At 35.8% G+C, this 72,089-nt stretch overlaps 3 protein-coding genes and 2 long non-coding RNA genes across 15 annotated transcripts in view; 4 read left to right on the forward strand and 1 right to left on the reverse strand.

The window, feature by feature from the left end:
- The first annotated feature begins 24,052 nt into the window (after nucleotides 1–24,052).
- LOC128558239 (uncharacterized protein K02A2.6-like) lies at nucleotides 24,053–26,743 on the forward strand. Its single transcript, XM_053547125.1, has one exon. It carries the CDS (start codon nucleotides 24,053–24,055, stop codon nucleotides 26,741–26,743), a length of 2,691 nt encoding a protein of 896 aa, XP_053403100.1.
- Nucleotides 26,744–28,986: 2,243 nt separating this feature from the next.
- Nucleotides 28,987–42,151, forward strand: LOC123554331 (uncharacterized). Of its 10 annotated transcripts, none has more exons than XR_008371703.1 (5): nucleotides 30,053–31,039; nucleotides 36,040–36,210; nucleotides 36,585–37,704; nucleotides 40,960–41,032; nucleotides 41,871–42,151. XR_008371703.1 is itself a non-coding variant. In XM_053548173.1 (3 exons), exons 1-3 carry the CDS (start codon nucleotides 37,516–37,518, stop codon nucleotides 42,086–42,088), a joined length of 417 nt encoding a protein of 138 aa, XP_053404148.1. In that variant the 5' UTR covers nucleotides 36,630–37,515; the 3' UTR covers nucleotides 42,089–42,151. The 10 variants fall into 10 exon arrangements, 1 of the variants encoding a protein (XP_053404148.1); XR_008371702.1 differs by having other exon boundaries at nucleotides 36,585–37,701; XR_008371707.1 differs by having other exon boundaries at nucleotides 36,585–36,725.
- Nucleotides 42,152–42,769: 618 nt separating this feature from the next.
- On the forward strand, nucleotides 42,770–51,725 carry LOC123554330 (uncharacterized). Of its 2 annotated transcripts, XR_008371709.1 has the most exons (5): nucleotides 42,770–43,043; nucleotides 43,564–43,705; nucleotides 47,119–47,181; nucleotides 48,517–48,647; nucleotides 51,645–51,725. It is a non-coding gene; the product is annotated as an uncharacterized LOC123554330 (long non-coding RNA). The 2 variants fall into 2 exon arrangements; XR_008371708.1 differs by having other exon boundaries at nucleotides 42,770–43,705.
- Nucleotides 51,726–51,855: 130 nt separating this feature from the next.
- On the reverse strand, nucleotides 51,856–53,270 carry LOC123554329 (uncharacterized). Its single transcript, XM_045344408.2, has 2 exons — nucleotides 52,873–53,270; nucleotides 51,856–52,538 (listed from the first exon to the last, which is right to left on the reverse strand). Exons 1-2 carry the CDS (start codon nucleotides 53,192–53,194, stop codon nucleotides 52,141–52,143), a joined length of 720 nt encoding a protein of 239 aa, XP_045200343.2. The 5' UTR covers nucleotides 53,195–53,270; the 3' UTR covers nucleotides 51,856–52,140.
- Nucleotides 53,271–68,822: 15,552 nt separating this feature from the next.
- Nucleotides 68,823–72,089, forward strand: part of LOC128558799 (uncharacterized) — a 7,582-nt gene continuing 4,315 nt past the window's right edge. Inside the window, exon 1 of the long non-coding RNA XR_008371927.1 lies at nucleotides 68,823–69,065. This is a non-coding gene — a long non-coding RNA (uncharacterized LOC128558799). The remainder of the gene's footprint in view (nucleotides 69,066–72,089) is intronic.

A 72,089-nucleotide genomic window follows, 5' to 3' on the forward strand; every position in this document is an offset into this window, starting at 1 on the left:
ATTAAGCTTTTATATTTCAACAATTTTGTTTACAAAAAAAAGACATGAAACTCTTGGCACACACAGAATGTTTATAATTTATTGCCATTTTTTCAACAGTATTTCAGTTATGTAATGACAGGCTGATAACTTAACCAGAGTTCAGTAATAACCTGTTCTCTGCAAGAAACTGCAATCTTCGCTGGTTAAATATATACCAAACATTTCAATTTCTTGCCAGTTCTTTGAAACCATGTCATAGTATGTTGTAGTTTGTTTTACAAAAAAAAAAAAATACCAAAAAAAAAAAAAAAAAAAAAACAAAAAATACCAAAAAAAAAAAAAAAATTCAAAAAATAAAAAAAAAAAAAAAAAAAAAAAAATACCAAAAAATACCAAAAAAAAAAAAAAAAAAAAAAAAATACCAAAAAAAAAAATGCATGTTTTGTTCTGTAGTTTGTAGGTGCATGTTGTGTTTTTATGGTGGTGGGTGTTTTATCGTGGTGGCGGGTGTTTTATCGTTTTTATCTTGGTGGTAGGTGTTTTATCATGGTGGCGGGTGTTTTATCGTTTTTATAGTGGTGGTAGGTGTTTTATCATGGTGGCGGGTGTTTTATCGTTTTTATCTTGGTGGTAGGTGTTTTATCATGGTGGCGGGTGTTTTATCGTTTTTATCTTGGTGGTGGGGTTTTATCATGGTGGCGGGTGTTTTATCGTTTTTATAGTGGTGGTGGGGTTTTACTGTGGTGGTGGATGCATGTTCTGTTTTTATCATGGTGGTGGTTGCATGGTGGTAGTAAAATAAAAAGAGAAAAAAAAGAAGTGTTTGCATTGATAACACTTTAAATTTGGTTGAGCTTGTTTAATGCTTCATTATGAGAATGTATTGATTTAATACTGATGTATATGGACAAAGTACACTTGGTACTTATGTCTTTATGCAAAGGTAAAGATAGCAAAGAATGCTTAAATTGGTATTTACAGAGATATACAGTACAATAGTGGAATAGAATAGATTACACTAGTGTTACCTTAAAATTTTATGGATGTGATACTGAGGTATATTGATTTTATACTGATGTATATAGACAAAGTACATTTGATATGGATATCTTTATGCAAAGGTAAAGGTTGCAAAGAATGCTTAAGTTAGTATTACTTAGGTATGCAGTACCATTGTGGTACAGAACTGATTACACAAAATTGATTTTAAATTGATGTATATAGAAAAAGTACACTTAGTACTTACGTCTTTACTTATTATAAATTGATGTGATACTGAGGTTTTTAGACTATATTGATTTCATACAGATGTATATAGACAATGTACACTTGGTACTAATGTCTTTATGCAAAGTTAAATATTGTAAAGAATGTACAGAGATATGCAGTACCATAGTAAAGAATAGAATACACAAATTTTACCTTATTGTAATTTTTAGCTCACCTGTCACATAGTGACAAGGTGAGCTTTTGTGATCACGCAGCGTCCGTCGTCCGTCGTCCGTGCGTTCGTCCGTGCGTCCGTCCGTCCGTCCGTAAACTTTTGCTTGTGACCACTCTAGAGGTCACATTTTTTGTGGGATCTTTATGAAAGTTGGTCAGAATGTTCATCTTGATGATATCTAGGTCAAGTTCGAAACTGGGTCAAGTGCCGTCAAAAACTAGGTCAGTAGGTCTAAACATAGAAAAACCTTGTGACCTCTCTAGAGGCCATATATTTCACAAGATCTTCATGAAAATTGGTCAGAATGTTCACCTTGATGATATCTAGGTCAAGTTTGAAACTGAGTCACGTGCCATCAAAAACTAGGTCAGTAGGTCTAAAAATAGGAAAACCTTGTGACCTCTCTAGAGGCCATATATTTCAAAAGATCTTCATGAAAATTGGTCAGAACGTTCACCTTGATGATATCTAGGTCAAGTTCGAAACTGGGTTACGTGCCATCAAAAACTAGGTCAGTAGGTCAAATAATAGAAAAACCTTGTGACCACTCTAGAGGCCATATATTTCATGAGATCTTCATGAAAATTGGTCAGAATGTTCACCTTGATGATATCTAGGTCAAGTTCGAAAGTGGGTCACGTGCCCTCAAAAACTAGGTCAGTAGGTCAAATAATAGAAAAACCTTGTGACCTCTCTAGAGGCTATATTTTTCATGGGATCTGTATGAAAGTTGGTCTGAATGCTCATCTTGATGATATCTAGGTCAAGTTCGAAAGTGGGTCACATGCCATCAAAAACTAGGTCAGTAGGTCAAATAATAGAAAAACCTTGTGACCTCTCTAAAGGCCATATTTTTCATGGGATCTGTATGAAAGTTGGTCTGAATGTTCATCTTGATGATATCTAGGTCAAGTTCAAAACAGGGTCATGTGCGGTCAAAAACTAGGTCAGTAGGTCTAAAAATAGAAAAACCTTGTGACATCTCTAGAGGCCATATTTATGAATGGATCTTCATGAAAATTGGTCAGAATGTTCATCTTGATGATATCTAGATCAAGTTCGAAATTGGGTCACGTGCCTTCAAAAACTAGGTCAGTAGGTCAAATAATGAAAAAATGTTGTGACCTCTCTGGAGGCCATATTTTTCGTGGGATCTGTATGAAAGTTGGTCTGAATGTTTATCAACTGGGTCATGTGGGAAGAGGTGAGCGATTCAGGACCATCATGGTCCTCTTGTTTACTGATGTGATACTGAGATTTCTGAGACAATAATAATTACATACAGATGTATGTAGACAAAGTACATTTGGTACTGATGTCTTTATGCACAGGTAAAGGTTGCAAAGAATGTTGGTACAGAATATATTACACAAATGTTGCCTTACTGTAAAATTTTATGGATGTAATACTGAGGTACTGGTATATTGATTTCATACAGATGTATGTAGACACAGTCCCATTTGGTACTGATGTCCTTATGCAAAGGTAAAGGTTGCAAGAATGCTTAAGTAAATATTTCCTAAGGTATGCAGTACCATTGTCATACTTGCATATATAGACAAGGTACTTATGAATTTTGTGCAAAGGAATGCTTAAGTAAGTAGTTATGAAGGTATCCACTACCATTATGGTAAACACTTGATAACATAGATTTTACCTTATTATTATAAATGGATGTGATACTGAGGTTTTTTAAGACTATACTGATTTTATACTGATGTTTATAGGTGAAGTACACTTGATACTGTTGACTTTATGCAAAGGTAAAGATTGCAAAGAACAATAAGGATTTATGAAGGTATGCAGTACCATTGTGTTACAGAATTGATAACACAAACATTATCTATTATAAATGGATGTGATACTGGGCTTTTGAAGCAAACTGTATGGATTTCATACTGATGTATACAGACAAAGCACACTTGGTACTAATGTCTCTTTGCAGAGGTTGCAAATAATGCTTAAACAAGTATTTACAAAGGTTCACAGTACCACTGCGGTACAGAACTGATTGCACAAATTTTACATTTTTTTACAAATTGATGTGATTACACTAAATTGATTTCATACTGATGTATATAGACAAAATACACTTTGTATTAAAATCTGTATGCAAAGGTAAAGGTTGCAAAGAATACTTCAATATGTTTTTATCAAGGTATGCAGTACCATTATTGTAAAGATTATTATAACTGGATCTGATACTGAGGTTTTTAGACTAGATTGATTTCATACTGATGTATTTAGACAAAGTACACTTGGTACTAATGTCTTTATGCAAAGTTAAAGGTTGCAAAGAACACTTCTATAAGTTTTTATGAAGGTATGCAGTACCATTGTGGTACATAATTGATAACACAAAGTTTACCATTTTACCAATGAATGTGATACTGGGCTTTTGATCAGTCTATATTGATTTTATACTTGCGTATATAGCCAAAGCACACTTGGTACTTGGTGCTTATGTCTTTATGCAAAAAATGCTTAAATAAGTATTTATGAAGGTTTACACTACCATTATGGTAAAGAATTGATAACACTAATTTTATGCTATATTATAACTGGATGTGGCTATACTGAGGTTTTTAGACTAGATTGATTTCATATCGATGTATATAGACAAAGTGCACTTGGTACTAATGTCTTTATGCAAAGGTAAAGGTTGCAAAAAGCACTTCAATAAGTTTTTATCAAGGTATGCAGTACCATGGTGGTACAGAATTGATAATACAAATGTCTACCTTTTTAAAAATGGATGTGATACTGGACTTTCCATTCAAACTATATTGATTTCATACTGATGTATATAAAAAAAGCACACTTGGTGCTAACATCTGTATGCAAAGATAAAGATTAGCAACGTGGTACAGAATTGATTACAATAGTTAAACCTTTTAGCAAATAGATGCAATACTGAGGTTATGAAATTTAATGATTTTGCACTGATGTGTATATACACGGTACACTAAATATGTCTTTTATGAATGTATGACTACAATTAATGTGGTACAGAAATGATTTCACAAGTTCACCTTATTACAAATGGGTGTATTAAAATGGTTTTTAAGTCTACGATCAATGTTGACAGAATTTCACTTTTATTTATAAATGTTGTACTGAAGTGTCTAACCAAAGTTAAATGATGCTGAATGATGCAGCACTAAAGAAGAGATGGGGTACTGAATTGATTGTTTTACAAATATTTTTACATATGTGATACTGAGGTTGTGATGCAAACTATTTTGATTTTATAGTGATGAATGTAAACAAACTGCACTTTTGTTAATGTTTGTTGTACTGAAGTGTTTTAGCAAAGTATAATGATGCTGAAGGATGCAATAATTACTTATGTACTAAGAGATATGGTACTGAAATAAATACTCAAAGTTTTTTTACATCAAACTATTTTGCACTGATGTATAGAGACAAGTACACTTCATACTGAGTGTTTCATACAAAATTAATGTAACTGATTGCACAGAACACTGAAGTAAGTTTTGCAGTACTAATGTGATAGTACTGAATTGTCACAGAGTTTTTTACCTGTTTACAAATGGATGTGATACTGTGATTTTTATGCAAACTATATTTATTGTACTGATTGATAGAGACAAAGTACTCTATGTATTGAGGATTCCGTGCAAAGGTAATTGACTGCACAGAACACTGAGGTAATTAAGTATCATGAAGTTTCATAGTACCAACGTGGTACTGAATTGATTACACTAAGTTTAACTTTTAACTATAGGATGTGATACTGAGGTTTTTATGCAAATGAAAGTGATTTCAAATTAATGTATATAGACAAAGTACACTTGGTGCTGAGGGTTTCTTGCAAAATTAATTGATTGCATGGAACTCGGACGTAAATATTAATGAAGTACTGCAGTATAAACGTGGTACTGAATCGATTACACTAAGTTTACCTTTTTACAAATGGATGTGATGCTAAGGTTTTTATGCAAACTTTATTTCATACTGATGTATGCAGACAAAGACTGTTTGAGTAAAGTTAAATGATGTAATGATATGTTACTTATGAAAGATGTGGTACTGAAGTGATTACACAAGGTTTATTATTTACAAATAGATGTGATACTGAGGTTTTAATGCAGACTGTATGGGTTATAGAAAAAGATACACTTAGAACTGAGGGTTTTATGCAAAAGTAAACACTTGCTGCCAGCAGGCTAAAAGTTAATGGTGGTGAAGGTATGGCTGAAGGGGAGGATTGGAGGCCATAAACATACAGCCGTATTTGAGCTGTATGGTAGAAAAACAGTAGGTGGTTCTACCCAGGTGCCCAACTATGCCTGAAATTAATGCCTGGAGGGCACCTGGGGTCTCCACCATCAAAAATGCAAAAGTTGCATTACTTGCCATATGAAGAAGCTATCAGCGAATACTGCAGACCATGATCAGCCTGCTCATGCAGGTTGACCTTGGTCTGCACTCTGGTTGCAAATGCAAAACACTTACTGCCGGCAGGCTAAAAGTTAATGGTGGTGAAGGTATGGCTGAAGGGGAGGATTGGAGGCCATAAACATACAGCTGTATTTGAGCTGTATGGTAGAAAAACAGTAGGTGGTTCTACCCAGGTGCCCAACTATGCCTGAAATTAATGCCTGGAGGGCACCTGGGGTCTCCACCATCAAAAATGCAGAAGTTGCGTTACTTGCCATATGAAGAAGCTATCAGCGAATACTGCAGACCATGATCAGCCTGCTCATGCAGGTTGACCTTGGTCTGCACTCTGGTTGCAAATGCAAAACACTTGCTGCCAGCAGGCTAAAAGTTAATGGTGGTGAAGGTATGGCTGAAGGGGAGGATTGGAGGCCATAAACATACAGCCGTATCTGAGCTGTATGGTAGAAAAACAGTAGGTGGTTCTACCCAGGTGCCCAACTATGCCTGAAATTAATGCCTAGAGGGCACCTGGGGTCTCCACCATCAAAAGTGCAAAAGTTACATTACTTGCCATATGAAGAAGCTATCAGCGAATACTGCAGACCATGATTAGCCTGCTCATGCAGGTTGACCTTGGTCTGCACTCTGGTTGCAAATGCAAAACACTTGCTGCCAGCAGGCTAAAAGTTAATGGTGGTGAAGGTATGGCTGTAGGGGAGGTTGGAGGCCATAAACATACAGCTGTATGTGAGCAGTATGATAGAAAAAAATGATATGAAAAAACATCTTTCAGTTGAACAAATTATACATACAAACGATATATAATGCATTTTGATATTTAAACATAACAAACTTAATGGTAGAGGAGCACCTGGGGTCTTCTCCACCATTTCAATATTTAGACCATGTACGAGGGTTCGATTCCCTCCCCAGACCTATATTATTATTGAAATGCTGGTGCAAAGTGGACAAATTGTCTGGTGGTCCCGCATGGTGGACATAATTTGGCTTTTTTCTTTTTTTTCAGAGTTACCCTGTGAAGTACAAATACTATTAAACAATTTAGTAAATGATCTTTTTAAGAAAAATGAAAAAAAAAAGTCAAATACCTTGATAGTTGCTGTCCATTCCTTATAGCATATTTCTTGATTCAAAATAAATTATTTTGCAAAAGTAAAATAAAGTTACGCTGCAAATAACAAAACTAAACTGGAACTTTGTAGTTGTGTGTTACTAAAACTGTTTCCTTACCTCTGGGTTCCAGCCTGGCCTGGTAATTCTACCCATGTGCTCACCTGTGCCTGAAACAATTCCCAGAGGGCACCTGGGATCATCTCCACCATCTAAGAATTTAGACCATTTACATTACTTAACATTATGCTAGAAATGACAAAACTAAACCAGAACTTTGTTGTGCATTACCTCGGGTTCCAGCCCTCCCATGTGCCCACCTGTGCCTGAAATCATCTCCACCACCCAAGAATTTAGACTATAAAATTGAGCCGTGCCATGAGAAAACCATCATAGTGGGTTTGCGACCAGCATGGATCCGGACCAGCCTGCGCATCCACGCAGTCTGGTCAGGATCCATGCTGTTCGCTATTAGTTTCTCTATTTCCATTAGGCTTTGAAAGTGAACAGCATGGATCCTGACCAGACTGCGTGGATGCACAGGCTGGTCTGGATCCATGCTGGTTGAAAGCCTCTATGTTGGTTTTCTCATGGCATGGCTCAATTATGATTACATAATGACTAAACAAATCCGGATCTTTGCTGTTGTGCTTTACTGAAACGTCATGACATCACTTCTATTTACACTTGTTAATTTACCACGCTTTGTTTAAATACACATGATGAAAGTGCTACAAACAAAGTATTTTATTTTTGCTTTATATATTCTGTAATTTCTAAAATATGGTATACAAGAAAAATAATCTACCACTGGTTGTAGATACCGGTGGGAATATCCGGCTCTCAGATAAATGTTTTGGCAGTTATAATTACTAGGCAGTGCCTCTTTACCGATGAAACATTACCCTGGAAGTGTTACATATTCCCATCTGCAGCCAGCGCCGTAGCCACACTGAGGCAAACCGAGGCGGTTGCCTCAGTTAAAATGTGAGGAGCCAAAAAAAAAAAAGAGTAAAAAAAGTCCCATGACCCCACTAAAATGAGGGGAAAACTCCCTCCCATACCTCAAAATTTTGACCCAAAGAATACACCAGAGGCTACCATTTCATACCTGTATTTCAATTTTTTCCAGGGCGAGAGCCCCCTGACTCACCTAAATTGAGAGGGTTCCCCCTAAAGTATCTCAAACTTTAGACCAAACAGTTCACCATAGGCCACCATTTCGTACCTGTATTTTAAAATTTTCCAGGAAGAGAGCCCCTGACCCTACTAAAATGAGGGGGGAAACTCCCACAGTAGATCTGCCTCAAAATTTAGACCAAACAGTACACCATAGGCCCCCCATTTCGTATCTGTATTTCAAATTTTTCCAGGGCCAGAGCCCCCTGACTCCCCTAAAATTAGAGGGTTCCCTAAGGTACCTCAAAATTTAGACCAAAAAGTGCACCATAGGCTACAATTTCGTCTATATTTCAAAATTTTAGGAAGATATCCCCTTGAACCCATTAAAATGAGGGGGTGGGGGGGACTGGGTAACCCCTCCCATACTTTAAAATCTAGACCAAGAAATAGACCAGAGGCCACCATTTCCTGCATTTCAAGATTTTCCAGGACGAGAGCCCCTGACCGCCCTAAAATGAGGGGGTTTCCCCTAAAGTATCTCAAAGCTTAGACCAAAAAAAAAAATGCACCATAGGCCACCATTTCGTATCTATATTCTAAAATTGTCCAAGAAGAGAGCCACTGACTACAATAAACTGAGGGGGGAACCCCCTTCCATTCCTTAAAATTTAGACCAAAAATGCACCACAGGCCACCATTTCATACCTGTTTTTCAAAATTTTCCAGGGAGAGAGCCCCCTGAACCCCTAAAATGAGAGGGTTCCTCCTACAGTACCTCAACATTTAGACCAAAAATGCAATATATGCCATTATTTCCTATCTATACTTCAAAATTTCCTAGGAATAGTGACCTTGACCCCCTAAAATTAAGGGTAATTCAAAAATTTCTAGGGGAGACCCCCTGAGCCCGCCCCCACAGCCCAACATGGACAGACCCCCCCCCCCCACCCCCCCCCCCCCCCCATCCCCCCCCCCCCCCCCCCCCCCCCCCCCCCCCCCCACTCCCGTACCTATCCCCTCTCGGGCTATAAACTAATGAACTACTAGTAAACTGATAAATAACATGTTGTTGTATATAAAATCTGGAAAGTAGATCCCTCGGAAGCACCAAGAACAAGGCAAACAGTGAAAATTGCAGACTCTATTTGATTGAGTCTGTTCATGAGCAGTAATGGAAAATGCAACACTGCCCATGCCCCCTAGCATCGGCTTAAGCAGTATTCAATCTTCAAATCTAAATGAGTTGAAATCAATGATCCCGAAGGACCAGAAAATATAACAACACTGAGATGAAGTCGGGGCGACCTTTTACGGCCGCCACACAGCACTTAACACCCGCTGTTGTGAAGTAAATAAAATCTGGATGCCCCAGCACCCCCGAGGATTGCCTCGGTTAAAATTTGTGTCTGGCTACGGCACTGGCAGCTGTGTCTTAAGTTTACTATAATAAGTCAAATTACGTAAACCCAAATCAGAAGTACAGTCTCGCAGGCAGAGGAGCTGCGAGGTTAGCGTGAAATGAAGATTCAGAGATTGCCACTTTTTTACTAAGTCAATTATAGTAAATTTAACAATGATAGAGGTACCTCATGTTGCTTACAATTTGCTAAAAAGTAAGAACTGTAAATTTTTATGGTACTTTTCTTAAATAGCTTTGACATAATATGGGGGCTTATATTTGAAACTAAGTAAGAAAGTTCACACAAGTTTGAATTTTGTATCTATAATAGAATTTGTTTCACACAAACATTATGGATCTGTCAAAAGGCATAAAAAAATGCATTATTACTTTATAGATTGATATTGTACAAATTGTACCTGGACGATTTTGAAGTATACACCAAACAGACCAGGGTAGCTGCAAACTAGGAACGAAGCCATGAGGGGGGAGGTGTGGGAGAGGATACCCCTCTCCTCTGGTGGGGGTTTGGTGAGTGACCCCCAAGAAAATTTTGAGGATTTGAAAGTAAATGACGTATTCTCATGCTATATAAATTTCAATTGTTACAGTTAAAAAGTCAGTATTTTCAAGTAACGGGAACACATAGTAAATAAATAGAGGATATTTGTTTATTTTCCGTGAATATGGAATATATCTCACCTCGAAGTGAGAAAATTTCAAATATTTTCACGAGCGCGTAGCGCAAGTGAAAATGTGAACATTTTCTCACTTCGAGGTGAGATATATTCCATATTCACAAAAAAACAAACAAATTTTCTTTTTATTTTATGCTCAATTACGTTGAGATGTGCATTTTGCAACCATTTTTAGCTCATCTGATTTTTTGAAAAAAAATGATGAGTTATTGTCATCACTTGAGCGGTTGTCGGCGTCGGCGTTGCCTGGTTAAGTTTTATGTTTAGGTCAGCTTTTCTCCTAAACTATCAAAGCTATTGCTTTGAAACTTGGAATACTTGTTCACCATCATAAGCAGACCCTGTACACCAAGAAACATAACTCCATCTTGCTTTTTGCAAGATTTATTGCCCCTTTTGGACTCAGAAAATATCAGATTTCTTGGTTAAGTTTTATGTTTAGGTCAACTTTTCTCCTAAACTATCAAAGCTATTGCTTTGAAACTTGGAATACTTGTTCACCATCATAAGCAGACCCTGTACACCAAGAAACATAACTCCATCTTGCTTTTTGCAAGATTTATTGCCCCTTTTGGACTTAGAAAATCAGTTTTCTTGGTTAAGTTTTATGTTTAGGTCAGCTTTTATCCTAAACTATCAAAGCTATTGCTTTAAAACTTGCAACACTTGTTCACCATCATAAGTTGACCCTTTACAGCAAGAAACATAACTCTGTCCTGTTTTTTGCAAGATTTATGGCCCCTTTTGGACTTAGAAAATATCAGATTTCTTGGTTAAGCTTTATGTTTAGGTCAACTTTTTCTCTTAAACTATCAAAGCTATTGCTTTGAAACTTGCAACACTTGTTCACCATCATAAGCTGACCCTGTACAGCAAGCAACATAACTCCATCCTGCTTTTTGCAATAATTATTGCCCCTTTTGGGCTTAGAAAATCATTTTCTTGGTTGAATATTATGTTTAAGTCAACTTTTCTCATAAACTATCAAAGCTATTGCTTTAAAACTTGCATCAGTTTTTCACCATCATAAGTGGACACTGTACATCAAGAAACATAACTCTATCCTGCTTTTTGCAAGAATGATGGCCCTTTTTAGACTAAGAAAATCATGGGTAGGACAATATTTCTATTACACAAAAAAAATCAGATGAGCGTCAGCACCCGCAAGGCGGTGCTCTTGTTAATCTCAGCGCGGGAAACAGACGCATGTAAACAGACATGACGTCAGACGTGTTGTGACGTTAGAAAGACGCACACAACATAAAGTTTTATTTTATTTTTTTGCTGCATAACGTTATGAAATTCTCATTAAGTAAAATAATTTGAATTGAGAAATGTACTAAGTGCGACTACAATTTTCATCCTGTTCTAAGCAAATGATTTAAAATTCATACACAATGTATGAGGGGGCGGAGCAATATCTCTCACAGTGTGAAAATATAGATTTTATATTTTCACAGTGTGAGTGATGAGATATAAAAATATTTAACTGATAGAATCAAAGAAGTGTAAAATACACAGAATGGCAACTGGCTGTAATCTCGTGTGAGTTCATGTCAGAGCATGATTTGGCGTTATCTTACTAAAAACAAACATCGGCGAGCATGGAGTTACAATTTGTACCTTTAAAACTACATTTAAAATACATGTTAGCTTCTAAAACAAAATTAGTTTAATTTGAAATGGTCTTAAGACACGAAGTACACGTTTTCTTTGCCATCGAAAGAAGCGTGGTCATACGGTGATAATTATTTTACTGATGAATAATTGCTTTCGCATACAAAATGGCGCGTGGAGAAAGCGCCACTTCCGGTAAACGAGATCTCGTTTTTTTGTCACAGGAGGTTGGCGAGATTTGCTCTTTATGCCTTTCAAGTTGCCAATCTATTTATTTTTATAGCTCTTTGATAGAATACAGTATTTCATTAGTTAACATAAAATAAATAGTGTTTTTAACATTGTAGTATTTTCAGAAGATAAATTATATTAATGGACCATTTTATGCTTTATCTCTCTTATCATTTAATATTTTTGACACAGACTCAAGCTATTAAATCTTGCAACACTTATTTGCCATCATAAGCTGACTCTGTACTGCAAGAAACATAACTCCATCCTGCTTTTTGCAAGAATTATAGGCCCCTTTTGGACTTAGAAAATATCAGATTTCTTGGTTAAGTTTTGCATTTAGGTCAACTTTTCTCCTTAATGGTCAAAGCTATTGCTTTAAAACTTGGAGCTGTTTTTCGCCATAATAAAAGCAGACTCTGCACAGCAAGTACCATAATTCCATCCTGCTTTGTGCAAGAATTATGGCCCCTTTTGGACTTAGAAAATCATGGGTAGAACAATATTTCTATTATACAGAGACAAAGAAAATCAGATGGATGTCTGCACCTGCAAGGCTGTGCTCTTGTTTATGAATTATGGTTTCTTTTACTTAGAATTTAAGGTTAATTTTGATGCATTTTCACTATATCTTAGAAATTATTAAATGGATTTGATTCAAACTTGAAGTAGTTATTCCACATCACCACCCACGTCATATGACAGGAGGTGCATAACTCTTGCACCAATATTTTATGAATTATGTCCCCTTTTTGCATAGAATTATACTTATTTAGTGCTTTGATATACTTTATCTTTGTCTCTCTTCTTAATATTTTTGGCACAGACTCAAGCCATTATGCAATATCTTCATCCACCATTGGCGTCATTAAACACTCCAGTGACAAAATCAGCTGTGCCCAGTTTCACTATCCAGCATAGAAATAGTTGAGCGTGCTGTCTTCTGTGACAGCTCTTGTTAGTTTTAAGTAGGTAATATATCAAATTCCACAGAATAGATGTAACTGGGAAAACTGAGGGCTTATAAAGGCTTGATAACCAAAAGTTAAAAACATATTTTGACTGAAGACTGCTCTGCAATAGGCATAGTGGTATAGGGCTTGTTTCACAACAGTCTAAATTAAAAAAAAAACTATTAATAGTTTATAACTGAACTAATAGTACACCTAGTTTTTCTGCATTGTAGGCTACACCCTTCCCAATTCTAAAACAAATATCTATTTTAATAAGGCATAATTAATAACAGCCAATGTTGTCCGTGGGCCGACATGATCTTTTTTTTTCTAATACATTAACATACTTTCATCTAAATACAAATTTCACACCAAGTACTGCAACTATGTTAAGAACATAATATTTGAAGGATAAATCATTAAGTCAATGTCATATGTATACACTGGTATCTTGCAATTCCTAGATATAGGTATATATAGATACTTTCCTGGAAGAGAACATATGTATATTTATGAATATTGTCTATGTTGTAGTCAGCAATTCATCTTTTTGACTGTCTTCTACAGTATTGCCATAAATGTCACCATATGGTAGGTTGGATGTGGTTGACATTTTTAAAAAGAACACATTGTACACATTATTAGGATACCTATACATTACAATGATACATCATCAACGGGACACAAACTCACGGTGTATGATTCTTCCTTTATTGTTGGTACAAAACTTGCGGTGCCTTCACTTTTTAGCTCCACTATTCGGAGAATGCAGGGAGTGGGGGGGGGGGTGCTATTCTACTCACCCCGGCGTTGGCGTGACCTTTCTTGGTTAAAGTTTTTCAGCAAGCTTTGTTTTCTGTCATATCTTTGTTACTATTGCTTATATCTTACTGTAACTTCACATAAATATTGTCCAGTATACAAACAAAGTATGTGTAGGGGCTGAGCCCATTATACCCAAGGTCAAGGTCACCAAGATGTTATACTTACGTTATTTTAAGGTTAAAGTTTTTTGGCAACCTTTGTTTTTCTGTCATATCTTTGTTATTATTATCCCCCGCCAATGAATTCGGTAGGGGGGTATTGAAATGGCGTTGTCAGTCCGTCCGCAGCCATTTCTCAGTAACTATCAGGTAGAAACTTGAAATAAACATGAACCAACATACTGCGATGATGCCCGTCAAGTTTTTTTTTTAATTGGTTAATTTCCCTTAGAGTTATTGCCCTTTACTTACTGAAAAATGCCCAAAAATGTCCGTCAGCAGCCATTTCTCAGTAACTAGCAGGTAGAATTTCATGAAATTTGAAATGAAGATGAACCAACATACTGCAATGATGCCCGTCAAGTTTTCTTTTAGATTGGTCAATTTCCCTTAGAGTTATTGCCCTTGATTTAATAAAAAATGCCCAAAAATGTCCGTCTGCAGCCATTTCTCAGAAACTATCGGGTAGAATTTCATAAAACTTGAAATAAACGTGTACCAACATACTGCAATGATGTCCTTAAATTTTATTGTTTTTTTTATTCAGTTTCCCTTAGAGTTATTGCCCTTTAATTGTTACAAAATCCACAGATTTATACAAAATTAACAAACCAAGCAATTTGGTAGAATTTCATTAAATTTTTTTCATTCTTTTCCATGAACATTTTTTATAAACATGTGAAGTTGTGTACCCACACCTGGTCACCACCTTGCCTTGGTCACACCACCTCCCCCTCCCACCCCCACCCCCAATTTTTATTTTTCCGTCAATATTTATAATCAACATGTGAAGTTTGTACCCTCACCCGGTCACCCCCACTGCCCGCCCCGACCAAAAAAAAAAGCATTCATTTTCTGTTAAAATGATTTTGACTAATGAAATTATTTGCTTTTTAGTAACATCTTTAACTTTTTGGCGGGTATATTTTTTTGCCATTCCTCACCACAAACCCTTTCAGCGGGGGATACCAATTCATTGAATTTACTGAATTGAATTTGAATTTGAATTTTCTGGACATAACTTTGGTACTATATAAGATAATGACTTGAAACTCAAAATATATCTTAATCATCATCATCTGCATGTGTGGTAACAATCCTAATAAATCTAATTTGTGTTCTTGACAGAATTATGCCCATTGGTGTATCTTCCTTTTAAGGTAGAGGTCTGTTATTGAGACATATATTCATTTTACTGTCAAATCCCCGAATAGTGGAGCGCGCTGTCTTACGGACAGCTCTGGTTGGTATAAGCAATGAATTTTTACGTACAAAAAATGTAAACACGCTATGGAGCAGGAAGCAAGTACGTGGAAAAATACGACTTTAGAGACGTAAGTTGATTTTACTGATGTTATCACGGAACATAAGTAACTTCTAAGCTTCCATCTGCATGAAAACAAAATGAAAAGCTTCAGCAGTTTTTGCAAAACAGTCTTTACAGTTTGAGTACTGCTGTACAAATGCAGCAAATGTAAATCATCTATTGCAATTTTTTTTAAAGATTCATGATGTTTTGAACATAGCTTTTTTACAAATATATTCAATTTTTATCCGTAGAAACAGTAAAAGAAAAGAAACCATTTTTTTAATCAATTTCTACTCTAAAAAACATGGTTTCATCAAAATATAAAGCACCTGTATTTTATACACAACAACACTAAATTGAGGCACCTCCGTTATTTTCCAAAACTTTAATGTAATATCTAGCAACTATATTTTGTTTTTCAGTGCCAAGGCTCGGAAGCAATGTTCATCGCTACTTTGACTCCATAAGCAAAAACAAAGATCATTGACAGACCATGTAGATGTGGTAACTCAAAAAAATGCAGCTACGCACTCTCTTGCTGCTCATCACACTATAGAGTTACTGTATGAAACAAATATATAGTCTGTGCATTTAGAATCACCGGCTAGTAAATGATTTCTTTTAAAGATACTTTGTGTTGAAATAACTGATTGTGCTGAAGGAATCAGTATTCTTAAACCTTGTGAAAATTGTCGTTTCAAAGTTACGTAAAAAATCTTGACATTAGTGTGTTGCTGAGGAGAATGTGAGTGTAAGGAAGGAAAACTCTGCGTGGCGATTGCGCGATATACACTGACGATGTCGCGTAACAGGATTTCGTAAACAATTTCTGTAAACAAGATGTTTCAGATGAGGCAGTCATTGTTTTACTGTAATATGTACCACATACGCATGTGTTCAAGCAAGAGATTCGGACGAGAAATGTATCTTGTATTATGTTAAGCATTCATACACTATATGAACCCAGTATACATAACAAACAGGCTGTGTCACCAAAGGACGAGTTTGAAAAATAGCCTATTTTGCTATATGAGAAGTTTACATTTATGTAAAGGCAGTGGCTAGGATTACGGTACCGATTCTGTGATGACCGAAGTTCTATATCTCTGGATAACCCAGTATGAGGACAGACTGGCACAAGGTCACAGTTATTTGCCCTTGGCTGACCACAAGAAGGAAGTGGTTACTTGAAAAATAGTTCCTCTGTTTGATGGTGAATACTGGTGAATTTAGGAGTGAAAGACCTGCAATAAATGGCATAATTTAATAGAGGAGATATGAAATAGTAGGTACATGTACAATTTGACAGAATGAGAATGTCAAAATATGCATAACATGACTTATTGATAGGGCCTGTTTTGCCTGTTTGCGGCCATCTAGAGAGTATTCTTCAAAGAGCCGGTCAACCCCATTTTTATTGTGGCTGGAATTTTTTCTCTTGAATAGTTCTGTTGAGTTCAGATATTTGTAGGGGGGTTGAAATGCATGCAAAATTGCAATAGTGTCCAGTGCCTATATAGAACATAATTATAGTAAAAATAACATAACCTTGGGCCAGCTAGAATTACGGAAGTATTTATGAGACATGAAATGTATATGTAAATATATACATTATGTTGTTGCAAACTTACTTATTTTACTTAAAATAGCGAGTTACAGGTCTGCCATTGATTTCGTAATTATCTGGCCTCATTGTTGGATTAAACTAATTGCATAGAGGAAATATCGCTGTCATTCTCGAATGATTAAAGTTTAAAAGATGGTAAATAAAATGCCAGTTTTTATATTCATCATTGCGGCGTCTGTCTGTCGTCCGGCGTCTGTCGTCTGTCAACATTTACCTTGTGTATGCGATAGAGGCTGTATTTTTCAATTGATCTTCATGAAATTTTGTCAGAATGATTAGCTTGATGAAATCTAGGCCAAGTTTGAAAATGGGTCATCTGGGGTCAAAAACTAGGTCACTAGGTCAAATCAATGAAAAACCTTGTGTATGCGATAGAGGCTGTACTTTTCAATTGATCTTCATGTAATTTTGTCAGAATGATTACCTTGATGAATTCTAGGCCAAGTTTGAAAATGGGTCATCTGGGGTCAAAAACTATGTCACTAGGTCAAATCAAAGAAAAAACTTGTGTATGTGATAGAGGCTGTAATTTTCAGTTTATCTTCATGAAACTTGGTTGGAATGACTGCCTTGATGGAATCTAGGTCAAATTCAAATATGGGTCATATGGGGTCAAAATAACTAGGTCACGGTTAAATCAAAGAAAAACCTTGTGTACGTGATAGAAGATGTATTTTTCAACTGATCTTCATGAATTTTGGTCAGAATGGTTGCCTTGATAAAATCTAGGTCAGTTTAAAAAATGGGTCATCTGGGATAAAAAATTAGGTCACTAGGTCAAATCAAAGAAAAACCTTGTGTATGCAATAGAGGCTGTATTTTTCAATTTATCTTCATAAATTTATGTCAGAATGATTGCCCTGCTGAAATCTAGGTCAAGCTTGGATATGGGTCATCTGGAGTCAAAAAGTAGGACACTTGGTCAAATCAAAGAAAAACCTTGTGTATGCGATAGAGACTGTATTCAACTGATCTTCATGAAAAATGGTCAGAATGATTGCCTTGATAAAATCTAGATCAAGTTTGAATATGGGTCATCTTGGGTCAAAAACCAGGTCACTAGGTCATATCAAAGAAAATACTTGTTTAAACTCAAGAGACCACATTTTTGGTCCAGTTTTGATGAAAATTGGCCAGAATATTTGTTTCCATGAAATCACCAGGTCAAACATGTTTACACTGTTATGGTGTGTTTCTCAGGTGAGCGACCTAGGGCCATCTTGGCCCTCTTGTTTCATTAAGGACAATTTAATTCACTTTAAGCATGTAGTAATGTAAATTTCATGCTCATAAACACTTCTGTACTATTAGCCTATCCTCGTAGGTTTTAATCCAGAGATATGAAAGATTACTGTACCATAAACCTAGCAACTGCCTTATATAAAACAACTGTTTATATAGCTTGTATGAAGATCAGGGAGTACATTTTTAGCCCAAAAAAGGATTATTAACTTAATCAATGTGATCATGAAAATTTGTACAATATATGCTAATACAACTGAAAATACAACATTGTATTATTTATTTGTTTATTCTCGATTGCAAATCAAGATAGATAAATTGACAGAGAGACAGGGAGAGAATATCTTCCTGCTACATCTACATTTACCAAGATACACCCAGGGAACGCACATACAATGTTTGCGTCTCCGTTGGGCTAGCGTCCGCCATCGTGCGGGAGGTCGAAGTTCAAATCCTGTCGGGCCACCTAGCCTGCAAGGATAGGATTCAGGAGGTAATGCACACAGAGAAAAATGTGAATCATAGTCCAAAGTTTACAGGCCCTTTCATTAGGTCGACACTATAATAAACAAGACTTATACAAAGATTAAAAACCGGCACGCGCATGTTCACATGTTTTGACAATTCATCTGAGGCCTATATGCCGAAGGATATTGGAAGGATTTTTTTCAGCCAGAAACAGACACCCCTCACAAATACCTCCGAAAATTAACTTGAGCAATGCTAAGGTGAGTTTTTCTGATCGCTGGATGTCTGGCATCTGTCCTGTGTCTGTCGTCTGTCAACATTTAGCTTGTGTATGGAAAGTGGCTGTATTTTTCAACTGATCTTCATGAAATTTGGTCAGAATGATTACCTTGATGAAATCTAGGCTGAGTTCAAAAATGGGTCATCTGGGGTCAAAACTAGGTCACTAGGTCAAATCAAATGAAAACCTTGTGTATTCGATAGAGACTGTATTTTTCAATTAGTCTTCCTGAATTTTGGTCAGAATGATTCATCTAGGTCGAGTTTGAAAATGGGTCATCTAGGGTCAAAAACTAGGTCACTATGTCAAATCAAAGAAAAACTTTGTGTATTTGATAGAGGCTGTATTTTTCAATTAATCTTCATGAATTTTGGTCAGAATGATTGCCTTGATTAAATCTAGGAAAAGTTTGAATATGGGTCATCTGGGGTCAAAAATTAGGACACTAGGTTAAATCAAAGAAAAACCTTGTGTATGCAATAGAGGCTGTATTTTTCAATTGATCTTCATGAAATTTGGTCAGAATGATTGCCTTGATGAAATCTAGGTCAAGTTTGAATATGGGTTATCTGGTGTCAAAAAGTAGGTTACTAGGTAAAATCATAGGAAAATCTTGTGTATGTGATAGAGACTGTATTTTTCAGTTGATTTTTCTGTAAGTCAGAATGATTGCCTTGATAAAATCTAGATAGAATTTGAATATGGGTCATCTAGGGTCAAAAAGTAGGTCATTAGGTTAAATCAAAGAAAAACCTTATGTATTCGATTGAGGCTGTATTTTTCAATTGATCTTCATGAAATTTTGTCAGAATGATAGCCTTGATGAAATCTAGGTCAAGTTCGAATATGGATCATCTGGGTTCAAAAACTAGGTCACTAGGTCAAATCAAGGCAAAACCTTATGTATGCAATAGGGGCTGCATTTTACATTGGATTTTCATAAAATTTGGCCAGAATGGTTGACTTGATGAAATCTAGGTCAAATTTGAATATGGATCATCTGGGGTCAAAAACTAGGTCACTAGGTCAAATCAAAGAAAAACCTTGTGTATGCGATAGAGACTGTATTTTTCAATTGATCTTCATGAAATTTGGCCAGAATGATAGCCTTGATGAAATCTAGGTCAAGTTCGAATATGGGTCATCTGGGGTCAAAAACTAGGTCACTAGGTCAAATCAAAGAAAGTACTTGTTTATAGTGGAGGTTTTTGCTCCAATTTTAATGATAATTTGTCTGAATATTTTTTTCCATGAAATCACTAGGTCAAACATGTTTACACTGTTATGGTGGGTTATGGTGTGTTTCTCAGGTGAGCGACCTAGGGCCATCTTGGCCCTCATGTTTATTGCATATTGGAAGTTTTATTTTTCTTATAATAATGAATGATAATTATTACATTAGATAAGCACAGACTGGTAGTGAAATGGTACTTATGATGATATCAGTGTATCAAAAAATAAATCATGGTGTTATGGTAACATCTCTGACCTGAAGATATTTGTTAATGTTTATTTTAAGTTTAAATCTTGGATAATCTTTTCTCTGCTAGCTTATGTCTAATTCTGCCATTGGTGAATAGCAAGGTGGGGGATGGCCTTATTTCAAAATTCTTCATCTCATAAAAGTGTCTACAATAAGTATCAGACGGTGTTTTTCTTTGCAGTCCTTTGAAAATATGCACTGTACTGAGACATGATTATCAAAAGCTTCCTCATGTTTTTAGCTCGACTTTTCGAAGAATGCACTTGCCTCAATGTCGTCCTCGCCATCACCGTTTAAGTTAATGTTTTTGATAAAGTCTAATATCTCTGTTACTATCAAAGCTATTGACTTGAAACTTAAAAAAGTTATTTAGTATTAAAGTCTACACCAAGAGAAACAATCCCCATAACTCTGATTTTGAATTTTGACAGAATTATGCCCCTTTTTTACTTAGAAAGTTTTGGTTAAAGTTTTTGATAAAGTCAAATATCTCTTACTATCAAAGCTTTTGACTAAAATGAAACTTAATATTTTTATTTACTATCAAAGACTACACCAGGAGAAACAATCCCCATAACTCTGGTTTGAATTTTGACAGAGTATGCCCCTTTTTAACTTAGAATTTTTTGGTTAAAGTTTCATTTTACTTGCAAAGCTGTAATTCAGAGTCAAGCACTGACAAAACTCGAGAATGCTGTCTTACAGACAGTTTGTTATATCTGAAGATGACAATGCAACTTTGTAAATCTTGATGAGTAGACAGACCATAGCAGTTTCATAAGATCATTTCCATATCGACTGCATTTAGTTATGTTTATATTATGATGCAGAGGCAGCTGATTAAAAGTTCATAATGCCTTTGTTAATGTGGCTGCCATACATAAGATATGTTGTTGTATTTCTTGTTACATCTTGTTTTCGATAATTAGTTTAATATTTGTCAAAGGTTTGAATATTGATTAACACAATAGGAAGTTTACTTGACCTCATTGTTTTTATTACCCCCCTTTATCAGGGTGGTAACATTGCCCGATCGGGCTTTCGACATAAAAACTAATATTTCTTGAAAAATAATGAAGATATTTCTTTCAAACATGGTCCATTTATTAAGCATAACATATGATGCATATTAAGACAGAAATAACTTTGTTGCCTTCAGTTTTGTTAGAATTACTTCCCTTTTTCAGATTTTTATGATGCATAATTTTTGAAGTCCAAAAATGTATGTTCTAATCCAATGTTTAGAACAGAAAAGGGTTCAATGGCTTTCTATTGCTTCAAACTTGTGCGCCAATACCTTTATTCTATATATTTAGGATTAATACTTTGTTTCTAGTGCAGATGTATGAACAATTTTTTTACAACTAACATTTTTCTATAATTTTGTAAGTGAAAGCACAGTAAAATGTATACATTCATGTACTAGCGCAATAATTTAGAGCATTAGAAAGCCATTGAACCCTTTTTTGTTTTAAACTTAGAATAAGAACATAGTTTTTTTTGGACTTCAAAAAATTATGTGTCATAAAAATCTGAAAAGGGGAAATAATTCTACCAAAAGTGAAGGCAACCAAGATATTTTTATTTTAATTTGTAGATCTCTATCATATGCAATGCTAAATAAATGAACCAAGTTTGAAAGAAATATCTCAGTTATTTTTCAAGACTAGTTTTTCTGTTGAAAGACCGATTCCTGGGCAATGTTACCAGCCTGTTTATGGTTCTGATGCAATAAGTTCATATGTAGTAATGAATGTTACATAAATGTTATTCTAACCATGTATAATATCTGTTTAGGCAGCTGTTTCATCTGATTTTAGTCTTATGGAACTTAAAGCAACTGTCAACTTATGCACTTTATACAATGAAATTAAAAATAAAGAGTTATGTTGTGCATAAGAAATAGGAAACTCAATTTTACAACATGTAAAATAACTTTGTGATATATGATTTTGGATCTAAGCAGCCTATTTCTCAGTACTGTTGTTCTGAGGTTCCAACATTTGTAGCCATTTTAATGATTAACAGTTGTGAATATGTAACAGTATTTGATAACCTTCCCATGATGCTTTGTATGTCGTACGTAATACATCGATATTGCGCATGCGATGTTGAGTCAGTTTAGTGTATGCGAGCGGCTTGAGTAAATCTATTTTCATATATACAAAGAGCTATAATACGATATTTGTTGTTAATCATATAATGCAGAGATTAACTCTTTAAACATGGTGTCAGATGTAAATGGACTAAATACATGCTTATGAGACAATGCTAAGTTAATCATCTGATTCAGAGGACTACTATTACTTATCTCAGCAGTGAATTAAGTAATTAACCATGAGCGCTAATGAGGAAGCACCGGCGGCTGCAGACGCACCGTCTCATAGCTCTACGGCTGTGCCTTCGCTGATACCCTTTCCACAGAAACTGGATATGGACGGTAATGTAGCTACTAATTGGAAAAAGTTCAAACGCTCTTGGACTAACTATGAGAAAGCAGCCGGACTTATACATAAATCGAAGGACTTAAGAACAGCTACATTTCTTACGTGCATAGGACCAGACGCGATGGATGTCTTTGATGGGTTTGATTTTGCAGACGTCTAACAAAAGGATGATATCGATATTGTTTTGAATAAGTTTGAAACCTTCTGTGTCGGAAAAACAAATGTGACATATGAGCGATATGTTTTTCACACATCTTCTCAAAAAGAGTCAGAAACTTTTGACAGCTATTTGACGAAAGTGAGGAAGTTGTCTAAAACATGTAATTACGGAGCGTTAGAAAATGAATTGATCAAGGACAGATTAGTATTGGGTATACGAGACAATGGATTGCGTAAACGCCTCTTACAAGAAGATAAATTAACTTTAGAAAAATGTATAGACATGTGCCGAGCTTCGGAAGCGTCGTCTACGAAAATACAGTCATTGAACAAAGGTGCATCTTTTCAGGAAGATATTCAGGTCGTAAAACCTAAACGGAAACCTACAGCAGATCGTAAGAAATCTTCAGCGAGGAAATCGAAGTGTAAATATTGTGGGAAATTTTGTGCTGCAGGAAATTGTCCCGCTTATGGGATCAGATGTCAAAAATGTGGAAAATTTAATCACTACGATTCGGAGTGTCGTTCAATAACAAAATTTCAAAGGTCGCATGTGAAACAGTTTGACATACAGTCGGAGTCTGAAAGTGATGATGAAGTTTTGACAGTCAATTCCAGCGGAAAAGTTCAAGCTAAAATATTTGCAAACATGCTGCTCGTTAATCAACACAAAACTGTCAAGTTTCAATTAGACAGTGGCGCAACCTAGATCGTATGTACCGGATGAACTATTAGAACACACGCAGACAACTTTATCTATGTACAATAAATCAAAAATGAAATCCTGCGGAACGTGCGTATTACTGCTGAAAAATCCAAAAACTAGGAAACGCTACAAGGTGAAGTTTGTCGTAATTGAGAATGACAGCACACCGTTGTTAGGTTCACAAGCAATTCAGAAAATGAATTTAATTAAGATACAATATCACAACATTTGTCCCGTAGACTTGGAGAAAACTCAATTAACCATGGATGAAATTGAAACAAAATTTGCGTCAGTATTTGAAGGTGAAGGTCAGTTTGAAAACCACTTACATTTGGAAATAGATGGTACAGTCTAACCTGTGAAAATGCCTGTACGCAGAGTACCAGTAGCTATGAAAGAAAAATTGAAACGAGAGCTAAATCAACTTGAAAAAAGGGGAATAATTGCGAAAGTCGATACACCAACAGACTGGGTTTCGAGTTTAGTAGTTGTCAAGAAAGCCAATGGAAAACTTCGCATCTGCATAGATCCTAAACCATTGAATAAAGCCTTAAAGAGAAGTCACTATTTGTTACCTGTGGTGGAAGATCTGCTACCAGAGCTAAGTAACGCAAAAGTTTTCAGCAAGTGTGATGTCAAAAATGCATTTTGGCACGTGGTGCTCGATGAGAAATCTAGTTATCTCACAACATTTGAAACGCCATTTGCGCGATATCGTTGGTTGAAAATGCCATTTGGAATATCTCCAGCGCCAGAATACTTTCAGCAATTTCTTGAACAAAACTTAACAGGTCTTTCGGGTATTAAGGCGATCGCTGATGACATTATAATTTATGGCAAAGGTGAAACCTACGAAGAGGCTTTGCGCGATCATGACAACAACATGCAGAAACTACTTGAAAGGTGTCAAGAACGAGGCATTAAGCTAAACAGGGACAAATTTCAGCTTCATAAAACTGAAATGCAATTTGTAGGACATTTACTCACGGACAAAGGAGTACAAGCAGATCCGTCGAAAATTGAAGCTATTACGAAAATGCCAAAGCCAACCGACAAAAAAGCTGTCCAACGGTTATTGGGTCTTGTCAACTACCTAGCAAAATTTCTCGATAAGCTTAGCGAGATGTGCGAACCGTTAAGACAACTTACGCGTAAAGATGTTGTGTTCAATTGGACACACGAACATGACGAAGCGTTTGACACAATCAAGCAGTCAGTGTGCAACGCGCCAGTATTACGCTACTATGATTCTAAACTTGAAACAGTAATACAGTGCGTCTCTTCTGAAAGTGGACTCGGTGCAACATTACTGCAGGAGGGACAACCAGTTGCATATGCAAGTCGTGCACTCACACAAACAGAGCAAAACTATGCGCAGATCGAAAAAGAACTGCTAGCGGTGGTGTTTGCATTTGAGAAATTTCACCATTTCACATATGGTCGGAGAGTTTTTGTAGAAAGTGACCACAAACCACTTGAAATTATAAGTAAGAAACCGCTTTTTCGGGCACCAAAGCGCCTCCAACGGATGCTACTGAAATTGCAGACTTATGACTATGAAATTTGCTATAAAAAGGGCAAACACATGTATATTTCTGATACGCTTTCAAGAGCCTACATAGCTAATGGATGTGCTACGCACCTGGAAGACGTACTGTTAACAGACTATGAGAAAGAGATAGAAGCTACATGTTCGTCAGATTATTTGGCAGTTTCGTCTGAAAGACAAACTAGAATCAAGCAAGCTACGCTCGAAGACCAGACATTGGTAAAGCTGATTGAGTGTATTAAGAATGGATGGAATAAAGCGCCGAGAGAAGTAAAGCCGTATTATTCTGTCCGGGATGAACTATCGGTAGATAACGGTATTATATTTCGCGGTGATAGATGCATCATACCAAAAAGTATGCGTAGAGAAATTCTAGATCAACTTCATTCGCATATTGGAATTGAAGGTTGTTTAAAACGCGCTCGTAGCTGTGTGTATTGGCCAAATATAACATCTCAAATTAAAGACTTCATAAGCAAATGTGACACGTGTCAATCATTAGAAAGAAAACAGAGTAAAGAACCGTTAATCAGTCACAGTATTCCTGACAGACCTTGGGCAAAAGTCGGAACTGACGTGTTTACGTTTGATGGCAATGACTATTTGGTAACTGTAGATTATTTCAGTAATTTCTTTGAAATAGATCGACTGTATGAAACAACGTCGAAGGAAATAGTCGCCAAGCTGAAACAGCATTTTGCAATGCATGGAATTCCTGAACGTGTGATCTCAGATAACGCAAGTGTTTACAAATCAGAAAAGTTTAAATCATTTTCAAGGAAATGGGATTTTACGCATGTGACTTCATCTGCAAGGTATCCACAATCAAACGGAAAAGCTGAAAATGCAGTTAAGACTGCAAAACGTATTATGAAAAAAGCAAAACATTCGCATACAGACCCGATGCTAGCACTTTTAAATTTTAGGAATACACCTCAACAGGCTACAAGTTATAGTCCAGCTCAGCAGCTGATGAACAGAAAAACACGAACATTACTACCGGAGAGATCAAATCAGTTTCAGCCTAGCATACCGTCAAATGTTAAGGCTAAACTTCAGAAAAGCAAAGACAGACAAGCCTACTATTATAACAGGACTGCGAAGCCATTAGACTGTTTGCGAGCTGGTGATACGGTGAGAATACAGCCGAATGAAAGAAATAAAACTTGGGAAAAGGGAACTGTTGTCGAAAAACCACAAACGCGGTCTTACAACGTTCTGAGAGAAAATGGCACGGTAGTGAACCGAAATAGAAAACATCTCCGACGGACGAGTGAACTTTTCAATGAACAAAGGGAGGAGACTGTAGAGATAGATCCGAAAATAAACGACCAAGAGTTGTTGCCCCAGACAGATTCTCGAACTGAAACGGAATTGAAACCGCAAACAATCGGTCAGTCAGTGAATTCAGAAACACCTGCAACACCGGTAACGCAGACAAGATCTGGTCGTATTGTACGAATGCCATTGAAGTATAAGGACTATCATTTAACTGATAAACGATGAATTCTTAATATTAACACGTATGCAAGTGTGATTGTTACTGACTTTGTAAATATTAATTTAGAAATCGTTTAGCAAAGAAACAAGTAATGACTTTAACTTTAATCATAAATACTTATTTAATTAAGCTATTCAGTTCAGTATTATCTTCTTTTCCGTAAAAGAGAAAAGATGTAACAGTATTTGATAACCTTCCCATGATGCTTTGTATGTCGTACGTAATACATCGATATTGCGCATGCGATGTTGAGTCAGTTTAGTGAATGCGAGCGGCTTGAGTAAATCTATTTTCATATATACGATATTTGTTGTTAATCATATAATGCAGAGATTAACTCTTTAAACAGAATATAAGAGTTTTAAAGCTAGTTAAAAGGTAAGAGTTTCATATTATCCAAAAAAAAGGAGGAGGATGCATATACATGTATACAATACTAAATTTTATTTACATTTTTTTATATAACTAATTCACTGAAGTTCTGACCTACAAAAGTTTGTAGGCATTTATTGGGGGGACTACAGTAATTTACATTTATTTTGTTAAGGAGGTAGGTTACCTTCATATTTGTATGTGCGCATGTCCAACCGGAAGCTAACGTGACGATTTACGACGACGTTTACGACAAACTAAATGTGTTTGTATATTCATTCTTCTGAATACAAATCATGAACCTGTCTTCGATCTGATGCTTTATGGTTTAATAATTCAGAAATAATGAATAAATTGCCGCAGAAACGCTTCAAAACAATGTTGCCTTAAAATGACGTCACTGACGTCATGACGTTACGTGTCAGTTACCGCGCAAAATTAATAGTTTTTGTCTTGAAAGTACGTAATTCTGTGCATTTTTTTATATTTTAACTATTTTCAGATAACCATTATTTGCTGAAATATTTTTATGAGTCTTTTGCGCTGAATAAAAATCAACATTTTGCTTCTTTTATGTAGTTATATTGAAATGATATGCGGAATGTAAGAAAATGGATGATGGTAACCAATGTTATTTGGTATATAGTTGGGTGAAAGGTTACTTGTTACGGCCATTTTCAAATAAAAATCTAGCAGTTTGATTTGTAATACCTATTTTTCAGGTTCCGTTGATAATTTGTTACTTTTATACTAAAACTAAGATCTAAAATTGTTCAAATTTCGGTAGAAAAATGTGGTTTCTTGAATTGAATTGATGTTACCATGGAAACGAAGCCCGTGACCTATGTATCTAAATGTAAAATTCAAAAGCTTTGACACTGGTCTATTTAAGAAACACAGCTTCGGCTTTTTATTTTCATTTCAACAATATCCATGAGAATAATAGCAGCATGCTGAACGATTTTTCCATGAAAAATGCCAGACGAGGGGTACTGCTGTAAGTATTCTAAGCTGTGAAATTTGTTTGAATAAATGCAAATAACACGAAAATATAACTTACGTTAGAAATAATATGTTTTATAGCTACATTAACTAGAAAGATAATCTTATTCAATATTTTTTATAAGAAACTACGACAAAAAGCAAGATATAAGCTATTTTAAACATCTCTGTTGCCATGGTTACTTTAAACTTTATGAAAAATAGGGTACCATGTAAAGTGCTTGGTATTTTGCTAATAATATTACCCAAATATGCCATGTTGGTCATTAACAGAATGGCACTGAAGCCGTCGAAAACCCCTATTTTTATACATAGTTGTTTAAAAATGAGAGAAAATGCATTACCATGGAAACACAAGCCCCACGACATATACATTTTAAGCTTTTATTAGAAAGATAACGTGCATACTAGTAAAAATATCAATTATGCAGACTTCTACGGATATCAATGAAACTAAATTACACTGAAAAGTAGTAAATATCCGTATTTTCCTTCTTCTTTCAATATGAAATACCTTTGGAGGGTCATGCTCTTCAAACCTGGATAAAATTGAACTTGAAGGGACAGAGACAAACGAAATTGAGATTATAGCAGTTAAAACTTCATATTAGATATCTACACGGAATACAAAAATGTGCTGCGGTTCAACTAATTTGAATTTACCCTTGTAACAAGGTAACCTACCTCCTTAAGTTTAACGTCGCACCGACGTTAATTTACAAAGTATATTTAAGTTCTGTCTGAAAAATAAAACCAATTAGATTTATACTACACACATAAAAAAAAACCGGCCCCAAAAAACGAGTCTCGCAAATGATAGCTAAATTAGTTTGTGCGAAGTTACGCCCCTTAGATTGAACTTTTCCATTTGTAAGGAAACGCGGATGCTGATACTACCAGACAAATATCTAACTTGAACTTCAAGGTTCTAAGTAATTGAATAGCAAAAGAAAAATGCAAGGAACAAAGAATGACAGGTGCGGTTAAATGCTTTATTATGACAAGTCATTTCATTTAGCAGAAGGACCACACTATCCGATCGTCGAGTGCAGTTCAACAGTCAATTTGTCCATCAGGCTCCACGAGCCCGAGGCTGAAATTGTTGACGTTCTTCAATGTTCAAAAATCTGAACAACATTTTATGGTTTTCGTTCATAATTTTCATAGACATTACAGGACAAAATTGAAGACATTACAGGACAAAATTGAATCTTGCACCACATAAACTTGTCTTCAGCTAGTGTGAAAAGTTGTATGGAAAAGATCAGGAAAACCAGACACTTCACCCAGATGACATTTCACCTCTGACATGATAGTTCACCCCGATTTTGGTTGACATCTCTGTATCTGTAGGTTACGAAGCAGAAACCAATACTGGCGTATGACTTCTCCACCCAGTAGTTCTGGCTACCATAACTTAACTGACGCTATTTTATTTTCTGATGGTCATGTCCATAAATGGCATACGTAACACCAGACTTCCGGAAAGTCATCGGTCCGACGGACACAACAGCAAAATTTTGATGCGGTCCTCCGGTTTTAACCCGGATGCGTACCGACTGATCATATCCTGAGAACCGCAACATCTCTTACAAAATGGCGTCATTAAAAAGAACCGGTGCTGAATCCAGAAAATTAATGAAAATACACATCTGCCGAACGTATAGAAAGCAAAAATGAGTATGAAATGAAGAGGTTCTATCTTAATATAAATGATAAATGGCAAAGATTTGTGCCTGGCTAAATGTAAAACAGCGTGTTAAACTGGTAGTTTACACCTCTAGGCTTTATTTGGTTCTGTATTACAAGTTCATTTTCGGTCCAGTGGATTGTTCTTCGGTCCAGCAGATGTTTAGACATGATTGCCGTACCGAATGTCCGGCCACTTTTCCCAACTTTCCGGAAGTCTGTAACACCATTTGGTTATCTAAGGCCAAAAATAATAACAGGGGTCCTGAAATATTTTCAGAGTCTACTTGTCCACGGACAAGTTGGGCCCACAAATCCACTTGTCCGTACCAAAGAAGAACTTGTCCGTACTTTTTAGTTTAAAAAGGAAAGGATCAGCATTATCATTACTAAATAAACAAATAATACAAAGATACACTTCTGTTGACTTCTATTTTGACTGATATAAAGTTTTTATGTTATGACTAGAACCATCCATTTGAAAATATGTTATAACTAGCAAGCTAAGTGACTAGAACATCCACTTGAAAATATATGTTATGACTAGCAAGCTAAGTGACTAGAACATCCACTTGAAAATATGTTATGACTAGCAAGTTTAGTGAGTAGAGAATAATTAAGAACACTTGAACACATGCCATTGACAAAAATAATCTCAGTATGCCTAGAATTTCTACCCTGGTCCCATAACTCACTGAATACTGCACCAGTTGGTCTTTCAGGGGTCCTGAAATAAGCTGTCAGAGTTGTTAAATGTCAAAACAATCGACTGGAACAATTAAGCCACAAATTTTGGCTACTAAACTTTTTTACATAGCGCCAACCTAGCTCATCGATTTTCTGAAAATCAAAAATGAAAGTAGATAACGGGAAACCCCAGACTGGCACTCATTTTCAACTTCACGGTATAATTTTCCAATAATGATCATTAAATGTAGTAAACCAGTCCACGTGTCTATAAATGGCTGCATACATTTTTGTTTTGATAATTTAAGGGTCATAAATGATCACAAACAGATTAGATATTGCCTTTAGGCATGCGGAAATCACAGATGACGCCGATTAGTTTCGTTTTCATAAAATGTTTACCACGGAAATTTTACTTGTCCCCGGACAAGCCAGCTTCTAAAAACTGCTTGTCCGGACCAAGGAATCCACGAATCGGACAACTCGGACAGCTTATTTCAGGACCCCTGAATAATATGTGTGGTTCCTATTACATGGCCAAAAAAAATAGGGTAGGTAGGTAGGGATTTTTTTTTTTGTATTGAAACAATGGTGTATCAGTACATACTGGTGCTTTTTATGTACCCTTTGGTTACTAATCACTCCCTGCAGGATGTTAACCTTCTTTTCATGAAATTTCCTTGCTACTATATTGTTTTCTTCTCCTGATCTGTATATTTATTTCATTCTTTTAATTTCATGTTCGCAGTAACATAGCTTACAAAGTGAATGTTTGACATGTGAAACATATTAACCATCACAGGACCTGGGTATTCAGGTTAGAAAAGTACCTATAGCACGAGTCAAAGATGCAGATATATTAAATATTTAGTTTATTTATGCATTCTGAATATTACAAAGTCCCAAACACAGGCCAGGAAAAAGGTCACTCGGATAAAAATGTTCAGGCACAGGCCCTCATCTGATGTATTCTGTACATTTTGTAATTAACTTGTAAAAAAGGTAAATTTTGCATATATTTTATCATCATGGTAAAGTTTTATAGCCTAATATTTTCTTGAAGATTGACTTTATTTCTATGACTTGTTTAAATATTTAATAGCTTTCAGTTGGAGGATATATTTTAAGTTAACCTATTTTGCACATTGTCTAAAAGTGGGTGGGGTTTGGTGCCTTTGCATGTTTTTATTTTCAAAAAATGCTTCAATATAAGAGCTGCTTTTGCAACAGTTGTCATATTTTTCTTAAATGCAGACTTTTGACTGTTTATTCAGATTGAACTAGAAAACTAAAAAAATGACAGAAATATCCGAAAATCACGATCGCAAAAACGGGTGACAAATACGGAAAAGCGAAGGAAAGCATCAAATTCTTGATAAAATACTTGTTTATAATTTTATTTCTATTCAATACTTATGTTTTCTGCTTATTTAAAGCATTTTTATTGGGTCAAAATGATTTGTTATAGACCGTAACGGCCGATGGCTCATATGATCATATCAAGCACACAAAATAACGATTTTAATTATGCAATTTGTTGTAAAGTATAAAGTGGCCAAACCGAAAAATAATATAACATAAGTTGTAGGCAGGGGTTGCGCTGTTGGTCGCCACAAAATCTGACGTTAATTTGGATCAGTTGGCGAAAGTTTCAAGCGACAACTCGGGCCGAGACATTTTTTTTCTCAATGACTCCAAAGATCATCCTACATAGTCGCTGTAAAGTTGGCTATCGCCTCCGGGCGAAATCCAAATCGCCGAGTTGTTCAGACTGTTGTAATCTGTTTACTTAAAGTTGTAAAAACTAGATTGTAAATTATCGCAAATAACATTAGGCTATACTGCTAATTAACAAGTGGTACAAACACGATAATTGGCCGCTCTTCGCATTGTTTATCAATAAACTTTTACACACTTATCAATTAACACATTGAAAATAACAGGCATTATTGTACTAAATACAAACCGCCAGATGACTACGTGTCAGCCGGCACGTGGCGTGATTGACATCTGTCAGTAGCTAATTAATATACGACGCTCCGCCTACTGCCATACCTCCGCTTGTGGCGGCAAACAGTATTGAAATTCACCGGGTTTTTCATTTTATTTTTTTTTTTTTGGTGAACAATAAAAAAGTTAGGGTCGGCGGGAAAAAATAGGGTCGATCGGGAAACCAGAACCACACATACTACTTTATTTAGCCTAACAAGCGTCAAACCGCAACATCTTGCACCGACTCTCGTGAGAAACTGATGATGTCATGCAAAGTTAATAGCACATGGTTATTTTTGAAAATCAAGATTAGCATTTTGTATATTTTTGAATTTTATTAAATTATAGATAACTAAACAGTTTACCTGGAGTAAAAGCGTTAGAAATGCTTTTCAATTTTAATCGTAAAAAGTAGTAACATAAATTACAAAAAATGTATAACCATTTCAACAAACTTCATGTAAAACATACCTTAGAAGGTTTTATTTCACAGAAAACTTGAGAAAAGATCAATAAATGATGATTCAAGACAGCCTATTTGTTTTCAAAATGAAGAGTACCCTGATATTAGGTCACAACGGCAATGGTGGCCAAAATATTGCAGACAGTGATACCCATTTGAAACTTGTGTGTAGAATTTGTGTTCAGAACTTGTTGCATGTTTTTTTTGTTGTTTTTTATGTCAGATCAAAAGAAAAATTGAGGAAATTATAGCTGACAGACTTCTGGCACGATTTCTGGTTAGGTTTCAGTTTGGAATTCGTTTCAGCTCAGAGATCCATGACAGCATATAAACATCTCTGAGCTGAAATTTTTTAGCTACTCCCGTCAATGACATTTCACCCCAAAATTTCATTTGTTTGGAAATGACGTTTCACCCAATTTTTAGCTCACCTGAGCCAAAGGCTCAAGGTGAGCTTTTGTGATCGCATGATGTCCATCGTCCTTCAAATAACATCACCGCTGAAACCACTGGGCCGAATTTAAAGACACTTCACAGGAATGATCCTTGGGTGGTCCTCTACCAAACTTGTTCAAATGATGCTTTTCCAAGCAGAACTCTGGTTGCCATTGCAACCCGAAGGAAAAACTTAAAAAGTCTTCTTGTCCAAATCTGCAAGGCATAGAGCCTCCATATTTAGCATGTGACATCATCTAATGGTCCTCTATGAAGATTGTTCAAATTATGCTCTTGGGGTGAAAAGAGGCCCCGCCCCGGGGTTCCCAAATTTTACATACACATAAGAAATGTTGTTAAAAATCTTCTTGTCTGAAAGTTCAAGGCCTAGGTCTTTGATATTTAGTATGTAGTATTGCCTAGTGGATCTCTAACAAGATTGTTCAAATTATGCCCCTGGGGTGAAAAGAGGCCCCGCCCAGGAGGTCACTTATTATATGAGTTATGTAGGAAAAATACTTCAAAAATTATCAGATCATAATTATTTCCTAGACTGTTTAGTTATAATTACCTGATGACCCTAAGTGATTAGGGGGTCACCTGACTGTGACCTTGACCTGCTGACCTACTTTCATTATTATTCATGGACGATTAATTTTCGTGGATTTCGTGGTTCAGCTCAACCACGAAATTAAGTCCCAACGAAGAAATTATGCCCACGATAATGTAAATTGTACTCAATGTCACCAAAAAGACACGATAGCCATCTGATCTGGTCCGTAGTTATGTGCATGCGGCAGTACTGACCTGCAGCTTTCATGTAGTTTATGGAGGCTCCATCAACGATAAACATAGAAATGCGTCAGAACAAAACCGACTATTTTATTCAGAAATTTACCCATACGACATGCTCGTCAAAGTAAAAGTAGATACTAAAAATAGAAGTTTGACATAGCGTCATGTGCCAACCACAATATGCTGCGGCTGTTATTTGAATTTTATCGGCCCCGCTCTGCAATGTTTATAGTTACTGACATGTAGTAAACTACTACTACTTTGGGACTGTTAAATATAGTTTAATTGCTAGATTTGCGTCTATTATATATTATTACCGAATTCACATAACACGTTTCTCGGCAGGAAATAACACATGCACAAGTTCAACAGCTTGTAATTTTAGATACAGACGCGCATTCATTTTGCAAAAACAACAACTTTCGGATGAAAGTCTAGCAACCAGTTAATAAAAGTTTATGTAAGGATTACTATGTTTATTATTTATACTAGTACTACTTAATAAAAACAACAGCCATTTATGTAACTTTTTCATGATTCTTAACCATTTATATTGTATCAATCGTGTGCAAAAATACATTTTTTGCAACATAAAATAAGTAAATCTATAAAAAAATATTAATTTGCAATACAATTTCATACTAGTTCTTGTTTGAAACACGATCAAATAATCAGTGTGATGAACTTTATATTTGTTTGAATATGAATGATAATTGTGCAAGACTATATCCCAGGTGCTATGGTTTTGTCACATTTTAATTGGTGCCAACTTTTCTTATTGAACATTTCAGTTTCATTAAGTTTTGCAAATTAGGGGTCGTTCAATAATAGATAATGCGGTCGTTAATTGGCACATGATCACTCGCTAATCTCCTGCGGCGTAGATTGCAAATTCGGTAACCATGGTAGTGCTGTTTGACATGTGTAAGTTTCACATGTAAGAACAAAATGATATACAAGATCTACCGTATTCCTGTGGAAACTATGAAAAAATTTTCAAAAATTGAAAATCCATGAATTAACGCCCCCACCAAACAGCCGTTTTGGCCAAAACCACGAAATTTCGTGCCTACGAAATTAAATCATTTCACAGTATAATTACTCAGGTGAGTGATCCAGGGTCATCATGACCCTATTGTTCTATTTTGACATGTAATGTAACTTTTTGGTAACAATTTTAACTGTGTAGAAGCCATTTCAGAAAAAGAAATAATTTGAAGTCAAATGATGTAATGCAATTTTACAAAAGGGAGTTATAAATACTTTTATTAGAGGTAGCTTTACATATCATAATATCACAGGAGTCTGAAATTCTATCAGTAAGACTCCAGAAGTCTTATCTTTAAAAAAATGATACCCTCTTTATATTAAATTTCATAGGGGGTCTAATTTTTTATGCCTCTGAAGGGAGTCATATTAGTTTTCAACTGTCCGTCCATTAGTTTGTTTGTTTGTTCGTTCGTCACGTTAACTTTTTGCATGAAGGCACTTTACTCGCGAACCACTGCACCCAGGACCTTCAAACTTCACGTGCTGATAGTACTTATTGAGTACACGTCCCCTACTAACTTTGGGGTCACCAGGTCAAAGGTCAAGGTCACCAGGTCAAAGGCTGCGGGGGCATTTGTCACCATTAGTGACAGCTCTTGTTAAAAGATAAAAATACCTGAATAAATATATTTTCAGGTTAAATCTTCTACAACAATTAATTTCTTATTGTTCTTTATATCCTAGATTGAAACAAGACTGTCAACTGGAAATGGTACTGATGACTTTCTATTAATTCTTTAAATTACACTGGAAAAACAGTTTTTAATTGTTGATATTTATAATTCAATAATTATATGTAATTTCAAATCATTTCAGGTGCCTATGATGAAAACTAGATACTGGTGTTGCTGTGTACGACGCAAGGACAACCACTGGCCCTTCAGTATCTCAGAGATACAATGTCTTCATACATGGTCCAGCACCACACACTCACCCCGGTCACGGCCCGGTGACCCACTAGCAGCTAAAAAGATTCTGGCACAAGATGTATGTATTTATAGTTTATTTTTATCTTACACATGTACAATAGAACAATATATTTTATATTGCAATATGTATTACATTATTATATTACATTATATTTCAATTTTACGATTAACTCATGTCATTATGCTCATAGGCAGATACGTATATTTGGTCAAATTCTTACGCATCATGTTATATGTCAGTGAACCAACACTTTTGCAATGTGACATCTATTGTAACCATTTGGGAACACTGAGATGAATGAGATATACATGACCACTCAATATTGAAGTGATAATCCTAAAGTAACATTGATGTACTAATTCTTATTTTGTATAAAGAAAGAAATAGTCCTGAATTTTTCTCACTGAATAAATATTTTATATTTATTTTAGTTTGATGAATTCCTGAAGGAGCCATTTCTGGTATGGGATGTCCACGTGACCGGAGAACGCCACGTGATATTCACCACCCAGACGTAGCTGAACCTGTTGACCAGAGCACGGAAGTGGTATCTACACAGGACCTTCAAAGCAGTGCATACACAATTTTTAGCTCATCTGATTTTTTGAAAAAAAAATGATGAGTTATTGTCATCACTTGAGCGGTTGTCGGCGTCGGCGTCTGCGTCGGCGTTGCCTGGTTAAGTTTTATGTTTAGGTCAGCTTTTCTCCTAAACTATCAAAGCTATTGCTTTGAAACTTGGAATACTTGTTTACCATCATAAGCAGACCCTGTACATCAAGAAACATAACTCCATCTTGCTTTTTGCAAGATTTATTGCCCCTTTTGAACTTAGAAAATCAGTTTTCTTAGTTAAGTTTTATGTTTAGGTCAGCTTTTATCCTAAACTATCAAAGCTATTGCTTTAAAACTTGCAACACTTGTTCACCATCATAAGTTGACCCTGTATAGCAAGAAACATAACTCCGTCCTGCTTTTTGCAAGATTTATGGCCCCTTTTGGACTTAGAAAATATCAGATTTCTTGGTTAAGTTTTATGTTTAGGTCAACTTTTTCTCTTAAACTATCAAAGCTATTGCTTTGAAACTTGCAACACTTGTTCACCATCATAAGCTGACCCTGTACAGCAAGAAACATAACTCCATCCTGCTTTTTGCAATAATTATTGCCCCTTTTGGATTTAGAAAATCATTTTCTTGGTTGAGTATTATGTTTAAGTCAACTTTTCTCATAAACTATCAAAGCTATTGCTTTAAAACTTGCAACAGTTTTTCACCATCATAAGTGGACACTGTACATCAAGAAACATAACTCTATCCTGCTTTTTGCAAGAATGATGGCCCTTTTTAGACTTAGAAAATCATGGGTAGGACAATATTTCTATTACACAAAAAAAATCAGATGAGCGTCAGCACCCGCAAGGCGGTGCTCTTGTTACAGCTGTGTTCAGTCGATGCCTTCATCCGAGTGGGCGTCAACATGAAGCAGGTGCTACTGATGTACATGTGCTAATTTCCAGACGCCGGAAGCAGGATTATGTTGCCATGAGTTGTTACATAGTTTAATACTTGATTGAGGATTTTTAATTATATATATAATAATTAAATACAGTCGAATACCGTTACCTCGATATTCAAGGGACTGTAAAAAATTGCAGCGACGTATCCGAAGTTCGACGTAACGATATCGACTATCTGGGACAACTTGTACTTGTGTCGGACGTCTTAATTGTCACTATATCCAATGCCTTTTTTTAGAGGGTTTGAAAGGGGAAAGAAATGATATAACGAAAATACGATTCTAATTTTATTGACAAATAAACATCTTGATTAAATAGTACATACTTACATTTAAGTTTTAAATTTTTCAAAATATACGTGTAAACATTAGCATTTTATTCCTTCCATAAACAAGTCTGAATGCAGCTGTAATGTTCCTAGTTGAGTAGTCATTTTGACTGTGCTTCGATAACAAAAATTTGCCTGTGTAATACGCATATTGTTACTCAATCCTACATGGCAGATACAGAAAAATATTTCATCCAAATTAGTTGTTATATTGGAAAACAAGTTGCCCACTTGCACACTGTTTTATAAGACTAATTATTGGGAATTAAATGCAAACTTCCTAACATTTGAATTGGATTAAAGATTAAATAACAAACACACTAACTTGATTATGATAAATACATCGCCGGACAACAATAGGTTGCTTTTCACACCTTACAGATAACATGGATATTTTCTGACACGCTGTGATATCGACGAAACCAGGTGTAAACACATTACAGGTAAGTTGACGGGACTGATAAATATCATCGAGCTAAACAAAATATCGAGCTAATCATACCGAGGTAATGATAAATAATTACATTAGAATATATAGGGAAAAATCAGGACTGACTAAAATACATCGTGCTAACCGGAGTATCGAGCTAACCGATATCGAGGTAACGATATTCAACTGTATTACAATTTTTCACAGAAATATCATTAAATTTGAAAGATTTTTTTTTTTTTGTATTCATATGAAAACATCTTAAAGGGAAAGGCAATGTTGTTCTTATGTTAATTCCGTCTGCTGGGATTTCTTAAATCATTTAAAGAAGTGAAAAGAAAAATCAAAATCGACTTAAAGAGCATTTAAATATTTGATAAAAGATGTCGGCTGTTTTGTTTCTATGGCAACAAAAAAACAAAATGGCGGATTTATCAAATTTATAGATACATATTTGAACTGTATTTACTTATTACTGTTAAATAAATTCTCTACTTCTTCCACTTATACTGAAGGAAATTACCATGTTTTACATCTAACTCTCAAGAAACATATGAAATTAATCTATTTAAAAGGTTATTTGCTGAATAAATAATTCAACAGTGTGTAAATGACATCATAAACACACTAAGATGGCAGCCTCTGTGATCAGCCACTTGTTTAAATTTCAGACTTACATACCTTTTTTAGATAGTGGTCCGATTTAAAAATGCAGCGTTATGAAAGTCTTGAGGATGACTTTTGTATAAAATTAAGTTATTGACAGGCATTCCTTGTCCTTTAAAGACATACAGTTTTTAGCCAATCAGAGCACGAAGTGCTCAAGGTAAGCTATTGTGACCGGTCATTGTCCGTCGTGCGTTGCCTGTCGTGCGTCATGCGTCCACATTTGCCTTGTGAACACTCTAGAGGCCACATTTGTGATCCAGTCTTTATGAAACTTGGTCAGAATGTTAGTCTTGATGATCTCTAGGTCAGTTTCGAAACCGGGTTATCTGGGGTCAAAAACTAGGTCAGAAGGTCAGATCAAAGGAAAAGCTTGTGAACACTCTAGATACCACAGTTTTGACCCAATCTTTATGAAATTGGTCAGAATATTAGTCTTGATGATCTCTAGGTAAAATTTGAAACTGGGTCATGTGGGGTCAAAAACTAGGTCAGTAGGTCAGATCAAAGGAAAAGCTTGTGAACACTCTAGAGACCACATTTGTGACCCAGTCTTTATGAAACTTGGTCAGAATGTTTGTCTTGATGATCTCTAGGTCAAGTTCGAAAGTGGGTCATGTGGGATCAAAAACTAGGTCAGTAGGTCAGATCAAAGGAAAAGCCCGTGAACACTCTAGAGACCACATTTTTGACCCAATCTTTATGAAACATGGTCAGAACATTAATGTTGATGATCTCTAGGTCAGGTTCGAAACTGGGTCATGTGAGATCAAAAACTAGGTCAGTAGGTCAGATCAAAGGAAAAGCTTGTGAACACTCTAGAGACCACATTTGTGACCCAATCTTTATGAAACTTGTTCAGAACATTAATGTTGATGATCTCTAGGTCAGGTTCGAAATTGGGTCATGTGAGATCAAAAACTAGATCAGTAGGTCAGATCAAAGGAAAAGCCTGTGAACACATTTGTGACCCAATCTTTTTGAAACTTGGTCAGAATGTTTGATGATCACTAGGTCAAGTTCAAAACTGGGTCATGTGGGGTCAGAAACTAGGTCACCTGGTCAGATCAAAGGAAAAGCGTGTGAACATTCTAGGGGCCACAGTTGTGACCCAATATCCATGAAACTTAGTCAGAAAGTTCGGCTTGATGATTTCTAGGTCAAGCTTGAATCTTGGTCATGTAGGGTCAAAAACTAGGTCACCTGGTCAAATGAAAGGAAAATCTTGTGAACACTTTAGAGGCCATATTTGTGACTCAATCTTTATGAAACTGGGTCAGAATGTTTGTCTTAATCATTTCTAGGTTAAGTTTGAATGTGGGTCATGTGGGGTCAAAAACTAGGTCACTAGGCCAGATCTTTTCAACACTCTAGAGACCATAATTTAAGTTTGAAACTTAACACAGTTGTAACCAAATCTTTATGAAATTTAGTCAGAATGTTTGTCTTGATGATCTTTAGGTCAAGTTCAACTCTTATTCATGTAGGGTCAAAAACTAGGTCAGTAGGCCAGATCAACTCTGGTGAGCGATATATAGGGCCATCATGGCCCTCTTGCTTAAGATACAGCTTTGAAATTTGGATGACATGTACAGTTTTGCACACCAATCTTAAAACTGACTTTCAGTGACCATGAATGTGACCTACTGACCTACTTTCTAATGCTTTAGCATCAGTGTGCTATTTTAAACATGTGGCTTGTATTACTCAGGTGAGCAATTTAGGATCATCATGACCCTCATGTCGTATTCTTCTTGCTTCAAATAATAAAATTGTAATAAATCAACAACACCATTAAAAATGATATAATAATCATCATTTAAATAACATTTTATATAATGCTTTTAATTCCATTAAATTCAGATCCTGCGGAAGGTTGTTGACATTCTGGAAGAGGCTCCAGCAGTAGAGTGCTTCACCATGGACTTTGAGATAGGTGTGTAAAATACATGAACAGTATTTGAGGAAGCATGCATTAATGCAGACTATTACAAATGAATGAAACAATTGTACAGTTTCTATGTTTATAACAAAAATATCCAGGATAAGGTAGATTAATTACATTAGATACATAATGACAACAAAAGTATTAATCATTTCTAACGATATTTTACTAATTATGTAAGAGGTCTCTAATATATATATGAGCCACGCCATGAGAAAACCAACATAGTGGGTTTGCCACCAGCATGGATCCAGACCAGCCTGCGCATCCGCGCAGTCTGGTCAGGATCCATTCTGTTCGCTAACAGTTTCTCCAATTCCAATAGGCTTTAAAAGTGAACAGCATGGAGCCTGACCAGACTGTGCGGATGCGCAGGCTGGTCTGGATCCATGCTGGTCGCATACCCACTGTTGGTTTTCTCATGGCACGGCTCATATTATCATGTTTTCAGCTCTGTGGCAGGCCCTGCATGAGGGAGATGTTCCCTAGTACTAAGCTTAAGGGGTGTGCCTTCCATTGGTCACAAGTTAGTACGTTAATTTCACAAGGAATTAAAACTTATTAGTGTAATAGTTTGTTTGTTTTGTCACCTGAAAGGATTGATCTAATTTAAATATGTTAGGCCTGATAAGTTTGTTTATGATGTCACTCAAAATTATTGGTTTGATTTAATTTGTTAGTATATTTGTTTATATTAAATGTCACCTAAAATTATGGTCTGATTTAAATATGAAATGACGATGACTGTAATTATTGTTAAATACACATATTTAAAAAGAAGTGTACCATTCCTCATGAGTTAATCCAAATTAAATTTAATGCCTTGCAGGTTCTACAAAGACACATCGGAGAATTTGGTCTTGCCAGAATGTACAGAAAGCGCAAGTCCATGCACAATCTAATCTGCAAATTGTTAGCGCTTCCATTCCTCCCTGGAGCAGACATCTAGCGGGCCTTTCGGAAACAACAGGAGCAGGGGATAGACGGGTTCACAACCAGTCCAGGACCTATTCACATAATTATGTCAATGACAAGTGGCTCGCATAGCTCCAAGTGGCCTGAGGAGGAGCGGTCCTTGTAGCATCAGACCATCCGTACTGACAATGACACAGAGGGTAAGTGAATGTTATTTTTTACTTATTTTACCTACAATACCAGTAGTGATTTTGAGGGTCAGTAAAGTCTTTTGTGAAGTGATAAACCAAATTTAAATGAGCCTCAATTCATAAAAAAATATATATATAAAAAAAACTTTATTCGTAATAAGTAGGCAAAATTAGGACTAAAAAAAAAATTTCTTTGTTTCCGGTAACATGCTCAAATAAATTAGGGTAGGTAGGTCGGAAATTTTTTTGTGGGGGTGGTGGGGGGGGGAATTTTTTTTTATTAAGACTTTGGAAATTATTTTTGTGTCAAAAAATGAATGCAAATAATGGGGTAATGCCTTTAGAGCATCAGTAAGTTGATTTCTAACATCAATGGCCATGTTTAAAGCATAAAAAGTGCAGTTTTGCAACTTTTTGTTAAAAAGTTGGAAAAAAAAATTCTCCAAGGCCATAAAAACATTTAGGGTCGGGCCAAAAATTTAGGGTAGGTCGGGATACCGGAAACAAACAATTTTTTTTTACGCCTTAAGTACGTGCCTTTTAAAATGCAAAACTTACAGTTAATATGACTAGTTTTTCTATTGTTGTGTTGTATGGTGAAATTGTTACAATTTCAGGGTGACACCATAAGCTCAAGGCCAAGGCTGGCAGAGGGAAAGGTCCAGACCTTCTGCCTCCTGGAGATCCTCCTTGTAGAGTCAAAGTTGGCACTATGAGCTCAACGCCAAGGCTGGCAGAGGGAAGGTCGAGACCTACCGCCTCCTGGAGATCCTCCTTGTAGAGTCAAAGTTGATAGTCCTGGAACTGACCAGACTCCTAGATTATAATATATTTCCCGATTCATAAAATGCTAGTTTACAGAAAAAAACAGAACGCTTCGCTGCAGATAGTAAAATGTTACATTGCTTTTGCCTTTGTAACATCACAACATACATCCTGTTTACGGATGTAAAGTTTGCATGCTTTGTTAATGCGCTGTTGTAAAAAAAAGTGCCATAAGAAAGTAATTTGATTGAATTTATTTTTACTATTATTTCTTGAATATTGCAAGAAAAAAATTCAATCACTCGTGCTAAATGCAGATGAAATTATCCAGCTCTGGCAGGTACCTGTTTATACGGTAACTCGGCAGAGCCTTGTTACCACCAAAAGAGTTACCCTCAAGCGGGATATTCCCATCTAGACCTACCACTAGTGAAAGTATCTTATTATATTTTATGTTTATTTTTCGCAATTAAAAAGGAAAACAATTTGACAGAAACAATATAACTTAATAGTTCAGTTGAGCCTGAAGCCTGTAACTTAAAAACATGCTAGGGCGTTGTTTAAAAAGTTCACTGACAAAAGAATTTCTTTAATAACTTGGTATTTCTCTGGATTAACTTAAAATTTTGGAAACTATCTGTTCTTTTATAGTGAAACGTTCAGAGTAACAGAACAACAGAATGACTACAGACTATGAGCTTAAGATGTAAAGAGATGCAAGTGTTTGTTCTATGAATGAACATGGTGTACGCGACATAATGAGGAAGTTAACTTAATCTGGACAGCCTGTCAGGTATGGTATAACAGCCTGTACACAGAAAGCTAAACATTCACTTGATGGAACCCTAACTCGCATTTGAGATGATAAATGGCACAAAAGCAATAAGATTTTTCCTTGTTCATGAATATTTTAAATAGTGACAGTCACATAAAAGTCAATGAGTAAACATACCATTTGTATTAAACCCTTACCCTGCTAAATTTCTATAATGATAATAATCATGTCCGGCATGATAAAGGTTAAGATAGTATTCCACAAATCTGGGGGCATTTAAAAACATTTGATTAACAATTGAAGGGAGGTAATTCAATGTAAATAATTGAACTCTTGCTTAATTTGATATCTGTGTAGGTTCCTTACTGAAATGTTCACTTACACATTTAATATACAAGAACAACCACAGCTTATCAGTTTCTATATAAACTACATGGGCATGTTTTAACATGTTTATAGAGACCTAACAATTATATTTAATGCAGAAGTGTATTTCATACCACGCGATCTACTATTCTTTTATTTACAGATTTGTGTTTTCTCTATATATTACCAGTCCCCTGTATGTTTGAACTGTGTCTGACAGGCTGTCTGTCCTCCTTTCTCCTGGTCAACACATTTGCAATATATTCGTGGATTTTCAAATAACACAACTATTTACAATAACAACTGGACAGTAGAAGGCAAAGATATTTGGTAATTGTTCTTGCTTGATGTGAAACTTTTTGTATGCTAAACATTAAAAATTTAACATTGCATAAAATTTCACAGTAATAAGAACACTTGTAGACCACTAGTTCGAAGAGGTCAAAGGTTGTAGCTTATTTTCATTAATTTGTTCAATAACGTTTTAAATATGCATCCAGAACTTCTCTGGATTTATGAAAATTGTAAAAATGGCTCTTTTTGTAGTGAAATGTGTGATGTTACAGTAAAGCAGAACTGCTATAAACCATGAACTTCAGAAGTAAAGAGGATATAGATTTTAAATTTCTAATCAACATAATTTTATTATTATGTTGATTATTATTATGTTGATTAGAAATTTAAAATCTATACGTAAACTAATATTACATTTGAAGGGAGATAAATCAGTTAAGAAAATAGAACACTAAGAGATCCTTACTATATAACTCACCTAAGCAGGAAGTGCACAGGGTGAGCTATAATTGTGATCTTTGTCCATTGTCCTTCTGTCAACATACAACTTCTCATCTGACAACTCTTCCGACATCTCTGAAACCAGTTGGTGGAAGTTAATGAAACTTGGCCTGGATGTTCCTTGGATAGTCCTCTATCAAAGTTTCAATGAATTCCTTGAAATGCAGAATTCTATTGCTATTGCAACCAAAAAAAACCTCCAAAAGTCTTCTCCAAAACTGCAAGGCCTAAAGCTTGGGTATTTAGTGTGTAACATTGCATAATGGTCTTGTGCCAGATTTGTTCAAATCATGGCTTGGGTTAATATTACCCCTGCTTTTGGGTTCACTTATTTTACATAGCCTTATATAAGAAAAACCTTAAAAGTTCTTCTTCTTAAAAACTGCAAGCTTAGATATTTTGGTTTGTAACAGTCTAGTAGTCCACTACTAAATTTGTTCAAATCATGCCCCTGGGGACCAACTGGTCCGGCCTAGGGGTTCACTTGCTTCACATAGATTAATATAATTATGAAGATACAGCCTTGAAATTTGGATGACATGTACAGTTTTGCACACCGATCTTAAAACTGTCTTTCAGTGGCCATGAATGTGACCTACTGATTTACTTTCATAATATTTTAGCATCAGTTTGACACTTGAAACATATAGCTCATATTACTCAGGTGAGCAATCCAGGGTCTTCATGACCCTCTTGTTTCTTTTTTTTTAGGTCAATTAAGTTAGGTCATATCCTTATTGGAGATCTTCTTGCACATACACAAAAGCACATAATAACATTTTAACTCCACTATTCGGAGAATAGGGGTGCTATTCTATTTGCCCCAGAGTCGGCGTGAGCTTTCTTGGTTAATTTTTTTGGCAACATTTGTCAGGTGAGTTATTGTAATTACTCAATGTCCGGCGTCCATTGTTTGTCTGTCGTCTGTTGTCTGTCTGTAAACATATTTTTAATTGATCTTCATGAAATCTGGTCAGAATGATTGCCTTGATGAAATCTAGGCCAAGTTCGAATATGGGTCATCTGGGTCAAATCAAAGAAAAACCTTGTGTATGCAGTAGTAGCTGCATTTTACACTGGATCTTCATGAAATTTGATCACAATGTCTTGATGAAATCTAGATAGAGGTCATCTGGGGTCAAAAACTAGGTCACCCAGTAAAATCAAAGAAAAGAAAAGCTTTGTGAATGCAGTAGGGCTACATTTTACACTGGATCTTCATGAAATTTGATCACAATGTTTGTCTGGATGAAATCTAGGTCGAGTTCAAATAGATAGGGGTCATCTGGGGTCAAAAACTAGGTCACCCAGTCAAATAAAAGAAAAACCTTGTGAATGCAATAGGGGCTACATTTTACACTGAATCTTCATGAAATTTAATCAACATTTGTCTGGATGAAATCTAGGTAAAGTTAAAATAGGGGTCATCTGGGGTCAAAAGCACAGTCTCCTGTTCAAATCAAAGAAAAACCTTGTGTATGCAATAGTGGCTGCATTTTAAGCTGGATATTCATGAAATTTGATCACAATGTTTGTCTTGATGAATTCTTGGACGAGTTCAAATAGAGGTTATCTGGGGTCAAAAACTAGGTCACCCAGTCAAATCAAAGAAAAACCTTGTGTATGCAGTAGTGGCTACATTTTACACTGGCTCTTCATAAAATTTGATCAGAATGTTTGTCTTGATGAAATCTAGGTCGAGTTCAAATAGATAGGGGTCATCTGGGGTCAAAAACTAGGTCACCCAGTAAAATCAAAGAAAAACTTTGTGAATGCAATAGGGGCGACATTTTAGGCGGGGTGTTCATGAATTTTGATCAAAATATTTGCTTTGATGAAATCTAGGTTAAGTTCGAATATGGGTCATGTTGGATCAAAAACAAATAAAAAAATACTTGTGTATGCATTAGGGGCTGCATTTTAGACTGGGTATTCATTAAATTTTATCAGGCTGTTTGTCTGGGCAAAATCTATGTCAGGTTCAGATAGAGGTCGTCTTGTGTCAAAAACAATGGCCCACATTGCAGCTTGACCTAGACTTCATCAAGAGAAACATTCTTATCAAATTTCATAATTATCCAGTCTAGAATGCAGCCCCTATTGCATACATTAGGTTTTTCCACAAGGTACTTCTTTGATTTGAATGGTTGACCTATTTTTTGACCCGAGATGACCCATATTTGAACCTGACCTAGATTTCATCAAAACAGTCGGCAAGATCAAATTTCATGAATATCCTGTCTAAAGTGCAAAGTTAAATATATTTTCAGGGAGAAATAACAACAAACACAACAGTATGCCTGGGTAAAATTGGCTCATTTTTGAACCCACAGGTTAGTCAGCCTTCAGTGTTGCCTTCAAATATAAATACATTCAGAAGTATTTATTGTTTTACTTAACTTAATTCATAATTTTAAAGACAACCGCAATTGAGATGCGAGAATTTCCTTCTTGTGAAACATTTTTAAACAATATATTACAGATTGTGTATAAATCTATCATAATATTTCAACAGGCTGAAGACGTGGGTCTTCCATTTATAGTATAGACCTTGAAACATTAGACAAGTTACAAGAGGAATAAATGATACATTATTTTTCATTTAAATGTTAAAAGTTGCATGTCATCAGGTTTATTTAATATTTTTGGAAATTTAGAAAAAGCTTTCTTTAGTTATTGCTATAGAAAGAAAATTTAAGGTATCCGATCCACAAATAGGTAATGTTTCGATGCATGGTGACCCCATGTTTTTTGGGTATCATTTGAAAGAGTTTTGTCAGCTGAATTAGAATTTTTAAATAAAATGATTAGAAATAATATGCAAGAGTCATTTCGGTCATGTTTTTTGACTGCAAAATTACAGTAACTGGATTTCTGTTGAATTATCATTGAAGACTATAAAGTAAAATAAAAATAATTATAACATATTTTTGTCATGTAATTTTATATTTTCATTTTCAGTAGACAATACACTTTCAAACGATACCAAAATGATATGAGCTTACCAGGCATCAATATTTGATATATTTTAAAAGCACTGTTATATAAACTTGCTTATTTGTGGATCGGATACCTAAATGTAATTCTATGCAGTCTAGGAACTTTCCATCTAAAATAATGTTCTGTTAGTCAATAAAATATGTAGAAAAAAGTCTCAAAAACTGCAGTCACCTTGTTGAAATTTGTCATAAAATAGAAGGAATTTAGCTGTACTTTATTTAATCATACAAATTAACCTATAGCATGCTAAATTCTTAAAATGGACTGGTTCATCATTCAATTTGGGCAGTACCATTTATTATTCAAAGGGATGTTCACTAAAAATTTACTGGCTGAAAATCAAACTGACCATGATCTTGCTCTGCACTGGTGGCAAAGGCAGAATCACTTGCCGCCAGCAGGCTAAAGGTTAAAATATCTGTTTTAACAATACTGTTTCAGCATTTTCAATATCTAATATCATTTTAATATGTTAAAAATGCTTTGTAGGAGCAATGAGAGGCTAACTGCAAGAAAGGTAGCTTGTAAGTCCACACTAAAATTAATATGGGTTAAAATAGCTGAAATTTATTTTGTACTGCATTTAATTGATGCTAGTATATTGAATATATATGTGTTGCAGTTAAGACAGCATGTTTTATGCTCAACATTTTTACGTTCTATCAAAGATCCGTTCCTGCCAGCACTTCAAGCGGGTATTATTGGTATGGGCATCACTCAGCATCTGTTTACTATGGCTGATACTGCACACAGAAATTGATGCCACCACTGTGTATGATGGAAAGTTGTTAGAGCTCAGGTATACATGCTTTATTCTGAGTCCATCTGTTCCTTTATTTAACCTATACCCTGCTAAATTTCTCAAGTAGACTGGTCCATCATTCAATTTGGGCAATACCATTTATTATTTGAAGGACTGTTTGCTGAAAATTTAATGACTGAATAGCGACCAGTGCAGACCATGATCAGCCTGCACAGAAGTGCAGGCTGATCTTGGTCTGCACTGGTTGCAAAGGCAGAAATATTTGCTGCCAGCAGCTAAAGGTTAATAGGTTAGTTAGGACGTTACTATATTTGTACATAATAAAGAATAGTTTATTAACTGTATCATATTATGAACTTTTGAGAACTGAAAATAGATGTTTTACAGTTTTAAGAAATATTATAGCTCATAAAAGAAGAACTATACATATGTATTCAATAGGTTTTATTATTTAACTTTCCGTCAACTGCTTTTATGAGAAATAAGCAATACACAACACAGTTTTGTCTCTGATACATGATAACAAAAATATCAAATTCTAAAGAAGTTGAGCTTCTGTATCAGCTGCCAGTACAAAAGCAGCAGTAGAACCATTAGATATCATTTGTTCAAACTAGGACTTCAACAGTTTTGCATAATTTGAATTTAGTTACGTATAAACTCTTGTTAAATCTAATGTTTTATCCACCTTTTCTGTAACAAGGTTTTCCCTTGATTTCTCTTGAAATGTAAGACCATACCTTTGATTTTGTACATCATGTAAGACTACTAGTTTTGTAAAAAACTACAAGTCTCACTTAATTACCATGGCAATTTCTTGGAGGAAACTACAAATCACACTTAATTACCATGGTATATTTTGTAAGAATTACAAGTCACACTTTATTACCATGGCAATTTTTTGGAGGAAATTACAAGTCACACTAAATTACCATGGTACTTTTTAGAAAGAAACTACAAGTCACACTAAAAACCATGGTATTTTTGTAAGAAACTACAAGTCACACTAAATTACCATGGCAATTTCTGGGAGGAAACTACAAGTCACACTAAATAACCATGGTATTTTTTGTAAGACTCTTCAAGTCAGAATAAATTACCATGTTATTTTTTTTTTGTAAGAACCTACAAGTCTCAATTAATTACAATGGTAATTTCTTGGAGGAAACTACAACTCTCAAAAAATTACCATGGTATTTTTTTGGAAGAAGCTACAAGTCACACTAAATTACCATGGCAGTTTTTTTGGGGAAACTACAAGTCACACTAAATTACTATGGGATTTTTTTCTAACAAACTACAAGTCACAATAAATTACCACGGTATTTTTTGTAAGAAACTACAACTGTTTCTTAATTACCATGGCAATTTCTTGGAGGAAACTACAAGTCACACTAAATTTCTATGTTACTTTTTAGAAAGAAACTACAAGTCACACAAAATAACAATGGTATTTTTTTGTAAGAAACTACATGTCACACTTAATTACCACTGCAACTTCTTGGAGGAAACTACAAGTCACACTAAATTACCATGGTATTTCTTGTAAGAAACTACAAGTCACACTAAATTACCATGGCAATTTCTTGGAGGAAACTATAAGTCACAATAAATTACAATGGTATTTTTTGTAAGAAATTACAAGTCACACTTAATTACCATGGCAATTTCTTGGAGGAAACTATAAGTCACACTAAATTACCATGGTACTTTTTAGAAAGAAAAATTACAAGTCACACTAAATATTGTATAGCGGGTTATATTCGCGGAGGTTTAATTTTTGCTATATTCGCAGTCAACATTGACAGCGCGAAATTTAAACGCCGCGATTTTTTGTTACCGTGAATATACACATTTCACTAATGAAGACCACTCAATTACAAATTTTACTCATCAGCGTTATTGACTTATTTTTTTTTTACTTTACATTGTGTGCGTCAAACACTGTGTCAGTGTGTGAGGAGGGGAGTATATTCAGGCTCTAGGTTTATATAAATTTAATAGTATTTTGAAGATAGAAATATGACAAATCCTCAATTTTATGATACTAATAAAAGATCGACTATAATCTTTAACCAAGATAAAACTGTGAACAACAAAACTGACAGGAGGCGTCATGCTAATTGCAGATAATTACTGGCCATTTCATCTATAAAGTTTAACAGATCTTAACGAAGGACGATCACACCATTTGTTATCAGTTTGAATTGAGAAGTTGATGTCATTTTAAAATATGCCATTCTGAGATATTGAAAATTGCTTTCTATTCATTTATAAAAATATTTAGAATTTAAAAAGGAAACATCAAAGAGAACAATATTTAATTGGTTTTATTTTCAAGAAAACAAAAATCGATAGTTCAGTGTGACCGTTTCTCCGCAAAGGAGGTAATTTATCATCACTGTCGATGTAAATCCTACTTTTGTTTCCAATCTACCTCAAAATTTGCGTTTTTATTTATATTTGCTAGTCTAGGAAGAGTGACCTTTCTGTTGTTTACAACCAAGGTTTATAATTCGCGGTCGAAGTAGTTTCTGCGAAATTAAGACACCGTGAATTAAAAACCCTTCAAAAACACGATTTGGCACCGTGAATATAACCCTCTTTACAGTAACCATGGTATCTTTTTGTAAGAAACTACAAGTCACACTTAATAACCACTGCAATTTCTTGGAGGAAACTACAAGTCACACTAAATACCCATGGTACTTTTTAGTAAGAAACTACAAGTCACACTAAATAACCATGGTATTTTTTTGTAAGAAACTACAAGTCACACTAAATTACCATGGCACTTTTCTTGGAGGAAACTACAAGTCTCACTAAATTACCATGCCATTTTCTTGGAGGAAACTAAAAATAGTACTAAATGACTATGATAAGTTTCCTGAAGGAATGACTACTCTAAATGGCCATGGCAGTTTCTTGGATGAAACTTCAAGTTACACTGAATTCAAGTAGGACTAAGTTTCCCAAGTGCTTCATTGTTTTGTAAGTGAGCATTAATTTTAATCTAATGAAATCTTGTTGCAGGCATTCAAGACTTTGAAGAGTTTTTTTGAGAGGTTGGAGAAATTGTCAGAAAATCCAGACCTGTTTCAAGAGTTAGGTAAGTCAACACAGTCAGTTTCAAGTACTTACCGGTAGTAAAAACATTCAGTCGTTGAGTTTTGAATAAAGTGTTGAAATTGAAATAATAATTAGGTAGGCACTTACAATATTGTTCAGAAGATTGTACTTCATTGGGAATTAGGCAAAATGTAGAAGTATATGCACATCAAGTTTAAACCCTTTTCTATTAAAATATTAATGCAAGATTAAAGTTCAACGTTTGGCAAAACATTCTATATAACCACACTTTTGCACACATGCGTATTACACAGTGATGTAAAAAAGTACATCTGCAACATTTTGTAATATGCTTGTGTAAAATTACTACTGCCTGCATATTTTTATGAAATAATAATTCCAGTTTTGTTGACACACTGTACTGATATATCCTTGGAGAGTTATTTCATTCTGTAAACTTCTATATGAGCACACCACTAAAGCTGTTCCAGTACTCTGAACCTTGCTTTAGCTTTGATGGATAGGGAATGTTGATCCATACCCTCTCTTCTGCTTGGAGGATAGTGATTCCATCTGCTGTATGGCAGCTGTTACTCTTCCTATCATAGAAATAGCCTGTCTGGATTAGTTTATTTTCTGCTACTATATTATACCAAGGAGAAGTATTAACAGGTACACAGAGCTGTATTGTAAACAGATATGTCCCACTGACCGGTGCTGTAAATATACCAGTAGAGTTGTCATAGCCATTTCCTTTATTCAGCATGGTTGTTTTAAAAACCAGTGTGTGGTCTTTACCAGGAGATGTATCTGTAACATCTTTAGCTTGGAATACAACAGGTGAAGAGATAGCTGACTCTGAAATAAGCAAAACACATGTTTGAGTAGTACAACCTCAGGTTAAGGTTTTGTTTTTAACCCACTGTATGCAAAGCAGCATTGCACAGTGTCCACAGTAGATGTTCATATTTTGTTTTTAGTTCAGTAACATATGAATAGTTGTATAACTTTTCGAATTTTTGATTTGGTTTTCATTGTAACAAGACTTAATTAAAAAACAATTACTGACACCTAAAATTTTGAGCATTTCATTGTCAAAGTTAGTTGATGTAAGGAGATAGGAATGCAGGATGAGTTCTGGTTTATAAATCAAGAGATATTGATACCAGACTGGAAGAAGTGTTATATTTACCTTTTATTTTCTCAACTTCTTCAGCATATTCAGTCATATCTGCTTCATTCTTTTCCTTCATTTCATTGAATTCAGTCTTGATATTTCCCATATCAGCCTCTAGTTCCAGCTTGAACTGTGTTTTATCTCTGTCTAAATCCTGTAACTTGTCTAACACCTTCTGTTGTGTAGACTCCAATTCATCTTTCATTTTCTGTACAAACATTTCAAGTTTGAGCATTTTCAACAGTGTCTGTTCTTCATAGTGAAATCTAGAACATTGTGGCTCCGAAGCACTTGCTATGGTAATAATGGCACTTAATATTGTGAAGACTGTAAACATTTTGGAAGTTTATTCCTTCTTTTGTTAGTATGTGTTTGGTGTTTGATGGTAACATGCAGAATGCCTTCAGCTTCAAGGATCATAGACTCCAATAAACAGTGTTCGGGATGAGGGTATTTACAAAATTAATTGTCAAATACGGTGCAGGTTATTATATGAAGTTACATGATTTATACCTCCCTGATTATTTCTTAGTTCTCTATTCCTGTTTGACCCACCCATTACCTTAGTACGGAAAGCACAGATCTTCAGATTGCGGGTCATGAGTTTGATCCATGTGTTCTCCATGAGGATTTGATAAAAACATTGGGTCTGAAGTAATTTCATCCTCCACCTCTGATTCATGTGGGGAAGTTGGCAGTTACTTGCAGAAAACAGGTTAATATATAGTTCTGGTACAGAATCCAGGAAAGCTGGTAGAGTGAACTGTGTGCCATTACGTGAATGAAACACTGTTGAAAAACAGCACTAAGTCTATTCTTATTGCTATTTCGCAAATGTTTGCTAATTTAAACCACATCATACTTGAAAATTTTAAATGATGTTGTAACATTTTTTTCAGTCATTAAATGTTTAATACTCTGTCCACAAGGGATTAACCCGCCCACTTAGCTCAGTAGGGAGAGCGTTGGTCTGCGGGATTGCGAGTTCGATCCCCGGGCAGGTCGTATGTTCTCCTGACGATATGATAAAAGACATTGTGTCTGAAATCATTCGTCCTTCACCTCTTATAATTCATGTGGGGAAGTTGGCAGTTACTTGCAGAGAACAGGTTTGTACTGGTACAGAATCCAGGAACACTGGTTAGGTTAACTGCCGGCTGTAATATGACTGAAATACAGTTGAAAAACGGCATTAAACCCAACACAAACAAATAAAACAAACTGTCCACAAGGGAATTGAGAACTCAGTCTTTTTTTTACAATCACTGATGCTTCTTCAAATTCTTACTAAATGAAACAGTTCTTGATTAATTTCTGAGGGTAAATGTACAGATGTTTAAGAAATAATGTTTGGTGTACAACTGTTGCCAATTCAATAAATTTCATTGAGCATCTTCATGTTTGATCTAACTAGGTCTTAAGGATTCTTCATTGTGGACAAATACTGTTTGAATGTCCCTGTTTGTTGATTAAACATGGAATGCAGTTCACTCCCAGAATTGCAAACATTAGCATGGTTTTACCATCTGGGAAAGATTATGACTTGTAGGAACCTATGTAGATATTCTATTTATTTCAGCATTGTTTTATTGATGTATAGAAGTTGATGAAAATGCCTAACAATATTCCAGTATGCAATACAATTTGTAGGATTATATGTTTTGGAATTTGGCAGTCAAACTTTGTATATGTTTTGCTTACATTTTTTTGCTTCTTTTCATTGTTTGGGTGAAGTGTGTAATATTAAATTTTGCCTTTTCAGATTTTCAGAATGCTGATTCTACATTTTACAGTCTTGCTGTATTTCACACTTATAAAACATTTTATATCCCTGTGAAACTTTATTTCCTTGCAAAAATGAAAAAAATCTTTTCTGTATCTCCTCTGTAATGGGCCCTTTTATTATTTTTCTGTATTTACTTTAAACAGAGATTTCTTTCTGGTTTGATTTTGAAAGAAAAGCCAGGTGCATGATGATTTATTGTTTATGGTCTGCATCTGTATCAAACAAAACATCTGTTAGGATAGGGTTGGATACCGGGTGCATTTAAAAGTTAGTATATTGTCATGAGAAACTATGAATAGACAGGTAGTAAACATGCAACAGAAAATGTACCACAGAAGACATTTGGAACAAACAGTGGGTTGCATTACTCTGTATCACACAAGACATTGGGAACAAACATTAGGTTGTGTCACCCTATATCACACAAGACATTGGGAACAAACAGTGGGTTGTGTTTCTCTGTATCACACAAGACATTGGGAACAAACAGTGGGTTGGGTCACCCTATATCACACAAGACATTGGGAACAAGCAGTGGGTTGCATTACTCTGTATCACACAAGACATTGGGAACAAACAGTGGGTTGCATTACTCTGTATCACACAAGACAATGGGAACAAACAGTGGGTTGTGTTTCTCTGTATCACACAAGACATTGGGAACAACAGTGGCTTGTGTTTCTCTGTATCACACAAGACATTGGGAACAAACAGTGGGTTGGGTCACCCTATATCACACAAGACATTGGGAACAAACAGTGGGTTGCATTACTCTGTATCACACAAGACATTGCGAGCAAACAGTGGGTTGCATTACTCTGTATCACACAAGACATTGGGAACAAACAGTGGGTTGTGTTTCTCTGTATCACACAAGACATTGGGAACAAACAGTGGGTGGTGTTTCTCTGTATCACACAAGACATTGGGAACAAACAGTGGGTTGTGTCACCCTATATCACACAAGATATTGGGAACAAACAGTGGGTTGCATTAGTCTGTATCACACAAGACATTGGGAACAAACAGTGGGTTGTGTTTCTCTGTATCACACAAGACATTGGGAACAAACTGTGGGTTGTGTTTCTCTGTATCACACAAGACATTGGGAACAAACAGTGGGTTGTGTCACCCTATATCACACAAGACATTGGGAACAAACAGTGGGTTGCATTACTCTGTATCACACAAGACATTGGGAACAAACATTAGGTTGTGTCACCCTATATCACACAAGACATTGGGAACAAACAGTGGGTTGTGTTTCTCATTGTATCACACAAGACATTGGGAACAAACAGTGGGTTGCATTTCTCTGTATCACACAAGACATTGGGAACAAACAGTGGGTTGCGTTTCTCTGTATCACACAAGGCATTGGGAACAAACAGTGGGTTGCGTTTCTCTGTATCACACAAGGCATTGGGAACAAACAGTGGGTTGCGTTTCTCTGTATCACACAAGACATTGGGAACAAACAGTGGGTTGCATTACTCTGTATCACACAAGACATTGGGAACAAACATTAGGTTGTGTCACCCTATATCACACAAGACATTGGGAACAAACAGTGGGTTGCATTTCTCTGTATCACACAAGACATTGGGAACAAACAGTGGTTTGTGTTTCTCTGTATCACACAAGACATTGGGAACAAACAGTGGGTTGTGTTTCTCTGTATCACACAAGACATTGGGAACAAACAGTGGGTTGCGTTTCTCTGTATCACACAAGACATTGGGAACGAACAGTGGGTTGCATTACTCTGTATCTCACAAGACATTGGGAACAAACATTAGATTGTGTCACCCTTTATCTCACAAGACATTGGGAACAAACATTAGGTTGTGTCACCCTATATCTCACAAGACATTGGGAACAAACAGTGGGTTGCATTACTCTGTATCACACAAGACATTGGGAACAAACAGTGGGTTGCATTACTCTGTATCACACAAGACATTGCGAGCAAACAGTGGGTTGCATTACTCTGTATCACACAAGACATTGGGAACAAACAGTGGGTTGTGTTTCTCTGTATCACACAAGACATTGGGAACAAACATAGGGTTACATTTCTCTGTATCACACAAGACATTGGGAACAAACATTAGTATAGTACAAATAGTACAAAAATTTCAATCCTTCCGAATCGTATATCAACATTTCAACATACAAGAGTCAAAATATGTTACCGTTTTTCATGATAGTGGGACAAAAAGTTTGCATGAATGTTTAAGTGTATTGAACTTCCCAGAAATTCCTTTTATGCAATCCAGCAAATGTACGTAGGTAGATACCATTGTGGAATAGAAATCACAGTGAATTCTTAATACACATACAAATTAAATCTCGGTCAGTCATATGAATATTAGAGTAGTACTGCATGATAAATGGATTTTTGCAAATTGTAAATTGAAGAAAAATATTGAGCTTGAACTATTCAGAACCACATTAATGATGTACATTGTGGAGGTAGAACTTACAGGGTAATTTTGTGATAATCTTTAAGTAGGCAGTGTAAATTTAGCAAGTTTTGGGTTCTGTTTATTTGTTTATAAAACACTGTTAATTGGAATTAAACTTTGATTCTGTTATAAGTAAACCACATAGTTTTGTATCTACCTTCTGTAAACATGTACAAGTGTTGTGTCTACCTTTTGTAAACATGTACAAGTTTTGTATCTACCTTCTGTAAACATGTACAAGTTTTGTGTTTTGTATCTACCTTCTGTACACATGCACAAGTTTTGTATCTACCTTCTGTAAACATGTACAAGTTTTGTGTCTACCTTCTGTAAACATGTACAGGTGTTGTATCTACCTTCTGTAAACATGTACAGGTGTTGTATCAACCTTCTGTAAACATGTACAAGTTTTGTGTCTACCATCTGTTAACATGTACAAGTGTTGTATCTACCTTCTGTAAACATGTACAAGTTTTGTATCTACCTTCTGTAAACATGTACATGTGTATTTGCAAGGACAGAAATTGTTTATTTCAACCAAACAGCACAGAATAGCATTAAATCTTGAATATTTTCATTGCAGAGGAAAATAAACACTCTGGAAGCACCAAGGTCGATAATCAGGAACATTAGGGGCTGCAGCAAACTACTTCATAATGTGGATAAATTGGTTATGTGCTAAACATGCGGACAAATTGCCAGACAGCTTCAAGTAAGCAAAATTTCACTGATGTCCACAAATGCCTCAATTCTCATGAATTCACAAATTGGAATATACAAACATAAAATGTTGACACAATTGCCAGACAAATGTACATTACCCTTTTATTAGCTCAATCTGTCACAAGCTTGATCGCGTGGCGTCTGTTGTCCGTCCATCCGTCCGTAAACTTTTGCTTGTGACCACTCTAGAGGTCACATTTTTTGTGGGATCTTTATGAAAGTTGGTCAGAACATTCATCTTGATGATATCTAGGTCAAGTTCGAAACTGGGTCACGTGCCGTCAAAAACTAGGTCAGTAGGTCTAAAAATAGAAAAACCTTGTGACCTCTCTAGAGGCCATATATTTCACAAGATCTTCATGAAAATTGGTCAGAATGTTCACCTTGATGATATCAAGGTCAAGTTCAAAACTGGGTTACGTGCCTTCAAAAACTAGGTCAGTAGGTCTAAAAATAGAAAAACCTTGTGACCTCTCTAGAGGCCATATATTTCACAAGACCTTCATGAAAATTGGTCAGAATGTTCACCTTGATGATATCTAGGTCAAGTTCGAAACTGGGTAACGTGCCATTAAAAACTAGGTCAGTAGGTCAAATAATAGAAAAACCTTGTGACCTCTCTAAAAGCCATATTTTTCATGGGATCTGTATGAAAGTTGGTCTGAATGTTCATCTTGATAATATCTAGATCAAGTTTGAAAGTGGGTCACGTGCGGTCAAAAACTAGGTCAGTATGTCTAAAAATAGAAAAACCTTGTGACCTCTCTAGAGGCCATATATTTCATGAGATCTTCATGAAAATTGGTCAGAATGTTTACCTTGATGATATCTAGGTGAGGTTTGAAAGTGGGTCACATGCTCTCCAAAACTTTGCCAGTAGGTCAGATAATAGAAAAACCTTGTGACCTCTCTAGAGGCCATATTTTTCATGGGATCTATATGAAAGTTGGTCTGAATGTTCATCTTGATGATATCTAGGTCAAATTCGAAAGTGGGTCATGTGCCATCAAAAACTAGGTCAGTAGGTCAAATAATAGAAAAACCTTGTGACCTCTCTAAAGGCCATATTTTTCATGGGATTTGTATGAAAGTTAGTCTGAATGTTCATCTTGATGATATCTAGGTCAAGTTCGAAACAGGATCATGTGCGATCAGAAACTAGGTCAGTAGGTCTAAGAATAGAAAAACCTTGTGACCTCTCTAGAGGCCATACTTGTGAATGGATCTCCATAAAAATTGGTCAGAATGTTCATCTTGATGATATCTAGGTCAGGTTCGAAAGTGGGTCACGTGCCTTCAAAAAGTAGGTGAGTAGGTCAAATAATGAAAAAACGTTGTGACCTCTCTAGAGGCCATATTTTTCATGGGATCTGTATGAAAGTTGGTCTGAATGTTTATCTTGATGATGTATAGGTCAAGTTTGAAACTGGGTCAACTGCGATCAAAAACTAGGTCAGTAGGTCTTAAAATAGAAAAACCTTGTGACCTCTCTAGAGGCCATACCCTTGAATGGATCTTCATGAAAATTGGTCAGAGTGTTCACCTTGATATCTAGGTCAAGTTTGAAACTGGGTCATGTGCCTTAAAAAACTAGGTCAGTAGGTCAAGTAATAAAAAAAACCTTGTGACCTCTAGAAGGCCATACTTTTCATGGGATCTGTATGAAAGTTGGTCTGAATGTTCATCTTGATGATATCTAGGTCAAGTTTGAAACTGGGTCAACTGCTGTCAAAAACTAGGTCAGTAGGTCTAAAATTAGAAAAATCTTTTGACCTCTCCAGGGACCACATTTATGTCTCCCACCACACAGTGGTGTGAGAGGCATATTGATTTACTCCAGTCTGTGTGTGTGTCTGTCACAAAGCTTGTCCGCACTCTAAGTCAAACATTTCTCATCCGATTTTCACCCAACTTAAACAAAATGTGTTTGACCATAAGACCTCGGCCAAGTTCGATAACTAGCCAAATCGGTCCAGGCATCTTGGAGTTATGGCCCTTGAATTACCAAAAATCGGCCTTTTTACTCTTGTCTGCACTCTAATTCAAACATTTCTTATCCGATCTTCAACAAACTTGAACAAAATGTGTTTGACCATGAGACCTCGGCCATGTTCGATAACTAGCCAAATCGGTCCAGGCATTTTGGAGTTACGGCCCTTGAATTATCGAAAAATCAGCCTTTTTACTCATGTCCGCACTCTAAGTCGAACATTTCTCATCCGATCTTCACCAAACTTGAACAAAATGTGTTTGACCATGAGACCTCGGCCAAGTTCGATAACTAGCCAAATCGGTTCAGGCATTTTAGAGTTATGGCCCTTGAATTACTGAAAAAATCTGTCTGTTTACTCTTGTCTGCTCTCTAAGTCGAACATTTCTCATCTGATCTTCATCAAACTTGAACAAAATGTGTTTGGCCATAAGACCAAGTTCAATAACTAGCCAAATCCGCCCAGGCACTTTTGATTTATGGCCCTTGAATTACTGATTGGATCCACTCATCCAGACCATCTAATTGGATCCACTAGTCTAAAACATCTAGAGAAACTAACATTTTTCATAGGGGCAGTTGTGGGAGATATGCGCTTTTCTCAAAAGCATCTCTAGTTTTCAATGGATCTTCATGAAAATTGATCTGAATGTTCACCTTGATGATATCTAGGTCAGTTTCGAAACTGGGTCATGTGCGGTCAAAAACTAGGCCAGTAGGTATAAAAATAGAAAAACATTGTGACCTCTCTAGAGGCTATATTTTTCATGAGATCTTCATGAAAATAAGTGAGAATGTTCACCTTGATGATATCTAGGTAAAGTTCAAAACAGGGTCACGTACCTTCGAAAACTAGGTCAATAGGTCAAATAATAGAAAAACCTTGTGACCTCTCTAGAGACCATATTTTTCAATGGATCTTCATGAAAATTGGTCAGAATTTTTATCTTGATAATATCTAGGTCAAGCTCAAAACTGGGTCACATGAGCTCAAAAACTAGGTCACTATGTCAAATAATAGAAAACACGACGTCATACTCAAAACTGGGTCATGTGGGAAGAGGTGAGCGATTCAGGACCATCATGGTCCTCTTGTTTTACTCTTGCAGCAGTGATCTAAAGTGTTTGGTTAGTATATAATAGTTATTGGGATATCAGTCAAAGGCTAAAAACTTTTCAATAGCCTGATTCTGTGCATGAACAGTTTGGCTCAAGATTAGTTCATCATACTGCAACAGAGAAGATGTGTTTGACTGCTGGATATACACCAGGTTGAATTGATTTGCTCAGTGTTGATTGAACCATGCAGAAAGGTTCCTAGCCCTGTTCATTTTCAATGATTTAGATGCTGTGGGCTCTCATGCAGCAGGTACATGAACAAAAAATTAGAATGATACCAAATTCTGAGTTATAAGCGAAGTGACCATTATAGGCAACAACCTCTAGATTGTCTAAACATTATTTTTACCAACGCTTTTCAATTTTCAATGAAAATAATAAATATAGAATTAAATTCTTTTTTCTTTTTCATTGTTGCACACTTTGGAGGCCAGTACCTTAATTTACTAAAAGCATGTTGAAAGACATATCGATTGACAATTCCACTGGTGACATATAACCAAAATATTTATGGACTAACTAATTTTGATGCAAAGACCTTTTCATTGCAGGTTTCATCTTCCATGCTTTCTAACAAAGAGAGCAGTACATGAAATGCTGTGTTTGGACGCTCAGTATGAGAAAGTACACCACCCATTATAAGCCACATGATGTTAATAGGGAAGAAAAAGTTAACACACATTAAAATCCCCAAGGTTAGTGACACTTACATGAATGAAATTGTAAAATACGAAGTAAGATATAAACTTGTATTAAAACCTCTTCCAATTCTTTTCATAAGTTGTTGTCTCAGAACCAAATGGGACAACAGTTCATATAAAAGCATACAATAAACAAAACCTATCCTTTCAGCGCAAAGAGGCAGAAATACTATAAGCAACTACCGAAGGCCATTTTAGTCTGCACTATCCAAGTATGTCAGCATCATGTTGGATGTCTGGGACCAGGACAAAAGTTCCATCCCAAAGATCTATGAAAAACCCAAATCACTAGGAAATATTTGAAAAGAATCAGTCTGATGGAGGCAATAGTACATGGTCATGGACTGTATGGCTTCTTCGACAGCTTTCAGTTGTGTCACTGTGCTGCATATATAATTTCAGTCTTGGTAAAAGGGCTTTTGTTGTTGGACAACATCCCAGACAAGCTATACATACACCTAGACAACGGCCCTTGTCAAAAAAAGAGCAGGTGATTGGAATTTTCCTATAATAACACTCTTGAGGCATAGAAAAAACTTCAAACAACAGTTATTCAGTTAAAATCATAAAATACCTTGTAATACATAGTAAATAATAAAAATCCCCCCCCCCCCTCCACCACCACCACCACCACGCCCAACATAATTTCAAGAAAATCTAATGTGTCCTTTCTAGCTCCACTGTTCGGAGAATAGGGGGGCTATACTACTCGCCCGGCGTCAGCATCAACGTGACCCTTCTTGGTTAAACTTTTTCGGCAACCTTTGTTTTTCTGTCATATCTTTGTTACTATTGCTTAAATCTTACTGTAACTTCACATAAACATTGTCCAGTATACAAACAATGTATGTATTGGGGCTGAGCCCATTATACCCAAGGTCAAGGTCACCAAGGTGTTATACTTAAGTTATTTTTAAGGTTAAAGTTTTTCGGCAACCTTTGTTTTTCTGTCATATCTTTGTTACTATTGCTTATATCTTACTGTAACTTCACATAAACATTGTCCAGTATACAAACAAAGTATGTGTAGGGGCTGAGCCCATTATACCCAAGGTCAAGGTCACCAAGGTGTTATACTTAGGTTATTTTTAAGGTTAAAAGTTTTTCGGCAACCTTTGTTTTTCTGTCATATCTTTGTTGCTATTGCTTATATCTTACTGTAACTTCACATAAACATTGTCCAGTATACAAACAAAGTATTTGTAGGGGCTGAGCCCATTATACCCAAGGTCAAGGTCACCAAGGTGTTATACTTAGGTTATTAGCTCGACTATTCGAAGAATAGTCTAGCTATTCTACTCACCCTGGCGTCGGCGTCGGCGTCACACCTTGGTTAAGTTTTTGCATGCAAGTACATACAGCTATCATTTAAAGGCATATAGCTTTGAAACTTATTTATTCTTTTTCTAGGTCAATTACCAACCTCACTGGGTCAAGTTCCATAACTCTAACATGTATTTTGAGCAAATTATGCCCCCTTTTGGACTTAGAAAATTCTGGTTAAAGTTTTACATGCAAGTTACTATCTCCAAAACTAATGCAGATATTGAATTGAAACTTCACATGTGTCTTCGGGGTTATAAAACTAGTTGATAGCACCAAGTCCCATAACTCTGACCTTCATTTTGGCCAAATTATGCCCCCTTTTGTACTTAGAAAATTTTGGTTAAAGTTTTGCGTGCAAGTACATACAGCTATTACTAAAAGGCATATAGATTTGAAACTTATTTTTTCTTTTTCTAGATCAATTACCTACCTCACTGGGTCAAGTCCCATAACTCTGACATGTATTTTGGCCAAATTATGCCCCCTTTTGGACTTAGAAAGTTCTGGTTAAAGTTTTGCGTGCAAGTACATACAGCTATTACTAAAAGGCATATTGATTTGAAACTTATTTTTTCTTTTTCTAGATCAATTACCTACCTCACTGGGCCAAGTCCCATAACTCTGACATGTATTTTGAGCAAATTATGCCCCCTTTTGGACTTAGAAAATCCTGGTTAAAGTTTTACATGCAAGTTACTATCTCCAAAACTGATGCAGATATTAAATTGAAACTTCACATGTGTCTTCGGGGTTATAAAACTAGTTGATAGAATCAAGTCCCATAACTCTGACATGTATTTTGGGCAAATTATGCCCCCTTTTGGACTTAGAAAATCCTGGTTAAAGTTTTGCGTGCAAGTACATGCAGCTATTACCAAAAGGCATATAGCTTTGAAACTTATTTATTCTTTTTCTAGGTCAGTTACCAACCTCACTGGGTCAAGTTCCATAACTCTTAACATGTATTTTGAGCAAATTATGCCCCCTTTTGGACTTAGAAAATTCTGGTTAAAGTTTTACATGCAAGTTACTATCTCCAAAACTAATGCAGATATGGAATTGAAACTTAACATGTTTCTTCGGGGTTATTAAACTAGTTGATAGCATCAAGTCCAATAACTCTGATATGCATTTTGGTCAAATTATGTCCCATTTCGAACTTAAAACTCTTTTGATATTTAACATTTTGGGTAATAATTTCCTGCTTCTGTGACAATATTTCGAATAGTCGAGCTTGGCTGTCTTACGGACAGCTCTTGTTTTTAAGGTTAAAGTTTTATGGCAACCTTTGTTTTTCTGTCATATCTTTGTTACTATTGCTTATATCTTACTGTAACTTTACATAAACATTGTCCAGCATACAAACAAAGTATGTATAGGGACTGGGCCCATTATACCCAAGGTCAAGGTCACCAAGGTCTTACACTTAGGTTATTTTTAAGGTTAAAAGTCTGATCGCTCGATGTCCGTCGTCTGTCGTCTGTCTGTCTGTCGTCCGTCAACATTTAGCTTGTGTATGCGATAGAGGCTGTATTTTTCAACTGATCTTCATGAATTTTGGTCAGAATGATTACCTTGATAAAATCTAGGCCGAGTTCGAAAATGGGTCATCTGGGGTCAAAAACTAGGTCACTAGGTCAAATCAAAGAAAAACCTTGTGTATGCGATAGAGGCTGTATTTTTCAATTGATCTTCATGAATATTGGTCAGAATGATTGCTATGATGAAATCTAGGCTGAGTTCGAAAATGGGTCATCTCCGGTCAAAAACTAGGTCACCAAGTCAAATCAAAGAAAAACCTTGTGTATGCGATAGAGGCGGTATTTTTCAATTAATCTTCATGAATATTTGTCAGAATGATAACCTTGATGAAATCTAAGCCTAGATCGAAAATGGGTCATCTCGGGTCAAAAACTAGGTCACTAGGTCAAATCAAAGAAAAACCTTGTGTATGCGATAGAGGCTGTATTTTTCAATTATTCTTCATGAATATTGGTCAGAATGATAACCTTGATGAAATTTAGGCCGAGTTCAAAAATGGGTCATCTGGGATAAAAAACTAGGTCAGTAGGTCAAATCAAAGAAAAACCTTGTGTATGCGCTAGAGGTTGTATTTTTCAATTGATCTTCATGAATATTGTTCAGAATGATTGCCTTGATGAAATCTAGGCCAGGTTTGAAAATGGGTCATCTCAGGTCAAAAAATAGGTCACTAGGTCAAATCAAAGAAAAACCTTGTGTATGCGATAGAGGCTGTATTTTTCAATTGATCTTCATGAATTTTGGTCAGAATGATTACCTTGATGAAATCTGGGCCGAGTTCGAAAATGGGTCATCTGGGGTCAAAAACTAGGTCACTAGGTCAAATCAAGGAAAACCCTTGTGTATGCGATAGAGGCTGTATTTTTCAATTGATCTTCATGAATATTGGTCAGAATGATTGCCTTGATGAAATTTAGACCAAGTTCGAAAATGGGTCATCTGGGTTCAAAAACTAGGTCACTAGGTCAAATCAAAGAAAAACCTTGTGTATGCAATCGAGGCTGTATTTTTAAACTGATCTTCATGAAATTTAGCCAGAATGATTACCTTGATAAAATCTAGGCCGAGTTCGAAAATGGGTCATATGGGGTCAAAAACTAGGTCACTAGGTCAAATCGAAAAACATTGTGTATGCAATAGAGGATGTATTTTTCAATTGATCTTATGAAATTTGGTCAGAGTAATTGCCTTGATGAAATCTAGGTCGAGTTTGAATATGGGTTATCTGAGGTCAAAAACTAGGTCACTAGGTCAAATCGAAGAAAAATCTTGTGTATGCGATAGAGACTGTTTTTTTTTCAATTGATTTTTATGAAATTTGGTCAGGATGATTGCGTTGATGAAATCTAGGTCGAATTTGAATATGGGTCATCTGAGGTCAAAAACTAGGTCACTTGGTCAAATCAAAGAAAAAACTTGTGTATGTGATAGAGGCTGTATTTTTCAATTGATCTTCATGAATTTTGGTCAGAATGATTGCCTTGATAAAATCTAGGTCGAGTTTGAACATGGGTCATCTAGGGTCAAAAACTAGGTCATATCTAAGAAAAATGCTTGTTTTATCGCAAGAGACCAATTTTTTGGTCCAATCTTAATGAAAATTGGTCAGAATATTTGTTTCCTTGAAATCACTAGGTCAAACATGTTTTACACTGTTATGGTGTGTTTCTTAGGTGAGCGACCTAGGGCCATCTTGGCCCTCTTGTTTTGTCATATCTTTGTTGCTTTTGCTTTTATCATGTAAGTTCACATAAATATTGTCCAGCATACAAACAAAGTATGTGCAGGGGCTGGGCCCATTATACCCAAGGTCAAGGTCACCAAGGAGTTATACTTGGAATTATTTTCATGTTAAATTTTTTTTGAAAGCTTCGTTTATAAACATATCTTTGGTACTTTTAAAGATAATGATTTGAAATTAAAAGTATTTGTTTATAATCATCTGCATGTGTGGCTACATACCATAACTCTAATTGTGTGTTTGACAGAAATATGCCCCTTTTGTACTTAAACTTTTTTTTTGCAATCTTCGCTTTCTGGATATTACTTTAATGCAATATAAGATAGACTTGAAACTTAAAATGTATCTTTATCATTATCATCTGCATGTGTGGTAACAATCCCCATAACTCTGATTTGTATTTTTGACCGAATTATGCCCCTTTATTCTTAAATTTTTTAACTTCGTTTTCTGGACATAACTTTAGTACTATATAAGATAATGACTTGAAACTCAAACTATAATTTATCATCATCATCTGCATGTGTTGTAACAATCCTAATAACTCAAATTTGTGTATTTGATGGAATTATGCCCCTTGGTGTATCTTCCTTTTAAAGTAGAGGTCTCTTATTCAGACATATATTCATTTTACTGTCAAATCCCCGAATAGTGGAGCGCGCTGTCTTACGGACAGCTCTTGTTCAGGTATGTTGGATTTCTTGCAAAACTTAAAGTGGAAGAAAAATTTTCCAAGAAAGTTATACTATTCCCTCCTGATGGTGGGACATAGACACGAAGACATAGATCAGCTATTCAGTTGGTATGATCCCATTTATAAATGTTTAAACTGTTGATGTTGCCCCTTTTGGACTTAGAAAATCAGTTTTCTTGGTTAAGTTTTATGTTTAGGTCATCTTTTCTCCTAAACTATCAAAGCTATTGCTTTAAAACTTGCAACACTTGTTCACCATTATAAGCTGACCCTGTACAGCAAGAAACATAACTCCGTCCTGCTTTTTGCAAGATTTATGGCCCCTTTTGGACTTAGAAAATATCAGATTTCTTGGTTAAATTTTATGTTTAGGTCAACTTTTTCTCTTAAACTATCAAAGCTATTGCTTTGAAACTTGCAACACTTGTTCACCATCATAAGCTGACCCTGTACATCAAGAAACATAACTTCATCCTGCTTTTTTCAAGAATTATTGCCCCTTTTGGACTTAGAAAATCAGTTTTCTTGGTTGAGTAATATGTTTAAGTCAGCTTTTCTCATAAACTATCAAAGCTGTTGCTTTAAAACTTGCAACACTGTCTTGTTCAACATCATAAGCTGACGATGTACAGTAAGAAACATAACTCTGTCCTGCTTTTTGCAAGACTTATGGCCCTCTATTGCTTTAAAATTTGCAACAGTTGTTCACCATCATAAGCTGACTATGTACATCAAGAAACATAACTCCATCCTGCTTTTTGCAAGAATTATGGCCCTTTTTGGACTTAGAAAATCATGAGTAGGACAATTTTTCTATTATACAAAAAAAATCAGATGAGCATCAGCACCTGCATGGCGGTGCTCTTGTTTCAACCATGTAGGGATGATGTTGTTATTTCAAACACATTATACATCTAGAAAGGCATGGTACACATGTCAAAATTCAACATTAATACACCACACCACAAAATTTAATACTCTTGAAAATATACTAACTTTTGTTTAATTTCACTTTTACAGCATCTCAGTATGGTGTGCAAGCAAAAATATCTTCACACTAGATGATGTTATGAGATCCATAAGTGGCTTTGAAAGATGTTCAAAGAAAAGACCAATTACTGGTAGGGTATTGTTTCAGTTATCAAAGTGAATTGAGCTTAATACTGTCAGCATGTCTAAAGATCAAATCCATGGGTATTTGTATAGAATGCTGCAAATAAGTTGAAAATAGTGTATATAAAAAAAGTAGTCTCTGGGACACAGGTGCATCCACTGCCTGTAACTTTACCTGGTTTAATGACTGGTTGAACCACAATTAGATCTGTGCAACACCACTTATTTCCAACTATGGTAACTCAATGACTATTACTCTGAATAAATTCTCAGAGAACACAAGTGTAATACTTCCCATGCCATATAGCATTCCTTTAAATTTTCATGACTCCACTTCAAGCACATTTTGAGTGACGGACAAAAGAATTGATGATATTAATTGAATGTTCTTGAATATGTCTAGGAGCATATATTGTCTTGCATATAGGGATAAAAGAATCTGGTTAAAAAGTTTCTGACACTGACTGATACACGTACAAAACTTTTAGTATCTTTTGACCAAGTTAAGTAAGTGCCTTTACTCCTGTATGACTGATATCTGAATTAAAACACCAGGAGTGCATATCCCAATTTCATTTGGTAAATATAACTTATATATAATAATATGATAAGAAAAGCATTAATTCTTATCATGCTGGACACAATTCTGCATTTGCGACCAGTGTAGATCATGATCAGCCTGCACATCTGTGCAGCCTGATCATGATCAGCACTGTTCGCCATTCAGTCAGTATCTTTTTGACAAGCACCCTTTTTAACAGTTAATGGTACTGTCCAGATTGAAAGATGGACAAGTTCATTATAGAAATTTAGCAGGGTAAGTGTTAAGTTGCATCACTTGATAATTCCTGCTATTACAGGTATAAAGACAAGTGAAGTATACAACTTTCAAGAGTGACTGCATTAAACTACATCAGAAATCATTCATACCCACATGTATTTAGACTGACCAGAAATGAAAATGTGAAGGCAATAATAAAATACAAGAAGTGGACAACTGACAAGGTATGTAATCAAATTTTGGTAAATATGTACCATAATATGTATAACGGCATGCAAAGTGCACACCAGCTGTGTAATATTAATCTTACAAACCATTTATAATGCATATGGGAACAAGCAAATATTTCTAATGTTTTCAGATATCTTTTTTTGAAACCAGACTGCTAATTTTAGGACATCAGAAAATGCATTTTTTCTTGGTGACAAACAACCGTAAAAATATTTAACGAGAAAATAGTTTGATTAGGTAACTGATACAATGTAGGGATAACGCATGTTTTTCCTGTTATAACATCTGCAGAATCATGAGAGATTGGTTGGTGCCAGAACCCGGTAGGGTGAGGGTACATATGTATCTAGCGGAATTCTGAAGATTGATATTATAACACGAAATGAACATGCATTAACGCTATTCTAACATAAAATGCTTGAAAATTAATAAATGAATATGTTATCCCTAAACATGATTAAATTTCCATGAAATGTGTGAGAATGTCTGCGTTGTTTTTTCACATTGACGTCATTACCTTTCATGATGCTTACAATAAAGAAAAACCTTTCGGGGTAGTTCCATCCTTTGTAGAAAAATGTTACATTTTGTATGTAAATTTATTTATTTAATGAAGAAATATGAACTTGAATCTTCATTAAAGTTTGTCAGAATGTTTGTCTCTATAAAATCTAGATCAGATTGAAACTGGTTTACCTGAGGTCTTAAACTAGGCCACAAGGTCAAATCATAGAAAGACCTTGTTAACACAGTAGAGGTCACATTTTATACTTGATCATCATAAATCTTTTTTTTTGAATGTACATGTGTATGTCACCATGAAATCTATGTCAAGTTGAAAAGTGAGATGTTTGAGGTCAAAAACTAGGTTAAATCATAGAAAAACCTTGTTAAGCTCTAGAGACCTTATTTACTACTTGATCTTTGTGATATTTGGTCAGAATGTTTGCCTGTTTTAATTATGTCCCCACATATTTTTGCCCTGTCCTACCTTCTGTCCATCTGTCACACTTCATTTTCTGATCAATAACTGGAGAACCATTTGACCTAGAACCTTCAAACTTTATAGGGCTGCAGGGCTTATGGAATAGACGACCCCTATTGTTTTTGGGGTCACTCCTTCAAAGGTCAAGGTCACAGGCCTAAACATGGAAAAACAATTCTTAAACAATAACTTCAGAACTACTTGACCCAGAATGTTGAAACTTCATAGGATGATTGGACATGCAGAGTAGATGACCCCTATTGATTTTAGGGTCACTCTGTTAAAAGTCAAGGTCATAGGGGCCTGAATATGTAAAACCATTTTCGATCAATAACTTGTGAACCACTAGGCCCAGAATGTTAAAACTTCATAAGATGATTGGACATGCAGAGTAGATGACTGCTGATTTTGGGATCACTCTATTTAAGGTCAAGGTCACAGCAGACAGAAGACAGAACATGGAAACCCATTTCCAGTCAGTCACTTGAGAACTATTTGACCTAGAACCTAGGGTGATAGGACTTACAGAGTAGGTGACCCCTAATGTTTTTGTGGTCACTCTGTCAAAGATCAAGGCCACAAGGGCCATCTGTCCCCACACTTCATTTTCGATCAATAACTGGAGAACCATTTGATCTACAGCCTTCAAACTTCATAGGGTGATAGGGCTTACAGAGAAGATGACCACTGTTTTTTGTTGTTACTAGATCAAAAGTCAAGGTCACATGGGCCTGAACATGAAAAACTGTTTCTACTCAATAACTTCAGACCACTTGACCCAGAATGTTGAAACTTCATAGGATGATTAAAGATGTGGGGTAGATGATCCCTATTGCTTTTTGGGCCGCTTGATCAAAAGTCAAGGTCACAGGGAACAGAACATGGAAAATGGTTTCCGATCAATAACTTGAGAACCATTTGGCCCAGAACCTTATTGGACTTAAAGAGTAGTTGACCCTTATTGTTTTTGGGGTCACTTGAGCTGAGGTCAAGGTCACAGGGGCCTGAACATAGAAAGCTCTTTCCAATCAAGAACTTGAGAACCACTTGACCAAGAATGTTGAAACTTAATAGGATGATTGGACCTGCCAAGTAGATGATCTCTATTGATTTTCAGGTCACTCGATCAGAGGTCAAGGTTACAGGGGCATGAACATGGAAAACCATTTCCAATTCATAACTTGAGAACCATAGGCCCAGAATGTGGAAACTTAGTGGGATGATTGAACATGCCAAGCAGATGATTCCTATTGCAGCCAACCATCAGTGTCTCTTTGACTTTTGCTCCTGTCCCCTATTGATTTCTTGCCTATACGACTATGTACTGGGGGAGACATGCGCTTTTGTACAAAAGCATCTTCTACTTTAAGATAAACTTGGTCACTTTGAGGAAAAACATACATGGAAGACATAACAAAAACCCCAGTTTGTTTTTAGCTCACCTGAGCCAAAGGCTCATGGTGAGCTTTTGTGACCACTCAATGTCCATCCGTCAACATTTCCTAAAAAAATCTTCTTCTTGAAAACCTTTGAGCAGAATTACACCAAACTTCACAGGAATGATCCTTGGGTGGCCCCCTTTCAAAATAATCCAAAGAATTGAATTCCATGCAGAACTCTGGTTGCCATGGCAACCTAAAGGAAAAACTTTAAAAATCTTCTTGTCCAAAACCACAGGGCCTAGGGCTTTGATATATGGTGTGTAGCATCATCCAGTGGTCCTCTACCAAAGTTGTTCAAATTATCCCCCTAGGGTCAAATATGGCCCCGCCACGGGGGTCACATGGTTTATATAGACTTATATAGGGAAAACTTTGAAAATCTTCTTGTACAAAACCACATGGCCTAGGGCTTTGATATTTTGTATGTTGCATCATCTAGTGGTCCTCTACCAAGATTGTTCAAATTATCCCCCTAGGGTCAAATGTGGCCCACCCCGGGGGGTCACAAGTTTTACATAGACTTATATAGGAAAAAAAGTTTAAAAATCTTCTTGTCTGAAACCACAACACATAGACCTTTGATATTTGGT

The sequence above is a fragment of the Mercenaria mercenaria genome, chromosome 7 (genome assembly GCF_021730395.1).
Source record: "Mercenaria mercenaria strain notata chromosome 7, MADL_Memer_1, whole genome shotgun sequence".
Lineage (NCBI taxonomy): Eukaryota > Metazoa > Mollusca > Bivalvia > Venerida > Veneridae > Mercenaria > Mercenaria mercenaria.

Coding starts and splice junctions, on each gene's coding strand:
- LOC128558239 (XM_053547125.1), top strand. CDS start 24,053: ATGCCTGTACGCAGAGTACCAGTAGCTATGAAAGAAAAATTGAAACGA.
- LOC123554331 (XM_053548173.1), top strand. CDS start 37,516: ATGGGTAGGACAATATTTCTATTACACAAAAAAAATCAGATGAGCGTC. Junction 37,642..40,959: donor TGGGCGTCAACATGAAGCAG/GTGCTACTGATG, acceptor CATTAAATTCAG/ATCCTGCGGAAGGTTGTTGA. Junction 41,033..41,870: donor CACCATGGACTTTGAGATAG/GTGTGTAAAATA, acceptor AATGCCTTGCAG/GTTCTACAAAGACACATCGG.
- LOC123554329 (XM_045344408.2), bottom strand. CDS start 53,194: ATGTTTACAGTCTTCACAATATTAAGTGCCATTATTACCATAGCAAGT. Junction 52,539..52,872: donor AGAAGTTGAGAAAATAAAAG/GTAAATATAACA, acceptor TGCTTATTTCAG/AGTCAGCTATCTCTTCACCT.